Source organism: Rhea pennata, chromosome Z, assembly GCF_028389875.1.
Source record: "Rhea pennata isolate bPtePen1 chromosome Z, bPtePen1.pri, whole genome shotgun sequence".
Classification (NCBI taxonomy): domain Eukaryota; kingdom Metazoa; phylum Chordata; class Aves; order Rheiformes; family Rheidae; genus Rhea; species Rhea pennata.
Window position 1 is genome coordinate 72,641,604 of NC_084702.1, and position 70,526 is coordinate 72,712,129.

At 47.1% G+C, this 70,526-nt stretch overlaps 1 protein-coding gene and 1 pseudogene across 1 annotated transcript; both read left to right on the top strand.

Annotated features, from left to right (window-relative positions):
* Positions 1–4,925: 4,925 nt before the first annotated feature.
* Positions 4,926–43,530, top strand: NOL6 (nucleolar protein 6). The gene is made up of 26 exons (XM_062600521.1): positions 4,926–4,984; positions 5,206–5,344; positions 5,959–6,075; positions 6,362–6,541; positions 7,123–7,291; positions 8,105–8,239; positions 8,396–8,559; positions 9,003–9,123; positions 10,002–10,060; positions 10,253–10,354; positions 11,281–11,396; positions 11,834–12,011; positions 12,442–12,564; positions 13,126–13,274; positions 14,057–14,132; positions 15,262–15,402; positions 15,716–15,833; positions 16,044–16,198; positions 16,458–16,621; positions 17,063–17,215; positions 19,818–19,915; positions 23,313–23,437; positions 23,578–23,667; positions 33,272–33,469; positions 41,832–41,933; positions 43,102–43,530. Exons 1-26 carry the CDS (start codon positions 4,926–4,928, stop codon positions 43,249–43,251), a joined length of 3,381 nt encoding a protein of 1,126 aa, XP_062456505.1. The 3' UTR covers positions 43,252–43,530.
* On the top strand, positions 18,058–19,022 carry LOC134153410 (recQ-mediated genome instability protein 1-like; annotated as a pseudogene).
* Positions 43,531–70,526: the final 26,996 nt, after the last annotated feature.

Here is a 70,526-nt window from a genome sequence, read left to right on the forward strand (position 1 = left end):
TCATGCCAGGCAGCTCAAGATGTTGGCACGCTGAGTTTGGAGATACTGTGAGGATGAAGTGGATGAATTTGCTGATAGACGTAATCCGGAAATCCAAGTGTTAGTCCTGTCCAAAGCTTTCGTGTGAAGGACTGTGCATGAATGGGATGGTCACACCCATGGTAGCAAAGATGACACTGATAGGGATGGCTTATACTGCGCAACCTGTGGGGAGGATGTCATGGTCCAGATTTACATTTCAAGTGGACAGAGGGATAAGGAATAGTTTCTGTGAGTCCTGGTAAGTTTTTACTGGAGGTATTGTGATTAAAGAGGAAGGTCTGGCAGGATTCCCCTGTCTGCAGATCTAGAGAAGCATATAAAAAGCCTTGAGACAGGAGAATTGGGAACAGTAATGAGGCTACAGAAATGAGGTCTCCCTTGCACACCCTATAAGTCACTAGAGTGGGATGATTGACTGAGAGCATCTGAAGTCTTCTGCACAGCTGAGGATTTTCATCGCTTTTCCCAGATCAGTCACTGGTAGCCAGACCTTGGACCTGTCTAGCTTTTCCTTCTGAGGGAAAGCAATAGGAGGCTGTGTCAATTGTGCTTATTGCAGTGTTGACTCTTTCCCTGAGAAGAGGACAGGTGATGGTCCACAGTGGCAGTGCACATGCAAAAGGGGCTTTTAGGGATGTTATTTTGTCTGGGAGCTCCCCATCAGTGAGAAACCATCTAGCAACGGCTTCACCTTGGCTGTCAAAAACACATTCTTAGAGGTTGCGTCAGAGATGGGATTCCTCTAATTCCCCAGAAGTTTCTGTGTGGTTGAGCTGCTTCTCCAGGCAGAAACATGAGCCTTATGGAGAGCAGATGGGTCAGGCCTGGGTGAGGTGTCATGGTGAATGGACGAGTGACGTCTTTGGGAGGGCCAAACACAGGATGTAGAATAAAATACTTTTCTTATTAGTAGTATTAGTCTTTTAGGACAGTATGTAATTAATGATTTTGTGGGTGCTGAAGCACTTTATTAAATGACCAGTTATGGGAAACATATCATTTGCCTTCCTCTGCATCCGCCTGCCCGCTGTGGGGCTGGTGGGAGCCAGGGCGCAGGGCGGCCAGGGGCAAGCCCTGGGCAGACCTGGCATCTGCCTGCCCCGGCTGGGCAAGTGTGTGCCTGCCCATATGGGGGTGTGCATGCATGCCTGCGTGTGTGCACTTGAATGTATGCCTGTATGTATGTGTGTATGCTTGTGTATATGTGTGTGCATGGGTATGTGCATATGGGTGTATAGGTATGTTTGTGTGTGTGTATGTGTAGATCCGTGCATGCATGCATGTATATTTTTGCATGTGCATATGTGTGTATGTGTATATATGTATATATGTATGTGTATATATATGCCTGTGTGTCCGTGTATGTATGTGCATGTGTGTGTATACGCGTGCATGTGCTTACCTGTGTGCATTGTGTGTATGTGTGTATATATATGTGCATGAGTGTGTATGTGTACACGTGTGTGCATATGTATGTGTGTGTGGATGTGCTTATATATGTATGTGTGTATGTGCATGCATATGCATGGATATATGTGTGCAGACGTGTGCGTGCGTGTGCATGTGTGTGTGCATGTACCACCTCCCGGAGGCCGCACATGTCGCTGGCTGTGCTGCGGAAGCACTGCGAGCGAGCAGCAGCGGTGCTGGAGGCCCGGTGCTGTGCAGCGCCTGCACCAGTCCGGCCCTGAGCCTGTTCTCTGCTGTGGCCGGTGCTGCCCCCATCCCGGGGCTGTTCCGGGAACAAGGCGAAATGCTGACGGGGCCCTCCTAGCCCCAAACTAGTCTTACTGGCCTTTCTGAAAATCCTGAGCAAGGCTGTAATTACACTCATGAAACTCAGCGGGGAGTCTGGCATTGCACGTGTGCCTGCGAGGTGCTGGGCAGGGAACTGTGTTTTGGGAAGCACCGCTGCAGCAGAGATGGGGTGAGACAACCCCAGGGTCCGGGTGGAAGAGCTTAGCTGGCACCTGGGCATGGCCCGTTTGGGACTCGGGAGGGAAAACTGGCTGGGAGTTAACCATCTATGCTAACTGGAAGTCATTTTTTTTTCAGGTAATCTCAGCATCTGAGGCAGTGCAGGGAGAAGGCACATTCCTTGGAAAGTCGGAGCCATCCCCTCTGCAGCAGCCTGCTCCTGCACCAAGCCAAGTCCCTGGTGAGGCTTTGCTCCCACTGCTGCACCACTTCTGGCTCCGCAGGTGGGGAAACTGAGGCACGGGGCACTGCCCATCATTAGTGACACTGCAGAACTTCCCAAGCAGCCAGAAGCAGCCAGAAGGAGATCTGAAACTCTTCATTTTGTCACAGAGTGAATGGTAGAAAACTGCTCTGCCAGTATTCAAAGAAATTGCTTGTCAAAATATGCTGAGCTGGAGAGCCGAAATGTCCCATGTCGCCTGTGTGCACAGCTTGGCTGCCCTGATGTCTTCAGACTGATTTTTCGCCCTTTCCGTTCCTCTTTTCCCCCCTTAGCCTTTATCCTTGATGCAGTTTGGGGATGGGACAGGTGGCAATGGGCTTATCACAGCCTGTCCAGACATCTCAAAGCCTGCGGGATGAGTCGGCCACATGCCGCATTCAGGGATAGCCTGGGGACCGAGGGTTAAATTCAGCATTGTGCCTTCAGAGTAAAGGACCACCTGCGTCCAAAGGAGGTTTGCACAGCAACAGAGGCAGAGACAGCCTGGGTTTAGCAATGAGGGCCCAGGTCCACAGGCAGCTTTAACAGCCTAAATCCCACTGAAAATCAGCCCTAGACCCCAGCTGTGCAGTGGGCAGTTAAATGTCTATTCGTGCTTTGCAGTGCCAGGGATCTCCGGGAAGGGAGGCACTGTGGTGCTGCTGTGAGTGGTTCTTCCGTGCACCAGCCTTTATTGCACTCAGCATCCAGGAGAAAATGTGTTACGAATCTTCCTGCCTGTGGTTTCTCTTACTCCCTTCTCTCTTCTTCCTTTTCATGAGTTTGCCTCTTCTCCTTGCTCCATTTGCTGGAATGAGCTATGTTAAATAGCTGATGTTAACACTAAGGTCTCCCTAAAGTCAATACCATCACCAGATGAAGAGGGGCTGGGAAATTTATTTATGGTTTCAGGCTTATCAGCAGACTCAAACAGACATTGTTGTACGGACATACGCTCATTCATATACAGGAATCAGTGCTCATGTGAACTGTATGTAAAAACTGACATATATTAAGCACACCATATGATTATGAATGAGCCTGATTTGGCCTAGGTCTCCTATGTTAGACATATAGCTCGGCCCGACTCACTTGTTCTCTGAAGTCTTACATTTATTTTCAATACAGCAGTGGCAGATAGTTGATCTTTCACCCTCTGTCATGACATGCCTACACACTTGCTCGTTAAGATATCCTACTGAAAGCTTTCTTACAATTCTGGATAAAATCTTAACTGATGGCTGCAAGTTTTCATGGAGAAGAATTTGGATCTGACCCAAAGATGATAAACTTCAGGCTGGAATTGCCACACTCAGAGTCATCCTAAAGGATGGTGCCACTGGAGTTGCTGCATCCCCATTTTACAGCGACGCAAGGCAAGGCACTGAGAAATGAATTAAACTGTCTGAGGTTATGCAAGCACCAGCTGAAGAGCTGGAAACAGAACTAAAATGATCTGAGTCCTAAATCTGTGACCTTTCATTAGGGGACACACGTAAGATGAACTTTTAAATACTCTGACAACCCAAATCTGGTTCAGTCTGGGGTTAGGAATTGTTTCTGTAAAGGCACCACTTTTTAGGGAATATTTCTCCCGCTCCAGTAACCCGCATGTGAGCTGCAGCCAGCTCAGCCCAGCTCACGTTGCCTCTTCCAGCCCCAGTGGGAGCTTGCCAAGTCAAGTCAGGCTGCTGCAGTTTTTACCTTATGCTCTCTACAGGTTGTGTACGGGATGTCAGCACCAATTAATCACAAAATGCAGACTCTGGTTCTGCGGAGCACAGGCAGGTTGTGCTTCCTGGGATCAACCTAGCAATGCTGCCTACGGCTCAGCTAGTTTGGTACATCTATTTTTTTAAGAGTGGGAAATAATTCTGTGTTGACACTGCATTTTAAAACCTTCAGGTGTATTTTTTAGAATAACCAAGTTTATTCAAAACTCCTTGTGTCAGAAAATGTATGCAGCTTGAGTGCTGAAGTAGCTGATCTCTCTCTTGTCGGTCCAACTTCCCCATGAAGCAGGGCAGTGATACTAATCCCGCATCACAGGGGGAGCATTCACAGAGGGAGAGGCAAAATGATTTTCCCGCTGTCTTACATGGCAGAGCAGCAAAGGAAACCTCGGCTGCAGGCCGCTCACGCAGCCCCTTGGTGTGAATCTTGATGTGGTTTTGAATAGAGCTGCTCAGGTCAAAATATTACAGTGGCTTCTGCTCTACATTACTGGAAAGGGCCAGTTTTCCAGATCTGGTCCAACTGTTTCCTAGAATAATATGTATTGTGCAAACCACACCTCATTTTTGCTAGATGTTTATTTACAGCTGGCGTCTGGTGACTTTGGCACCAGCTTCTCTAAGCCCAGCAGACGGCCCTGTTACTCGCCTACCGCCCAGACCCAAACGACCCCAAACTTTCCCATTCATCACAGCAAGAAATCACACTGGATTGAAAACCTTGTCTTTACGAAACCCTGATCGTTTTCCCCTCAAAATCCGCCCGCCCGTTATTTTAGGGTCCCTTTTGATTCTTGTGAACGTGATGCCGCAAATCACCCTCCACCGCCGCAAACCCCCCGCGCTTTGCGGCAGGCCGTGCCGCAAAGCGAGGCAGCAACCGCCTCCCTCTCTCTCAAGCAAGCTTGGCTGGGCGGGGGCGGCCCGGTAGGCTGGCCGGGGAGGCGGGCTCCGAGCCCGTGCGGCCAATGGAGGCCGAGCGCTGGCGGGCGCGGCCAATGGGGAGCGGCGCGGCGCGGCGAGCAGGGTTGGCGGCAGCGCGCCACGCGGCGCGGGGGTCGCCCACGTGTGCGCGGCGGCGGCCATGGCGGTGACACGGCGGCGGCGGCGGCGGGGACGGGACGGCGGCACCGGCACCGGCACCGGGCAGGGTGATGTCCGTGCCTCGCAGGGGCCGGAGGGAGCGGCGGCGGCGGCGGCGGCGGCGGCGGCGGCGGCCGAGGGGCAGCGCGGCGCGGGCCGCGGCAGGAAGCGGCCCCCGGCAGCCGGGCTCGTGCAGCCGGTTAAGCTGAGCCGCGCCGAGCTCTACAGGCCGCCGACGAGCGAGGAGCTGCAGCAGCTCAAGGAGACCGAGAACCTCTTCCACTCCAGCCTCCTCCGCCTGCAGGTCGGCCGGGGCGGCACGGCCCCGCCCGGGGATAAGGCCTCGCTCCTCTGTTTTGCCAGGAGCCGGTTTCTGGGCGGGACGGGAGAGTTTTGGCTGTGTGCTGCGAACACACGCAGCCCTTGTTAGGTGGGAGGTCAGGCCGGTGGGTAAATAGCTGCTGGTGAGTGTAAAGCTTGTGATCTTTGAGGAGCAGCTTTGATCTCCTGGTTGTTTGCAGCTTTTGGTAGCAAGACCTCTTGGGCCCGGTTGCTAATGGGAACCCTGCAGGGTGCTTTCTTGTGCTGGCACCCTGTCATTCCCCAGAGTTTCCTGATGGCAAGGGTGTGTGAATCCTGCCAGTTTTACACTAGCTGGGCCTCACACAGGAGCCAGTAAGATGGAGTTCGTTCCTAGTTCAGTGCTCCTTGGGAGAGGAGTAGCTGTGTTATGCATCTGCCCATGGGCCAGTTGGGCTTCCAGCTCTGAGCAGAGCTTGCGGAGAGGCTCAAGTCTTGCCCAGCTCACCTGCTGGCCTCTTCACTGTCCTCCTCCTTGGTGCTCAGAGACAAAGTAAAGGGCAGGAGTGATTTCCAGTGGTACAGCTGCCTTTCACAGTCTTCCCTTTCTGCCTGCAGATTGAAGAGCTCCTGAAGGAGGTGACATTGAAGGAGACAAAGAAGAAGAGGATTGATGCCTTTCTTCATGAAATTAGTACTCTGTTGAGCTCCATCCCGGAAACCTCAGAAACTGATGTATGTCCCAGAAGGGTGCAGGAGGCAGCAAAGTCTCTGTAAGGAGCAGGCTCTGCTGATGACAAGTTGTTTCTGTGCAGGCTGAAGTCCTTGTGGAATATCTCCCTTAGGGGCTGAAAAAACAGCTTGATTTGAGTTGACAGGGGAGAGTGATGCTCCATCTCTAACTCCTGGGTATAAGCTCCTGCCAGCTCAGAGGGGTGTTATGTGAGAAGAGGGGTCTTGGTCTCTGTGTGACCGTTATTGATGATACTAAGAGCTTTTCACATGTCCCCTCTGTTCCCAGCTCACTGACCAGGCCTGGCTCCCCAAGGATGTGAAGGTCCCATTCCTGCAGGTGCCATTGAGTGTGAAAGGGAGATTTCGATTTCTGCCCCCAGCTGAGCTGAAGGTGGTGGGCAGCTACCTGTTGGGCACCTGCATTAAGCCGGAGATCAATGTGGATGTGGCGGTGACCATGCCGCGGGTGAGTGTAGCCCTGCCTGCTCTCAAGTGGCCTGGGTGAGCCCTGTCCTCTGCTGTGCTCTGCACCCCCTGTCCTGTTTGCTCAATTCCTGAGTGAGACTGCAGCATCTGGATGCCCAGCCTCCACAAGGGGTTGGGGAGTACAGTCTCCCCACTTGCTAGATCAGGGCTTTCTGCTGCTTTGATTTCAGTTCCTCGTGAGAGTCTTCATTCTCTGAGCATTTCCCCAGTGCCAGGTATGCCAGGATGCTACCTGGCTTCGTATCCCATTGCACGATCTGCCCCTGCTCCCAAGCCTCTGTTGAAGGGTGGGTGGTGTTCATAGGCTGAAATCCCTGCAGAGCTCCTCCTGCTGTCTTGTTCTGCCCCATGGATAGTGGGGTCTGAGATGAGTGAAGTCCTGTTCTGCTGAATAGCTCTGTGTCAGTGATTTTAGTGCCTGTGAGTGCTTTGGGCTGGCTTGCCACTCCTTGGAGCTGTCCTGCTGGGAGTAGCTGCATATCTGAAATAGGGATGTTTGTGAGGCCAGGGAGAGCTGAAGGTGGTGCAGTGCCTCAGGCTGAACTTCTTCCTTCCACCCAGGAAATCTTCCAGGACAAAGACAACTTGAACCAGCGTTACCACCGGAAGAGAGCTTTGTATCTTGCTTACATCGCCCATCACTTCTCCAAGGAGAAGCTCTTCGGCAGTGTGACATTTGCCTACATGAACAGCAACCATCTCAAGCCCATCCTGCTCCTGAGGCCACAAGGTAGCACCTGGTTCTTGCCCTGGTACGGGGCTGTGAGCCAGTGCTAGCATTTCCTGTCTTAGCTGGAGAGTGGGGGTCTCAGAGTGTGTAACAGGTGATTTGGAGAGGGAATGGGGTCAGTTTGGCGCTGTTGTTGTGATTGGTGATAAATTTTGAAGCTTTGATGCTTCTGTTTCTCCTGCACCTCCAATCCTCATAGTCTTTTCCTTGCTTTGGCTCCTCACTTACCTCTGCAGCTCTGCTGGGCTCCCCAGCCTTGCTGACTGGTATGGCTTGTGCGTGCTTCAGGGAGTAAAGCAGACCCTACAGAAACACTGCTGTGTCTAGCACTGCCGCTTCTCCCTGTTCTCCGTGTCCCTGCTGTCCTCTTGGCTTCCCAAGGCAACTGTGCACAGTCTGGGCTCTTCCCTGAAGCAATGGGGGACATGTGAATTGCTGGGTGCTGCTTGTTGTTTCCACAGACCTGAGCTGATGGCAGGTTTGGATCTGAGATAGGCGGTGGGGTGTTTGAGGTGGGGATGGGTGGGAAGGTGCAGTATGAGGATGCTGGGGGGGAGCAAATGGGCGCACCTTGCTGGCTGGCAGGGATGGAGGAAGACAGAACTGGGGATAGGAACAGTGTGAACTCTGGCTTGTTGTCAATTTTAAGATGTGGTCACTCTCTGCTCTGATATGATTTCTACCACTGCTGAGCTTAGCTGGGAAGGAGCTTTTCCCTTCTTCTGAGATGGCGATGCTTCCTGTCTTCTCAAGTAGTCATTGTCTGGGTCTTGACACCTCTTCCTCCTGTACTTTTATCCCTGGTGCTTGCAGGCAAAGATGAGAAGCTGGTCACTGTCCGACTTCATGCCTGTCCTGCCCCGGGTTTCTTCAAGCCAAGCCGCTTCTATCCCAGCAAGAACAATGTTCGGACAGCCTGGTTCATGGAACAGAGCCCCTCCAAAGAAGGTAGGACCTGGGGCTGGGGGAACGTGAGGCTGCATGGCTCTGCTGAAGCCTGCCCCCAATGCAGAGAGCTGGGTTCGCAGAGACTGTTTTTTGTGAATGGGAGGTTTGTGTTGGAGTCCAACATGCTGTCATATGCATGTCTGTTCATGCACTCAGGAGCCCCAGAGCCTCCAACCCCTCACTACAACAATTCCATCCTCTGTGACACGGTGCTGCTGTCCCACCTGCATTTCTTGTCCAGTGTGGCTACTGACTTCCCAGGAATGAAGGATGGGCTCGCCCTCCTCAAAGTCTGGCTGCAACAGCGGCAGCTCAACAAGGTATGCTCTGTGCTGGGGGACAAGGCAGGCTCTGCTCACATGGTTAACCTGGCCTTGGCCAGTTCATCTCCCTTCTTGTGAGTGGAAGGGTGATGGTTTGGCTCTTATGGGTTGTGTGGTTGGCTTGGGGTTCCAATTTTTGCTGAGTTAGGTTTCAAGGAGCTCCATCTTGCACTGTCAACTGCAGTGGGTCTGTGTGAACTGGACACTCATGCTTCTTTGAGATTCTGGGAGTGATGCAGTGTTCTGGGGAACTCATCCATTTCCGAAGGGACCATGAGTCATGCTTCTTGTATAAGGCCTTGCCTCTTCCTGGCTGGGCTGGGGTTTTGGGGCTATCCTGCTGGTGATGACAGTGGCTGAGAGCAGCTGTGTAGAGTGAGCGCTGAGGCTTGTGGTGCCTCGACAAACTCTCCCAGATCTAACTGTCTCTGTTTTTGCAGGGCTTGGGCTGTTTCAGTGGCTTCTTGGCCTCTATGGTGGTTGCCTATCTGCTGACAAAACGTAAGATTGTTAAGATGATGAGTGGGTACCAGGTGCTGAGGAATGTTCTGCAATTCCTAGGTGAGTTTCCACAGGTTTCTCTGGGCTAGGAGAGTCTGATGTCAGCAGAGTCTCTGCACAAAGCAGGTCCTTAACCTCTGTGTGCTGGGCTCAGTGGGTGGAGAGCTGGAGAATCAGCTGGGGCTGCTCTTGTAGAATCACTTTGTGCAGCTGTGAACCAGCTGACAAGAGCTATATCCTGCCTCCAAGAAGGGAGAGCAGAAAGGTTACGGAACAGTAATTTTCAAGGGCAACTAGAGAAGTTGTTTTGGCCATATTTCTCTGATAGCTCCGTGAGTGGGCCCAGCTGTCTTGGGCACAGTATCCCTCCCTGGTGAGAAATGAAACCTCTGTTCTTCCTCTGTATCAAAAAAAAAAAAATTGTTGTGATACTCTGAAGTAAATTCAGAGGGGCTGTAGGGAGACCCCTTCCCTCCTCTGCCAACCCTACTCAGTTCCTGCTGATTGGCTTTTTCCAACATGTGGCAGTTGATAAAGCCTGTCCCTGAGGTTCATTCAGTACCAGAGTGTCTGGTGCCTAGAGGTGCTGGACCACTGCCTTCTTCCCCATCCCTCAGTATGGGGCAAGTAGGCTCAGATCCTGGCCAGAATGTGGTGGGGGAAAGAGAATCATGATTTTTTTTTTTCCCCAGTGGTGGGATGGAGGAGCTCTGTGGGCAGAGGAAAAGGGCAGGAGGGGATGAGGCAGCAAAGCAGGGGTGGATGGAGTGGTTTGGTGGTGGATGGGTGGGCCGCAGCACGGGATAGAGGCCAGCATCATGTTTTAGCACTGTTTAGAGTTGTCTGACAGCAGTGGTACCAGCACGTGGATGTACCGCCCTCACCGATGGAGAAGGTGTGGACAACAGTGTGATTTATTCCGTCCTCTCTATCCACAGCCACCACAGACCTGAGCACGACAGGCATCAGCCTCGCAAAGGATGCAGACACCTCCCTTGTAAGCAACCTTCCAGGGAGTGCTTGTGCCCATGTTTGACTGTCGGCTGTGCTGCTGGCACTGTGTGGCTGCCTGGGCAGGGATGTTTCCAGTGGCCTGGTTGTTGTTTCAGGGACTTGGGGTGGAGGTGAGGTGCTGGTGTCTTCATGTCTGTTCTACAGTGTGACACTGTGACTGTGTTTGCCCTTCCAGCCTTCCCTGGCTGACTTTCACCAGGCTTTTGAAGTGGTTTTTGTGGATCCCTCTGGACTGGTGAACCTCTGCGCTGATATGACTGCCAGCAAATACCACCAGGTACTGGCAGGTTATGAGGGTATCCTAAGATGCTGTTTTAGGATCCAGGACCAAACAGGAATGCTATTCTTTCCTGTACCCGCTCCTAGTAAGAGGCTCTTCTGTTCACAAACTGATAGGTTCTGTTAAAGAGTTGCTGAGCCTAGTGGCCTGGGACAGCTGTGTGTCCATGGTGTGGATGATGCAGTCGTCGTACCCTGTTGGCTGTCTTCTGAAGCTGACTTTGCAGAGGTTACACACTAACCTGTCATATGCTCTGAATTCCTGGGGCAAAGGAAATGTCCTTTTTTTTTTTTTTTTTTTTTTTAACCTTATTCGGTTGCTGTGTTAATAATAGAAAGCCTCCTGCCAGAAAACAATCTCCTCAGCTGTATGACAGCACCTTGAGGGGACAACAGGGCTGCAGGAGCTGGAGGGAGGGAAAGTAATGGGATGAACTACTGCTTAATTTGCTTCTATCACTCAAGTGAGCTGAGGCTGGCAGAGGGTGCTTAGACATCTCAGAGAAGGATGTTGGACCTGAGGAGGTGGTTCAGTGCTGCTTTTTAAACCTTTAACGAACATTCCCAGCTCTGAAGCTTGGAAGGGAATTCTAAGACTTGGGTTTAGTGCCACTTCACTTTTCCTGTTCAAAGGAAACTGTTTTCTTCTATTTGGGTATCTCTGGGTGAAGCCAAAGAGCTGTTTAACAAAAATAACTGTTCTGGAGTGGAAAAAACCTACACTATCAGGAATGCCAAGAAGGGTCTAGAGGGGCCATATAGGTTACTTGGCTCCATGCTGAGGATGGAAGCTGTCTGAGATTGGTGTCTGCTGGTGACTGTGGAGCTGGAGTGGCCATGGTTGTTGCTGACTGCTGCTGGAAGGATTTGCTTTACACTTCTTTCCTCCCATTCATGCCTTTGCTCTGTCATCTCCTCACTCAGGTCCAGTTTGAAGCCAAGTGCTCCATGGAAATTCTGGATGACAGCACAGTGGATGGCTTCCAGGTGCTGCTCATGACCTCGAAGCCCATGCTTAGAGCCTTTGACCACATTTTCCAGTGAGTGTGCTTGTGCTGGTGGGGTGATGCTGAGCAGGTCTGTTCAGAAAGGAGTGGATCGCTTCTGGTTTCAGATCGGGGTGGATGTGAGACCTGCCTTGTGGGAAATAGCTCTAATAGCTCTGTGATAGACAGTGGTGCCTTCGACCCTTCCACTTTTATTGCCTGGACATCCTCTCAGGAGGAGGTAGGGCTTTCAGTCAGTGTTTTGGCTTGTGAGGAATTGTGACTGTCCCCAAACCCAGGATTTCCCATGGTACATCCTGAGAGAGTTGGGGATCTTTGCCTCACAGTGGCGTAATACAGCGCTTCTCACGGCCCCCATTCTGGGCCAGGGAGCCTCTGTTTCTCGCTTTATCCGTCCTCCAGCACCCTTCTCAGGAGGCATTTGGTGAAGGAGGCAGAAGTGTATGTGACTGGCTGCTCTCCTTCTCTAGCCTGAAGCATGTATCCAAGCTGCAAATTGCCTGCAAGAAGATGCAGCTGCTGAATGAGCTGATGGATCGAGGTGGGAACTATGTGGCTGCAGCCCTTCCGTTCATTGTGTCGCTGCTGTCCCGTGGACTGGCTGGGAGAGCACTGCTGGTGGCTCACTCCTTACCCCAGACCCCAGAGGTAACACAACTGAGCAGGGACTCTGCTTGACTTTGCATCCCATTCTGTGCTTGCAATCTTGGGCATTCTTTGCAGCAGTGTTGGGGGCAGTGAGGAGATCTTTCAACACTGCAGGATGGAAGGAGTCTTTCCCATCTATGAGGGGCACAGACGGGATCTGAGACTTGGGGGACTTTGACAGGGTGCCGGGTGCAGCCAGGAAGACTTGGTTTGGGCAGAAGTCTCTGCGCAGCTTTGGGGCTGGTTGAAGACAACTGGCTTTCTCATTAAGGAGACCTATTAAATCAGGACTTCCCTGTCTTTGTCCATCTGGGCACTTGAGTGTATGTTCTGCTTAACAGGAGTTTTATCTAGTGGTCTGATATCCTGATAGATGCCAATCCAGCAAAGTCATCTATCCTTGTACTTCTTATTCCCTGTTTCTGTTCAGTGGCCTGTTGAAGCTGAGCCCCCAAAACACAAAGACGTTGGGCCCCTGACATTTGGACTTCTGTTTGTCCCAGAGTTTGCTGCCAGTACTTTGGAGAAGGGGCCACAGGCTGATCGTCTTGAGGTAAGGAGAACCTTCCTTATCTGGGAGAGGATGATGGTAGTTGGGGGAAATTCGTGCAGCTTGGGAATGCCCATCAGCACATCCTGCCATGCTTGATGCTGAGTGCCTGCCATGGCTGAACTGGTCAGTGCCAAGTGTGAGCAGCAGTGTGGGCAAGTGGCAGCAAGCAGACTATTGAGCAGCTGCTGGTGTCCTTGAGACATCTTGGTGAGTTTAGGAGGGTTGGAGGAAGACCTGCAGGAGTGGGGAGCCCTCTTGGTCTGGCTGGAGAGATGGTTGGCCAAGCAAGCTTGAGTAGGAGGGGAGGGAGATATGATGGAAGCAGTGGAAGACCCCAAATCCAAGTTTCTCATTGCTCCACTTGAGGAAATTTTGGTGAGGCTGAGTCTACGTTCCTCTCCTATTAAGAGAGCCAGGCAGAAACTGGACTGGGGAGCTGGAATGAAGCTGGCACTCTGCTATGGCTGCAGATGGCCGTAGGGGCGGCCGGCAGTCACAGAAGTGCTTCAGCTGACCTGAGTTGTCACCTATGGTTCTGGCACCATTGATGTCTCTCTGCAGGCCCAGGACTTCCGAACCTTCTGGGGGGAGAAGTCTGAGTTGAGACGGTTCCAGGATGGCACCATCTGCGAGGCAGTGGTGTGGGAGGCAAACACGGTGTGCCAGAAACGCCTCATTCCTGAGCAAATTGTCAGGCATCTCCTGTGGCTGTAAGTAGCTCTGAATAGGACCAAGTGACAGCCATAGCTGGGAGACCTATGGTTGTGTGGGCTCACTGCTGCTCTCTGTGGCTTGTGCCACATCTCTAGTGCCCTTGAGGTAACACTGTTGTCAGATCCTGGTCTTGGGGGACTTTGTGGATTGTTTCAGCTTTGGGAAGCGAGGAAGGCTTTCCAGAGGCTTCTTGCTGCTTCCCAAGAGAATGTAGTGAGGGCAACCATGAGACATTGTTGCTGGTGCTTGTGGTACCTCTAAAGGCAAGGAGGCAGGGTGGTTCTGCCTTTACAGATGGATGTTGAGACACTCATCAACGGCAGAGCTGAGAAGAGAAGCCACCTGGATCATATGGGTTGTTTTGTGAAATTCTGTGAGATCCTGTAGTGGTCCACAAGGTTGGGTCTACCTAGAGCACTGGAAAACCTTCCTGTAGCAGTTGAGAGCTACTGCTAAAAATGAGACCCTCTTGCAAAGAATGAGGGGGTTGCTTGGGCCTATTTATCCCTACTTGAGGAGGGGTCCTGGGAAGAATAGCTGCACGTCGGCAGCTTTGGCTATGAATTCTGTGAAGCTGTATGAGTTGCTGTGCAGCTTTGGGTAGGTGGTCTGGGCATGGGAGGAATGCACAAAGGTCTTGGTGTTCTCCTCACTATGATCTTCTTATATAGGAAGGCTCTCCTCAGGCTTGGACTGGGCCTTGCCTATGGGTGCCACAAGCAGCATGGTTAGGGTAATCTGTCCTAGCTCTTATGCTCTCTTGTCTTTCTTCATATAGCCATGCAGACATTCCCGAGTCCTCTATCTGTTACACAGGAGCCCTGCTGGAGTCTGTGATCAAGAGTGGAAAAGAGGTACAGTTACTTCCTCAATTCCAGTTTGGGCTGTAGGTTTCTCAGGGAAGGGAGGTATGGGAAGAACTGGGGGGAAGTAATTTTAAATTGTGATCCTGAGGCTCGTAGCTGGTTCCTAGGAAGGATAAGGAAAGTGCTTGTCTGCAAACACTGAGGCATCCAGTGCAGTGCTCTCAGATCTGCTGCGCTTTTTGTGCTACACCAAAACAGTGTGTCACATCTGGGACAAGATGCTAGTTCCTGCTATTTCTGGTGCGATGGGGCAGCATCATTTGTCTATGCAAGCTAGGCTGCAGTGAGCAGAGCTGTTAAATCCCGTGATAGGGAAGTGCTCTTTTTTGCAACTTGAGAAGGATTTAGGAGTCTGATCTCTAGCAGTCCTTGAGGAACAAAGGAGAAATCCGCTCTTATGCACAGGGGGTGTCTGACCACACTCCTCCAGTGGCTGTTGCTTCTGTGCAAACAGTCCCTGGGAAGCCTGCAGGGGTCAAGGAATGGGATGGAGGAGAGAAGATGAACTCTCCAGAAGAAAGGCCTCTTATGAATTAGGCTTTTGTCATTCACAATGCACCCTGCAGAGGGTGCTGCTGGTCTGCTGTAAAATCCAGGCTGGTTGCATGTGTATTGCTTGATTCAGCTGCATTTGAGCAGTTAGTGCCTGCTCTTATTCCTCATTTAGGCGTCTCTGCTGTACTTCAGGGTGAGGGGAGCAGCAGGACAACAGAAATTCTCCTTTCTGTGCATCTTAAATGCCCTCCCCAGGGCTCTCAAGATGCTCTGGATGTTTTCTCTCCTTCCTTACTGTTTTAGCTGTGCTTCACAACTCTGCCATGGCTAAGGATATAGTATGAGCAGTTTCCTGTTAACTGCTGCCTCTGGTGGCATCAGTATGCAGAAGGGAGGCAATAGCAGAGATCTTGCCACGGCCAATACACAGTCTCTTCTCGCCCTCCAAGTCACTCTTAGCTTCTCCATTTATCTATGCCTAGCAAAAAGCTGCTCTCTGGGGTGGCAGTCCTATCTTGGTGCTCGTTGCCTCTCCAGGCAGAGAAGGAGGCAAGATCAGTGCTTGTGCTCATCTCTCTGGGGATGGCAGATAGAAACTGAGAGGCTCTCTGGGTGTCTGCAGGGCTCTGGGACCGGCGAGGAGGCCATGGTCAGCGTCGTTTGCTCGTATGATGACCTGAGCCGCAAGCTTTGGAACCTGGAAGGGCTGCCGCTGACGGTGACGGCTGTGCAGGGCGTTCATCCAGCCCTCCGATACACGGATGTGAGTGCTCTTAGGTGCAGCCTGTGTGCTGTGGATCCAGCAAGGAGTTGAGGGGAGGCCCTGGCCTTGGCCCTGCTGAGTTTCAGGGTCAAGGGGGACACAGATTTAATCTGTGTTTGTACCTACTGCAAGGCCTTGTGGTGACGTGCTACCTCTTTTATGCTGTCCCATCCCTGTGCCTGGCTGTGCAAAGGCTGGTCAAATACTGTGTTGGGGGGTCTTTGCGGAGATGGGAGGCTTGGGAGCAAGGGGTGAGCTTTGCTGCTTGGGCTCTGCTCCCTGCTCTAAGTCCCTTACTGATGATCTGTCCCAGGTCTTCCCTCCTATTCCCATGAAGCCGGTTTATTCCTTTCATACCAGAATCAGGAACAAAGACTTGCTGCTTCCCTCAGAGGACAAGCCCTGCCCTGCCTATATATCCCCTTTGAAAGGTAAGTGGGGAGAGATGTGGGCAGATGATACACTAGAAGGAAATGAAGGAGGCTACACTAACTCAGTTACTGCTCTGTTTGTGTGTCACAGGTGGGACCAGAGCCCTGGCTCCCCCTGCTCTTGTGCTTAACCTCTAGTCCCTGCTACGCCCTCTAACACCTTGTTTCTCCTTGGGATTCACTGACCTCCTTTTGTCTCTTTTTCCTCAGTCGTGTGCCACATGGAAGGCAGTGGCCGATGGCCACAGGACAAAGAAGCCATCAAGCGAATCAAGGCAGCTTTCCACCTCCAGCTGGCCGAGCTGCTCCAGCAGCAGCACCATTTGATCTGCAGGCCTGCGGTCACCCATACTGATGTATACAAGGTAGGGGAGTGCTGGAGGCCTCTGTACTTGCAGAGTGATGGTGCCTTGTTATTGAAGAGGAAGGCAAGGGTAGTTATGGAGATGGTCATTGCCTGTGCTGGATAAGAGTGGGATTTGGGTCCTGGTCCCAGTGAAGAACATGGGAATATTTTGTGCTGAGACAAGAATAGTGCTGCATCTGTTCCTTGGGGTGAAGAGTAGCATGGCAGCCTGCATATTTTGCTGCCAAGCCTGACTTCACTTTCTACCCCCATCTCAGGATGGCTATGTTTTCCGTCTCCAAGTGGCCTACCATCGAGAGCCCCTAATCTTGAAGGAAGTGGTCACTCCAGAAGGGATGCTGAAGTACCAGGACACAGAGGAATCTCAGCAGCTGGAACTAGAGACCTTGCATCTGCCTTACCTAACCAGCTCCCTGCATGGGTAGGCAAGGCAGAGTTTGGGATGCTAGGATGTGGGACACATCCTGTGGCTGGGAGCTGATATGGAAGTACCTTTGGATGATGGAGGGCGATGGTGCAGAGAAGAGTTCACAGTAGGAAGGGAGGAGGTCCCTCAGCCCTCCTTGTGAGCCAAGAAGACTTCTGAGGGAGGGGGCAGGGGAGCGAATGTGGGTAGGGGAAAGAGCTGGTTGTCCCGTTTGTTAGATTAGGTCTCTGGTATCAGGAGACAAGTACTGAACAGCAGTACAGTTACAAGGGAGCGTGTGGTAGCATTACTCTTTTCTCCCAAAAATGCAAAGCTCGCAAAGAGAGCCCTGTGCTTATTATGTGGAACACACATGCCCTTCTCTATTGAATGCCAGAAGGGCAGTTAGGGTCCTAGGAGGTTTCAGCTGAACAGTTCTTTCCATCCTCCACACAGGCTCCAGCAGCAGCACCCTGCCTTTGGCAGCACTTGTCGGCTGGCTAAGCGCTGGGTCAGCGCCCAGCTCCTGAGTGACCACATTTCCGAGGAGTGTGTGGACCTCCTCGTGGCATATCTTTTCATCTTCCCGGCCCCCTTCACTCCACCCAGGTGAGGATGGGGAGCCCAAGCTGGCTGGATAGGGGTTAACTGCCTTTTTCCCTATTGAGTGTGCAGATAGGATAAAGGAATGAGGAGGGATGCTGCCAGGGCAGGAGGGGCTGGGATAGGTGGTCCATACACTGGCATGTAAAAGCAAATGATAAGACCCTGTAGTGCCAGGAGGCCATCCCAAGCTCTGGTGGGTGCAGCTGGTTGGAGAAGGCAGAGGTTGTTGGTGCTGCTGGGCTGCATCTTGCCCCTTCCCCAAGCCCAGCTATGCTGGAGAGTGAGGGGGGCAAAGCATCGGGCTGCCAGCTGCAGTGGTCTGTGTGCTCACTTATTAAGAGTAGGAGCAAATGTCTTCATGGCCGCTGAGTACAGGCAGTGCCTCTGTGGCACTGTCACAGCTCAGTGGCCTGGGATGCCTCTTTCTAGATGTGATGTGCACAGGTGTGTGGTATTCCTCTGCCATGGGGCAGGATCAACTACTAAGGGGGTGTTGTGCCTTTCTGAGGACTAGTAGGGCTCCTCAGCCCTTGGGGAACAGCTGGGACAAGTAGGGATCATAGAATCATAGAATCAGTAAGGTTGGAAGGGACCTGGAGATTATCTAATCCAGAGACCTCCCCTCTCAGCAGGGTCACCTAGAGCATGTCAGACAGGGTTGCGTCCAGGCGGGCCTTGAATGTCTCCAGAGAAGGAGAGTTTGGCCACTGGGGCACGCGGGGTTTGTGGGGGGACTGCACGCGAGAGGCACCTTCCCCCCCCGCCCAACTGCTGGTCGTGGCAGCCAGGGCCGCACGGTCGGGGCCGCAGGGGGAAATCACTTTTTTCTTTCAACTTAAAAGAAAATGTCTACATCAACCATTTCAGGAAGAGTGGAAACTTGGCTTTCATCCACATGGCATATTAAAGTTCCTATGACATGGCTGGAAGCGTGTATTGGACCCAGGAAGAAAATAGTGGTAGTAACTTAAGTCAAGCTCAGGTTAACAGGCAGGTGTTTGAGCAATGGCTTCTTACAGATCTAAGAGATTTAGAATATCTGATTTTACCTGAGTGCATCTTGGATGCCCCCAAAGGAGAATTGTCTGGCTTCTACTCAGTGCAGATTGATTCTCTAGTTGATGTAAGCCAGCCAGCATATTCCCAGTTGCAGAAGCAAAGAGGAAAAAGTAGGGTAAATGAAGAAGTAACAGCCAACACTCAGGCATTCCAAAAACCCTGGGAAGCAAAGCCTACTTGAATGCTGATGCTGCAGCTGACTGATGGGGTACATCAAGTTCAGGGCATGGAATATCAACCAGTTCCTGTCCTTCATACTAATCTTCCTCCAGGAACAAAAATCACTGTACAGGGTAATGTTGCATATCGTTTCGGAGTCCTTTTGCTTAAACCAGAAAATGTAAAATTGTTGGGTGGTGAAGTGGATGCTCTTTTAGAGGAGTATTGTCAGGAAAGAGTCCTTGCTAGATTAATTGGAGAAGCTGAGAACCCTAATCCTTTTGGACAAACTGGGTATGAACAAGTTGTTCCAAGGCCTGCAGATGAATTAGGGCAAGTTCTGGGCACTTCAGGTGAAGAGCTTTTAGCCAGTCTTGAGGAAAATAATGAATTCACTTTAAACAATGGAACACCTTTAGAGAGTGGGTATTGCAGTAGAAGCAATAATTTTAGCACAACCTCAGGTTCACACAATGGAAACATTTTGCAAGGGATGATAGATACGTGGTGGTTAGCAGCATGTTGGTACTCCTGGGTTCTCCGGGAGCGGTGTTATGGTGGTGCTGGCTGCTGCAGCCTCCGTTTATTGTAGAAAAGACTCCTGAGGGAAGGGCAGAAGGCCAACCATTTAAAGCTAAATGGAGCAGAGTATTGGGAAATATCTCCTTAGGGCCAATTGCTTGCTGCCTCTGGCAGGTGGACTGGATACAGCCCAGAGGGAGTGAAATGAAGTTAAAGGCTATGTTTACCCTCTGTGTAGAGCCCAAAGGTTAGTCTGTCCTGCACTTGAGATCCGGTTTCCTTCTCAGAAATAACAATAGTGACTGTCTACTGCCTGGAAAGCTTTTCTGTATCCTGAAATACTCTGCTAGCAGGAGCCCCATCTTCCCAGCTGTCTTGTTTTGCAAGTGTGTTGTGTTACAGGGGAAAGAGAGTTACAGTGAGAGTTTGGGCTGGTATCCTTTGTGGTCCTGTTTGAGAGCCACATTGGAGATGGGAGCAATCCTGTCTATAGTTTCCCCCTTGCTCTAGGCCTAGAGAGCAGGCTACCTGGTTGAGGGAGCTGCAGGAGATGGGGAAGACGGAGGGAAATATTTCAATCTCTTTGAGTTTTTTTTTTTTTTTTTTTTTTTTTTTTAATCTGGGGAGGAAGTAACAGGGGAAAAGAAAAGGATTTTCCTGTGTACCTGAGGACCTAGAGAAGGCAAAATGCCTTTTACCCCTTCTGGATTTCCCTCTCTCATCTCAGACTTTGGGGGCTTTTTAGGTGCTTTTGGGGCTGCTTGTGGCCTGGTTGTTGCTAAGTTATATGCAAAGCCCTGTTCCTGCCATGGTGGTTGGCTAAGGCAGCAAATGCTAGCATTAAGCTGTTTTTTCTCACCTGCAGCTCTCCCCAGGTCGGGTTTCTGCGCTTCCTCAACCTCCTGGCAACCTTTGACTGGAAAAACAACCCTCTCATTGTCAACTTGAATGCAGGCCTCACAGGTGAGCTGGCAGCACATAGGTTCTCTGGGGTGGCCATGGCCACAGCTGCGGGAGAGCTGTGGCACAAAGGTCTAGGGCCCTGCTGGGTCAGCATGTGGCTCTAGGGTCTTATATATATGAGAATGTCACAGCTTCAGCCTGGGGCGAGGAGATTTTCCAAGCCCTTATTCTCCTACCGTGTTTAACTTGGCTTCAAGGTTTGTTTGGTTGTGGGCTTTCTTGTTTTGCTTTGTTTTTTTTTCATACCTGCCTTTGAAGAGTTGGTCTTGCTGACAGTTTTCTGTTGCTTTGTGGTATTACTGAAATCTCTTGTGAACATGGGCAGTGTTGAACTACACAGTGTGTTTTGAAGCCCTCTGCTTCTTAGTAGCCAGCGTTTTAGCTTGAGGCTTTGTTCTGGCTCTTCCTGGCCCATACCTTTGCTTTAGTGTCTTGTAGACTTGTCCTTCATCTTGTCCTTCCTCAAGGTACCATGTTATTTTGCATAAGAAGGTCCTCCTTGTGCTCACAAGTGCACATGGTTGCAGGGTACCAGCATGCAGTTAAGCCTGCTGTGTAAACTGCCTTGGGCAGATGCAACATGGGTGTGAGCTATGTGAGACCCGAAGTGGAGTGGGATGACAGCCCTTTGCAGAGCTTGGCTGGGATGGTCTGGTGCTGGGGCCTCTGCCCTGCAGTGGGAAGGCCTAGCTCCTGCTCTTTGTTGGCTGCCTGGTGCTTGCATTTGAAGAGCAATCAGCTTCAAATGCTAATTGAGCTGGTGTGGGAAGGTGCAAAGCCTCCTTACCCTGCCTCTGCTTTGAAAGTCCTGCTGAGCAGCTTGAAGCACAGGCATTATCTGCTAGTCGCTGATTTAGAAACCTGAAAGGGGAAAAAAGGCTTTAATCATCCAGGTGCTCAGAGTCATGAGGGAGGCTTTGAAGTATTTTTTTACCTCATGAGCTCTGGATCTCCTGGTGAATGTGTCTCTGGCTTCCAAAGGAACATACTGGCGTGTCCAAGCAAACATGTGATCCTGGGCTGTTTGTTGAATGTCTTGTCTTTCTGGATAACTGATGTCTTAATAGCTTTTTGTGGGGGACAGAAAAGACTATGGCTTGTTTACTACTCTGCAGACATGTCTCAGCTATGGTGGGGGCAATAGCCCATCCAAACTTTTAAAGCTGATCTGTAAGAAAAGCAAAAACCTGCTTGTGAGTAGTGTGGGCAACACTGGAAAGAGCTGCTGTTTCTATGGGTTTCAGTACTCCCTTGACTGTATCTTATTTGAGAGGGAGAACTGGTGCTTTGGAAACTGATATATTTCTACCCTTCAGCTTTTTCTTTTTTATATAAATGAAAAAAAGTAGGAAATGTTTTTGGCCCAAAAGCTATTTTTTTTCTATTAAAAACAAATCAGAAAACAAACTTTCATTAGCTCATAGCATCACTAGTTCCTAGCGTATGTCAGTCCTGCTGTGCCTTGAACCACATGTGGACCTACATAAGAGTGGCTGTGTAGGGTTGGAGCAAAGGTCCTTCTAGCCTTGTATCCTGTCTCCAAATTTTCCCATAGACAGATTCTGAGGAGGAGCACAAGAACAGAACAAGTGTATAGCAATGCTCCTGCCAATTTTATCCTGGCCTGTAGCTACTTGCAGTTTGGAGACTTCCTGAGCCGGATATAGCTTCTGTGAATTTAGTAACTAGTCCCCAAGGGATTTTTCTGTCATCAGCTTTCCCTTCGAGCTGTACAAGGTGGCTCAAGCATTTTCTCCCCTGCCCTGCCCTGCCCTGCCAGTAGCCCTCAGTGCTACTCTGCAGCACCAGTGTCCCAGAGGTTGGAGGGAAGGTGGTAAAGGTTTATGCTGGCATTTCCTTCTGTGCTTACAAGAGTTTATCTTCAAGGGGTTTGCAGGTGCCACCCAATAACTGCCCATTGGAGCCAGCGGTCAGACTCAGCCCCTGCATGAAAAGGCTCTGCAGAGCCGCAGCAAAACAGCAATGCTATGGAAGTTCTCTGGCCAAAGCTGTGTGGGAAAGGACAAAAGCTGGTTGTGCTGCTGGGCTTGCCACCTCTAAACCTTTCTAGCCCAGTAGCTATCCTATCTTGTATTGTGACCTGACTTTGTATGTAGAGGGATCGAGTGTCCCACAGCCTCTGGCCTCTTCTGTTGCAGGCTGGCATCTTGCTGAGAGCTTGAGAGATACAGGCCCCCTTCTGTGGGGTGAGGAGAAACAGCCACATGCTGCCTCTGGTCTAAAGTGTGCTTCAGGATTACTCTAGTTTGTATGTTGTATGTATGTTCAGGAGATGCAAATCGTTAGCCTATGCTCTATTGGCCTCGCTTAGAAGGAGATTAAAAGGGGATGGGATATGAAGAGGAATGGTCTTGATTTTTTGATTATGTATTTTTCTTTGAGTGATTTATCCTGCATTTGTATCTCCCAGAGATAGAAGAGGAAATACCCAGGTTGAACTTGCAAGGAACAAGGCTTCTTGCAAGCACTCTGGGATAACTATTAAGTGAGGCAGCTCATCTGTGTCGCTGGAATCTATCCATAATGTGGTCATGAGGAAAGAGGGTTCTTTGAGAATCCCTCTTGTCATCTTGCTGTTTTTTCCTCTGGGATGATAACTGTAACTTCAGCACCCCACTCCCCATGATGCATTGGTGTTACAGGGTGCTACAGGCTTGTTCTCGTTTGTGAGGCTGTGTCTCTAAGTCTAGGCACTGGAGTCTGGCCACTGTGGGATGGAGGTGGCTGACTGGTGCTGGTGTGCTGCAGGGGCTGTTTCCAAACCACTCTTGCCTTGGCATCTATGTCCTCCTGGTCCTGGTAGCTGGTTTATGTTGCTGCTGTTTGTCACATAGTCTCACTCTCAATCAACTCTACTTGTTTAGCAAGACTGATTTGACAGATGAAAACAAAACAAAACAAAACTTTGTACCCAGAGGCAGTTACTGTGAATGGTTCTTTGGGACCAGGCGTTGCGTGGGCAGGCTCCCAAGCCTTGTTTTCCTCTCTGCAGGTGAACAGGAATAAGGAGTTGATGTGCCAGGGCATGAGGGCTGATGAGTGTCAAATGCAGACCCTGCTGCCTTGTTGTACCTGGTGGGCGCATTGTGGCCAGGGAGCCATGGGTGGGCTCTAATGATTAGTTTTCGGGAGTTGCTGCCTCCTGACTCTGCCTCCCCTTTTGGGGCTTTGAGCTTGGATAAGGGAGACAGGAAACATAGGGGCAGGGCTGCTGCCCATGGACCAGAGTACCAGAGAGTCAGCTGCACTTGGATGGGGGTCAGAAGGTGTGGGGGAAAAGGGTGGGAAAGGGCAAAAGCCAATTATTTTGCCCTTTCTTGGACTGTGTTATGTGGGCTTGGAGGGGGCATCTGATCCATCTGCCTGCCCTCTCCAGAGGCCGACTGCACAGAGATCAAGAACAAGTTTGTGGCTTCTCGCTCTCGCCTCCCCATCATGTTCATTGCCACCCCCAAAGACAAGTGGACCTCAATGTGGACCAAAGAGCGACCCTCGGTGCAGGTGAGCTGGAGCTTCCTTGCCCTATGGTGGCAGCCAGATTGGGGTAGTTCAGTGCTGCACTGAGCTTCACAGACCCTCTTCATTAGTGATTCTGCAAAGCCTTGAGTTTTACCCTCTAGCTCTCTTTCTTTCCTCCTCAGATTCTGCAGCGCCTTCTTGTACTGGCCTCAGAGTCCCTCCGGGCTCTGGAGGAGCAGCTCATGGACCCACTCAGCAGCCAGGATATGAAGGTAATCCTTCTGGGTACCTAGGCAAAGGTTTCTGTCCCATGTCCAGCTTCTCTTCCCTGCTTGTTCAGGCAAAACCCAACTTAGCCATCCTGATACAGGGTAGAGGCTGTCCCATTAAGTCCTGCCCTCATGTGCAGGTGTGTCTGCGTGGCCTCAGCTCCCAAGCTGCTAGCCAGTTGCCATTTAAATTTTATCTCTCCTCACCTCTGACAGTGGGGAAATGGCTCATCCTGGCTTCAAACTTGGCTTGGAGCTTTATATAGCATTGGGTACATCTTCCCAGTGTTGACCTTGCAGTATGGCTCTGCTTCTGGGTTAGCCTGAGTCAAGCTTGGTGGCAGATGCTGCTGTTGGGCTTTTCCTGGAGGCATTTAGGCCTGGGTGAGCTTGCAGGTATCCTGAATGGCCAGGAAAAGGAATTGAAATCAGATTGGTCTGAGGTTTTTTGGTGAAGGGGTCACAATAGAAAGTGGTGGGATAAAAGAACACTGGACAAATCCATTTAGTAGTATTTCAGAATCTTACTGAATGCAGGGCTTCACTCCAATTGGAAAAGGTTAGGAGCTGGTTAGGATAAAGATCTTCACCTGAATTGGTTTAAAGGCAGGTGCACGAGCTACTTGACTAAGCAGTGTGATTTCAGCTGTCTAGGTTCCTCTGTGTGCCTGAATTGAGGTCTTTCAGCAGAGTTAAAATCTGAGTTGTTGCGTCTTTGCTGTGTGGTGAGTGAAACTGGGGATATGGAGACCTGATTTTCTCCTTTGTCTTTCAGGACTATGAGCAAAACCCTCTGGCCTATTTTGGTGCCCTCATGTATAAAATACTATAGGACAGATAGATTTCTCTCTTGGAATTAGGTGCGTCAGTACTTGGCTAGCACTCTTGGTGTGCCAGGTGCTTAGTTTGTGCAGTTTTAGTCTTATTTATGATGTGGATGCTTTTTGCTGTGGCTCTATAGTCTGTCTTCTACAGGCAAGGCCAGTGACCCTGCTGCGTGCTGAGGCTAGGGTGCTGCTTTTGGAGTGCCAGTCTCCTAAGACTGGAGACACCCTTCTCCTGCTTTCAGGTCTACTTATATAGACCATATATGATTTTTGGTGGCATTATTTGTCTTCAGCATTTGCACAGCATCTAGCAACATGGAGGCCTTTGTTTTTTCTTGGGCTGCCCTGTGAAGCTGTACTGGAGTGCAACTGAGCTAAATTCCAAGGCTGGTGGTTCTAAGATGTGAAGAGCTGCCATGCCAAGTGTGGCTTATCTTGGCAGCAACATTCCATGTTGAAGAGTGGCGGGTGTTGGCTGAGAACTGTGAAGGGTTTGGATTGTTTTACATCTTTTCCCAGGTGCTGACATTGTTGTACAAGTCAGTAGCATAACTCAGTGCTGCATCCTTCTATCTTCTACATGCTGTTTTCTGAAGATGCTGCTGTGCGTTTGGGTGCTTGAAAGCTTTTTATATCAAACCTCATATAGCTCAGGAAATATGAGAGCCATTTTGGCATAAAAGGATGAAGGCAGAAGAACAGGGGCCTGTCCTGATGATGCAGGTTAAGTCTTCACTCTCAAGGAATGTGCGTCTCTCTTGTGATGAGGCTGTATGCAGCTGGCTGCTTTCAACTCTGGGGATTGTTCCTAGATCAGTCTCTTGTCAGTCTGCTGCACTCCTGGTCACTGCATACAGAGTTTCTGCCCTCCCTTAGCCACGTAACTGCTACATCTGCTCCTCCTGTCAGGAGTCTATTGTGGGATGGAGGAAGAGGAAGATGATAACAGACAGAATAGCCGGTAAGTACTCTTCCTTTCTGCGTCACGACCAGAGCAAAGTCCAGGTTGAAAAGAATCCAGGATGTTGTGTTAAAGGATGATTAGGGAGATGAGACTGTGATCCTCTTCAACACTTGGCTGAATAAGAGGTAAGGGAAGGTAATCATTAGGAGGTAATTAGTACAGGATGAAGGGACAGCTGTAGAGATTTCCTGGACCAGTGACAGATTCTAGATAATTCATGGACTGGAGGCTTCTAAAAATTTTAGAAATTGTACTATAATGTTGTCCACACCTGTGCCCGGCCAGAGACTTGTTTTCTGTTTTGGTGCAGTCTGAATTAGTTGTTGTCTTCCTCCTCACTCTGGTTGTCTTGTGGCCAGTAAGTCAGGCACCTGGGCTGTGTGTTGTTCAGAAATAATAGCTCCAAAAGCAACTGCTCTTTGAAAGTGTCGCAGAGAAGGTGTGTTCGTATCCGGTGGCTGAGCAGTTGTCTGAGAGGCCTTTTGGGAAGCGATGTGGGCAGGAATCACAAGAATCTGCAGTTGTGAGGCTGGATGGAAATAAGATCTCTTTGAGCCCCCGTATGGTAGATAGAGGAGGCCTTAGGATGCCCTCTATCTAGCCTGTGTCAGGCAGCCTCTACCTGGGCTGCCACGCAGCAGCTCTCGCACATTTGCTTATCCCATGACTGCTGCTGTTTTGAATGGGAAGGGGAGAACAGTGAATTTGGCTGCAGATGGGATCTGCAGTGATGCAGTTTAATGAGCAGAAATGCGATTTGGCAAACCAACAGGATTTCAGATTTAACACGTCAGGTTAGAATATGACCTCTGTAATTGTTGTATCCTGGGCCATGCTCAAAACAAAACTCTCCTAGCAGCCTAGTTTCCTGCAGAGAGCAGTATTTCAACCATTTAGGCACTGCTCATCTTCATGTTCAATGCTGTGGGCACAGGCCCAGCTCAGGGTGGCTCAGTGCAGCAACAGAGTAGTTGATGCTGTAGTGGAAAGAGGACGGATGAAGAAATGAGCAGCAAGGATGTGATAGAGCAAGCAATGTGGCCAGTGTGCTGGGACAGGAGAACAAGTTTGGGAACGGCCTCCTGCCTGTTTACATAAGCCAAGAGTGTGTTGGAAAGCTGCAGTGAAAATGTGTGCACAGTGTCTATGTGGTCGAGTGATATCTGCACCTGAGCTAGCTCTCCTCAGCTCCCCATGGCATCTCCAGGTTGTGGTACACCCTTTCCCAAAGAAGGTGTCTAAAATAATCAGATGAGTATCTCCTGACTTTAAAAGGGACTGTGCAGGGCTAGCTCCTATGCAGATCTCTGTATTTGGCATTAGGTGAGGAGAGTCCTGGTCACAAGTGGGGAGACCACAGGAGGGTGAGAGAAGGCTGAAGAGAGCAGGATTAGTTGGTCTAGCGCTAACAGAAAAGATGGACTAGCATTTTTCAAATAGCTTAAAAAATGGTTCTGCAAAGAAGAAGGAAATCCATTTCTTTGTTCACTTGTGACAAGAAGCAGTGAGTTTGCAGAGGAAGAGTGGTTTAGGAAGCTGGCCTTGAGCCCAGATCTGAAATTGTTGAGGAGCCCAGGAAGGCTGTGGAGCCTCTGTTGCAGGAGGTGTGTGTTACTGGGGTCTCTCAACTGTGTTTGACGCAAACCTCTCAGTTTGGGTCATGAGTGGATTATGTGGCTTCTCCAGGTCCCTCCCATCACCATCATGTGCAGTGCTCTCTTGGGCAGGAGTCTGAGCTCTGTGTTTGACTAGAAAGTGCCCTGTATTGAGAAAGCCTGGGTAAGCTGGAGGTTGAGCCTGGCTGGACACAAGGACTTTGAGAGAGGTCAGAGTTGATGCTGCAGGGACAGGTTACAGCCTTGATGATGTTTTCAACAGTGGTTGAGAGAGGAAATTGCAGGGAGGGGGCTTGTTTATTTATAGACTTATTTTCTCCCCTACGCTGCTTTCTGCCAAGATATGCCTGACCCCCTTGTTGTTTCTCTGTGTCCTCTGGAATTGGCATTACAGCTAATTGTGATCTTTTTGCCTTTACAGGCTCTGAGTGTCCATTTTAAACATGTTGCGTGTTCCCAGAGCAGGGGTGGGTGTCTCTGAGCAGCCCCTTGGGGGGAAGCCCTGCTAGTAGTTTTGTGTTCCTTGAATTATTATTTATTAGTGAAGGAAATAAACCTATCGTTTAAAAGGCATTAGGAGCTGGCAGGTTCATCTACGGCACTCTCTGCATTATGGAAAATGTGATGTGTGAGGAATGTTAATGAGAGAAGAGGGGAGAGGGGGTTAGGCCTATCTGGTAAATGATCGTTATCTAGTGTAGTGTTTCCTGTTCAATAATGATCACGATGAGGACACTAAGGCCACTGTGACCCATGTCCAGTTGTGACTAATGTCTGGTTTGGGCTTCAGGCTGCTTAAGTTATTAACTGGGTGTCTTGAACACTAGTGTGTATATAGGGACCTGCTCTTGGTTGAGGCTGAAGTGCTACCAGTTCCCAAAGAGACTGGGAGATGCTCAGGGAAAAGGAGACTTTGTGGGGGCCTGAAGCTGGGTTTTGGGTGGTTCAAGGTCAGTTCCTGGCTTTGCCATGGAATCCTGATGTGGCCATGGGAAAATCGCTTAAACATGCTATGAAATGGTGCTGCACTGTGTTCTCCAAACTGTTTCTCTGACTTTGTGTTTTGGGTGGGAAACCTTTCATCTCTTAAGTGTGCAGGGAGCTCTGGGTACCACTAAGTGCTGCGGCATAAGCGATAGATGGGGCTGAGCATCATGGTATGCCTTGGTTCAAGCATGCTGGGGCTTTTCTTGGGTTCCAGCGTTGTTTGGCAGGCTGCTTTTTTTTTTTTTTTGCATAGTGGTTTAGGTATTCTGGCTTTGCAAAGCTGCTGGCAGGGTTCCCATTCAGCAGTCAGACATGTGAAAGAGGGCGCTGTACCCATGCGTGTGGTACCTGCTCAGGTCCTGCTTCGCCTCCCAGGCTGGTACGCATGTCTTGGTATTGGCAGCCACATGCATTGTAGCTGATGGATGACAAACATCTTGTTTCTCAAGATGGTGCTATTGCTGCAGCTGAATGAAACCTGAGGAATCGTCTTCCTGAATCTAAGTTTAGCCAGGGCTGCAGTGAGCTACTGCGAAGCTGTAAGGGTCTCTCTCAACCAGTTGAGCATCTGTAGGCTCTTTGAGGAGTCTTTCTGAAGCAACAGCTTTAGGTTTTTGCTGCTCATGTGTTAGCTGCTTAACTGGCATGCTTCATCTGTTGTCTGTACCCTGGACCTTCCAAAATGTGGAAGGGAGGGAAACAAGAGGCTGCTTCTTGGGGAATGTAAGCACAGCCTGTTTGTTGTTCAGCACTGCCTTTCCTGGTGGTATGCTTTTAAAGGAAGATAGCCTGAAAGTTGGCATTAGGACACAGGCAGTCCTTGCTGGCTGATGGGAGGATTGTCTACCTGGGAGGACCTGTCAGACTCGCTGCCTGTTTTGTGTCTCTACTTGTGATGTTAACCATACTGGGGTGAAACACATGGCTGCCGTAGTTGGTTTGCATTTGATTGCAGTTAATAGCAAAAACTTTGTAACTCTCCCTGCTCTGCTTCCTCACTTCTCATTCCATGTATGAATGTGGTCAGTTTTGATCCCAGAAATCAGACTGAGCATTGACTGGGATGTTGAGTAATACGGTCGGCCCTGTGGCCATCCTTGGGAGTGTATGGCCGTGTCATCCCTTTGGCCTCTGCACTGTATCTTTGTGTGAGGAACCTTGCAGTCAGCTCTTGGCCATGGTTGTAATTGGTGGATGAAGACCTCTCCTGAGCCTGGGGTGATGACTGCATTGGTTGGGTATGGAGAGCTCCCCTTTCCCTTGGATAGGTCCTCACGCCTGTTCTCAACATTTCTTGACTTATTGTGATGAGTGGAAAGCTGCGCAGAACTACTTCTGATGTCTCCTCTGCCTCCTTGGCAATGATTTCCTTCCTTTTTTTGTGAGCTGCTTAGCTGGGAGAAGTAATCTGCAAATTGACTGTGGGAAGTGAATTGAATGGCAAAACCCACAAAGCTTCCTCCTTCCTTCGCTTCTCATCTGGGCTGTAAAGAAGAAAACTTCAGGAAATGCAGGCAGATTTTTCCCACTTTCCTCTCTCTCCTGACTGCAACTATGTTTTTATTCTGTGTCTTAAGACTTACTCTTTGACAGTCTAATGTCTCCCAGGGTGGGAGGGCAGCTGCATTGCAGATGGTCAGGTGGGATCTGAGACTGACATGAGATGTCAGCATTGTGCTCTGAAAGACTGTGCTGGGCTTGCAAAGAAACAGGTAGGATGCAGAAACTTCCAACTCACATCTGTTTTATCATCACTGGGATAAAAGGTCTGTTCTTGAGCTCAGGGCTGTGCCAGGCAGCAGCTGTGCTGTCCTGAGTTTTTTTTTTTTTTTTTTTTTCAGTTGATGCTTTTGGTGAGGGAGATGGCAGATGGCTCTCTAGCTGATTGAGGATAAACTAAATGCAGCTCCTTTTCCTGTGAGTCAGCTCTTTTCAGCTCCTTTGCAGATACTCTATGGCTGTGCTGGGAAAGGGGTCCTGGGTTGGGAGCCTGTGCTTAGCAGAGTTTCTGGGCACAGCCTGTGGAGCAGGAAATAAATTTATCATCAAAACACAGAGAAGACCATGGTCTTCCAGTGATGGTTACTGGGGTATGTTCAGTGGGATGGGGGCTGTGACCACACATAGTTGCCCTTGGATGAAGAGCAATGACAGTGGACCTGTGAAGACTGGTGCCGCAGCACAGTTGTGCACAGAAAGTTAAGGATGTACCTTGTTTCTAGGAAATCTGACTCTGGATTGCAACTTTGGATAAAATGTTGTCAATTAGGGCAAATTTATCTGCCTTAAGACACTGTATACTCTGATTTTTCTCAGGGCATCGCAAAACATGAGAAAACTGGAGAAACTTATGATGTTGCTGTGCTGAATCAGTCATGTATCCCTGGACAGAGCAAACAGTGCCTCTGAGAGACTGTTTTGTCTTGTGCAAACGTGGCTTGTGTGGTCCTGTCCTAACCCAGGGTGATGGAAATATTAGTAGGACAGTATAATTCATTTCTTAGGAAGCCATTGTTTTGGTTTGAGGAGAAGAACAAGGCTATATGTATTTTAACCCTTTCTGTTTTCTTAGCGATTTTTTTGTTAAAATATCCACTGCTCAAAAAGACCTGGGAGATCTAGGCCCACATATTCATCAGATAGAGAGAGATATGGCTAAATTCTTCGCATTTAATGGAAAGTAAGTTTGGAGGGGAGCTTGTGTTGGAGTTGCGAGTAGTAACTTCTATGATTGAAGCTGAGGGAACCTGAAAAGCCAAACAGGGTGAGATATGACAAATTCACCTTCTAGGTGCTTGGGTACCTGTGCTTAGACAATGAAAACAGATTTGCTTCATGTTTGTACTAAACACAAAGCTTGTTGACTTTGCTTTCAGTTCTGATGCATTTGGGCTGGAAATACTACAGGGATTAGATCTACTTGGGGAAGGGGCAGTTCCCATTACAGGGCTATAAAGGGAGTTTGGCTTTGCTGATCTCACTGTTATGTTGGGAATGTTCTGGGGCCAGCTGAAAATAGCAGATTTCCTTGAATAGTCTTTACTTAGTGAGTTTTGTTGAGTGCGTTAGAGCAAAGTGGTGCTGCCTCTAGGTGATTCTCTCCAGTGAAGCATTGTTCGCTTTGTGGTTGAGAATTGGCTTTGGAAATAGTCTCAGAGGAACACTTTCCTGGTGCAGACTGGCCCCAGGTACCCAGCACTTGTTAGACATCTTTGGGTTAATCACATTAAGAAAAAGAAATCCCAAAGGTAGGGAGAGGTGTCCCAGTAGTCTCTGAGATACAAACCTGTGTTTGAGTGGTAACTTTGAATTTTGTTCAGGCTGGAGGTGCTTTGTACCAAAACTGAATTACTACAGGGTTTGAGCTTTGGTTAGGATTTTGAGAAGGATGTTTGTGCAACCAAAAGTGTTGCAGTACCTTATGCTGGCTTTGGTTCTGCTGGCAGAGGTCGAGGATGCTTCTGGGTCAGCTCTGAGCACTGGTATGGGAAAGAGAAGGGCTTGGCTGTACTGGTGAGAAATACCTAGTTGTCATGGTTACAGCAGGACACCCCCAAGACCAAAACTCCAGCTGCAAGGTGAGCTGGGAGGCTTTTGCTAGTGAAATGAGTTGTTGCTTGTCTATACACTCCTTCCAACTTTTTATCTTAGCCTCCTAATTCTTCCTTTTCTCCTCCATTCCTGTTGGCCATTGCAGTAATATACTTTCTCATCCGAAGTGTGTCCTCCAGCTTGTACAACTGTCCTCCTGGGACTGTGACATTCCTCAGGGATAAACATAAAGCACTGTTTCCAAGGCTGCTAATCTGTTTGTAAGCAGAGCATGGGGCTGAGAGGAGAGAAGAACCTTTCAAATGCAATGTGGAGATGCCTCTTCTTGTCATGTGTCTAAAGAGATGTGCCAAGGCGAGCTCCAAGTTTTGGTTTTCCTTGTGTTTGGGTTGCTGGGAATGGACTTTTCACATGGATGCAAAAGTGGGTCTGTGAGCTCCATTCCTTTGCTCCCAAGAGAATGGAATAAGCCATGGGCTTTATCAGCCTGATGCAAAAAGGACTGTATGTGGACCAAAGCGGGGACTTAGTGGCAATTACTGTTGTTCTTGATGTGTTTTCTGCAACTTGGCTATTAACCAACTCTGTCAACTGGATTTTTCACCAATGCCTTGCTGGGTAGTGTCTGATAGCTCTGTTTATGTCCCCATTCCACAGAAACGTACACACATTTTAAGCCTTCCATTTTAATACAGCTGTATTCAGAGTGCCAGATCCTGCATGTCCAAATATTTGTGTGTCTGGAATTTCTCCCCTCCATTAACGGGGCATGTTCTCACTGTCTGTTTGCTTGATAGCTATTGTCCTTTAGGGTGATGACTGTTCTGCATACAGGGCTGTCCCATTATCATGCAGCTCATTGTGTTCCCTACAGCGCAGTTTTGCTCCTTTGAGCTTCTTTAATTTGTTGTTGTTGTTTTTTTGTTCTGGGACTCTGCTCCACTCTGTATGTATCCTATATCAACTTGCCATTTGTCCCTCTCTTGACACCCCACCATTTAGTGCCCAAAAGAGCTTCCTGGGGTCTGTGGTCAAAGCTGGAGAAGACAATGTTGTCGACCCTGTTTCACCAGTGACTCTTCCCTATCCCTGGAGAGTTGGGAAAACAAGTGAGATAAATGTAGCTCTTCTGGCTAGGTGTCTGGTATGGCTGGGGAGCAGTTCCTCTCTCAAAGGATTTAGCTTGCTAGAAGGTTGGTTTGCAGCAATGAAGTGTATCCTTACTGGTGCACTTCACTGGTCCAGAGAACATTTAGCTTATCTACAGGAAGATAGCTAAAGGGGGAACCACATCACTCTAAACATTGTTCTAGTTACAACACTTGCGCGAGGTGCAGGCGAATGAGAGTCACATCCTGTTCTGATGTGAGCAGAGCACATAATGGACCAGGTTGTGTCTCAGCCCAAAGTGAATGGGGTGACCATACAGGGCTGGAGCACCTAGTGACTCCACCATAGAGGTACAGTCAGTTTTTCTAGAGACATTCTGTCAAATTTCTGATGCCTTACAAAAATTTTAACTTTCACTTGCTGTTTTCTGAGGTGGGAGTTGGTGACAGGAAGGAACAAAAAATGCAAAAAATGACTTGGGAAATCTTTCCCAGCTCTGCTGCCCTCCTGTGTCTTATCTTGCAAGTAACACTGGTCTTGTCTTCCTGCAGATGGTCTTCCGCCCTCCTTTGGATTTCTATGATGTCCTGATTCATCTGAACTCAAACCAGATTCCTCGTCATCTGGAGAGTGTGGACCGACCAGTAAAGTCATTTTCCCGGGGTGTAGTAAAGAACAGTGCTGGAGTGAAGATCCTCTTCCCAGTGGTGGATTATGACCCTGTACAGTGCTACCTCCAGGAACTGAGAGTAAGCATGGCCCTTTGAGGGGAGATGGCAGAGGGTTACCTGCCGTAGTGGGAGTGGTATTGTGCAGATCATTGGTTGCCTGCTGCTGAAGTACATGGATAATGACATTTTCACATATTTTGTATGTAATGGTCATTCTTTATGCACATGTACATCTGAAATCACGTTTTCAACAGAAAATGTGGTGAATGCACTGCCCATTCCATGGAAATGGAAGCATTACTGTTGTGAGAATTGACCTCAAGTACAAAGTTCTTGGGGCTCTTCTGAAGAATATGACTTTTCAGTGCAAAATTGTCTCTAGTTCTCTCCATTCAATTGACTCTTCCTGGCTTCTTAATCTAGCTAGAGTGGATGCTGGAGGAACTGGATCACGGACTAGCTCCCATTCAGGACTGTTCATGGTGTGCTGGAAAGAGGTGCTCTGAGGAATGAAAACATCTGATGATCTTACCTATGTTTTATGGGATTACGTATGAGATAGTGACGGCCACAGTCATCCATGGCATAGTTGCAGCAGGGCTCCTGCTGTAAGGATCAGTAGATAGACCAGGGATTGAACGAACCATAGAAACTGAATGTTGGTCGCAGAATGGTCTCTCTAAGGCTTGTTACAAGCATGGTTGGGAAAGTTGTTATACTGGTGGTATGAATAAGTAGAGAACGTCAATATCCAATGTCTTCAGTCTATTGCTCTTCCATGAGGTGGCCGTGGCAAAGTATCAGCAAACTGGGGGATGATAAGTAGGATACCAGGTGGCCATGGTGGTCAACACTGGATCTGGACAGCCAGTACTTTGGGGATGTGCAATCTGTGCCTCTTTGGCCCTTCTGAGCTATGCACACAATAGCTGAATAATTATTAATGTGCAGAGTGGTGGGTCTATGACACCCTTCTCCTTTCAAAAGCTGTTTTCAAGTGCTGTCATTTCCTGCCCACAAAAGTGTTATGAACACTGTAATAATGTAGAAATTGTAGGCTAATTCTGAAGCGAAGGATGCTGTGGAGGTCTCTGATCCTGGGCCCCACTCAAGGCACAGCCAACTTTGTTGTTAGAGCAGATTGCACAAAGACCAGTCCAGTTGAATGCTGGATATTTCCAACTTTCCAATTTTCCTTCCTCTCTGGGCCCCTGTCTCAGTATTTGAACAGCTTCACTGTCAGTTTTTTTTTCCTGGTATCTAATTGGAATTTTCCTTATTCTAATGTGTGTTTGTTCCTCAGATCACTTGCAGCAGCTGGACTATGCTCGTGCCAGCTTGTTTATAGGTAGAGCCAGAGCTGTTAGTTGTGGAGGCTTTAGTTGTGCTCTCGCATCTCCTGGCAAGCTCTACCAGCCCTCCTGGGCAGCATGGTTATTCATTTGGCTTTCCTCTTGCCATTCTCCCAGTTAACACACTCCAGAAGGTTTTTTCTGTCTTCCTTTTTGCTTTTCTTGCCTGAAGATTTGGTATCAGCTGCTCTTCAAGCTGAGTAGTTGCTTGCAGTGGGGAAGGAGATATACCTGCAAAAGAAAAACAGTTTTTCAGTAGCCACCTGCCCCTCTCCTGGGACATGAGTGAGACTTTGTGCTCTGCAGGGTTCAGTGTTTGCTGATCCCCAGGTGGGGCAGAGGTGATTGGTGCTGTCCTTGCCCAACTCTGCACAGCTATCTGATCATTTCTCAGCTGCTGCTGCCAGGCTCAGCAGTGGTGGCAACTGCAGGGAGGAACAGTGAAAAGGGCAAGATCTTACATTCAGTTCAAGAAAAGAACTACAGACGTGCCTGTTCAGCCTGAAATCTCCTGGGCCTGTGCAGTTCAAGCTCCTCTTTTGCCCTAACTCAGATAGCTTAGGAGGTGGCCAAAGGAAACTTGCAAGGGTTTCTTCCAAGGTTTCCTCACCCTGGGCACAGGGGCAGAGTGCAGTTAAATCTCAAGCTTCCTGGCAGCCCAGTTTGTGTGCTGATCTCTGCCTAGACCTTGGAAATCAGCTTTGAGTTCAGCAGAGCTGTGAGACTTAGCAAGGTGCAAGTTCAACCCTTCTGTTGTCTATACTGAGTTGAGACTGGGGGGGGAAGTGAGAGACATGGGTGCATTCAAGGGCTCTTGAGGAAGAACGTTGATACTAACAGCACTGCTTTCTGTCCTGGAGTTGGGAAGGATATGGAGAAGGGAAAAGAAGTTCCTATTTGCATAGTGGGAAGTCTGCTGCCTTCAAGAAAAAAGGTGATTGGAAGCTGGAGGTACTGGAGATGTTGCAGAGACCATTGGGAGATCTCTTGGAGTTCAGCAAGACTGAGGAAGAGAAACACCCTTCACAATCCTTTGAAAGGGAACAGGAAGCAAAGTGATCAGGAGTAGTTTATTTCACTGTGCATCCTTTCTGGTCTCTGGATCTGAAAAGGAGTATCAAAATGGGCCTCTGTTTTGTTCTTTAAATGATTAGGGTTTGACCTGCCCCTGTGAAACCTTGAGGAGGAGTCATAGAGCTGAGTAAGAATCAGAGCTTCTTAAGCCTTGAAATACTTCGGAAAGGAGGGTTAGAGCTGAATGGAGTCTTTTAGCAGCTGCCGAGGCACTAAAGACATTTGTGTGCATGCAGCCAGGGTCTCCAGAGAGGCCAGAGGCTAGCTTCTTACTCGAGGAGAAACTTTAGGCTGTTGGAAGAGCCAGGGGGGAAAGCAGTCTCCTTGCAAGCTGTTGGCAGACTTGCCTCAAATCCAGCCATAAATTGAAGCATTCAATCGGGAAACTCATCAAAGTGTGTTGCAAACTATAACACTTTTTAATGTTTCCATTCAGCTGTGTGTCCTGAAAGAGGTGTGTCAGCAAATGGGTCCAGAAGTGCAAGGTGCAGAGGAAATTTCTCTGGAAAGCAGTTTTAATTATCCTTTAAGCAACTGTGACTTAACTGATCTAGTCAATTATGACATCCAAACTGTGTGAATTTTTACTGCCCATTTCATACCAGTAATAACAGATTTGGAGTATAGTTTGCCTAGCTTACAAATTATAGGTAGTCCTAAATCCATTATACCAGCATCCCAATGAAGAAACAGATAGACAGGAGCAAAGCTCATCATCTTTTGGTGGAAGCAGTGTAGTGTTTCTAAAGAGGGAGGAGTGCGTGTTTGGTCTCTCCTGTTCTTTGGCCATAGGTGTTCTGGAGGGAGCAGAGCAGTGGCTGGTCACAGGTTCCTCAGAAAAGAAAGGTATGGGATAGAAAGCCTGAAATCTGCCTTGACAGTGCTGGCTGGAGGGTTTCCGCTCCTGCGAAAGGATCTGAGATAGGTATGACTGTATTCCCTTTTGACCATCATGTAGGATGAATCTTGCAGTACCAGTTCACTTTGCTCTCCTAGGTTCCAGGTCAGTAGCAGGCAGACCTGAAGGGGTTGATGAATATCTCTCTGAGCAACAGGAGTTGCTTCCTCTTAAAAACTTACTGAGATGACAGTTGCACATGAAAGTGTTGCTACCAACCACTTTTGCTCTCCAATAACCCGGCTGTGTCTACCTGTGTTGGAGAGCATCAAAAGCCAGCTTTGTATCACTGTGATGCCAGCAAGCAGGCAATGCACAGCTGTAAGTAGAAGCTACCCTGTCAGAAATCATCCAGCTTCATGTCTCGGGGTGCTAATGTTCTTGCTTAAAAGCAAGGTCTTGTGTAGTGGCAATGTACTTTGACCTGGCTTTGCTTTACAGTCTTTCCAGTGTCTTTGCATTTTTTTGCTTCACTGACTTTTGGTGCTCAAAGCAGTATTTAGATCCTCCTTGTTCTGGTGGCTGGGAACTCTGAAGATGATCTGAACATAGCAGGATGTTGGTGCCAGAAAGAATTGTGGTGACAATTGAGTGACAGCAGCAAATCTGTACAAGAGATTTTGGATGAGAAGGCATTTTGACACAGAACTGACTGGCTTTGACAAAGAGTGATTTGCTGTCCCTTAATAGCACTAACCACAGAATTGAGCAACAGGGTTGTAGCTGTTGCTGACAGTGCAGCCATAATGATTTTATAACAACGAAGGGACACATCTGTCTTGCAGCAATGCTGCAAAATTTTGTTCTCAGTTATGGGTGGAAAAGAAACATCTCTCCTCTTCTGATCTTGCCACGTGAAAAAGGAATTGCAGTGTCTAGACATATTGACAGAGCTGAAAGGGGCAGGGAGTAGAGTCTTCCTCAATGTCCCTGGCCCCGTAACTATGAGACCTAGTTTGTCCTGTCCAACCTAGTTGCACCCAAAGGGTTCCCTGACCTCAAAGCATAGCGGTTAGCAAGGCAGAAGCTATCTGGAGCCAGAGGATAGACGCATGCTTTCCACAAGGAAGTTAATCAGAGGAGAAAATGAAAGCAAGGGAAGTGTTAGGCGCTGACTGCTTTAATTTTTCCTGCTCCAAGGAGATGTGCTGCAGAAGCTAATCTGATTGAGTTACTTTGGTGCCTGAGAGGCTCTGGGTAAAGATGAAAGGCTGGTCATGGGGTTCAGACAGTGAACTCTTAAATTCCAGGACAGATCTGATAGAAAAGGCATGTTCTGAGAGTTGGTCCAGATAAGAAGGCTTTGCAGGCGGATGATTCTGAGGGAAAGCAGGTGCCAGACTTCTTACAGAGAGGGCTTCCCTGGAGCCTCAGACCTTAACCAAACTTCCCAGTGCCCACGGTGCTCAGCATCGCAGGAAACAACCCTGGACTGGGTCCTGGTCAATGTTTTCCAGTGAGACTAAATTAAGTTTTTTAAAGAATTCAGCCAAGCCTCCCTTTGAATCTCTTATGGCTGTGGTGGCTCATTTCCTTTGCGAACTGATTTGCTCACTGTTGTTTTGTCAAGAGCTGCAGAACTGGGCACCTCACCTGCAGTTCTGCGTCGCTTACTAGAGATGTGGTATGTGAAGGATCACTTCGCCCAGCTTTTACTCCAGAGTGGCTTGGATATCCTCTGGAGTTCAAGGGAAGATCTTCCTGCCTGCATCAAGCAAGTCTTGTGGATGAACTTATGCCCATCTGTGTGCGTTCAGGAGCTCACAAAGCCAGAAGACTCTGGCCTCCTACAAAAGGTCCAGATGCAGAGAAAGTCAAATTCAGCTGCCTGAGCCCTTTTGGTCTGCATGTTTACATGATACTGTTACAAGACTTAATGTTTCTTATCAGATCTTTGGTCTCACTGGGTCCCTGGATATGCATCTCTCACTGGTATTTAGCTGTCTCTGGTTGTGCAAGTTTGTTGAAGAGCTAATGGCAAAAGCACTGCCCACTTTCCTGGTACAGGGGAGATTTCTCTATGTGGATGAACAAGAGAATATTTTCTACCTTACTGTAAACATCCTTTTCACTAGAGAGATAGTTTGCATTTCTTGTTCCCTCACACAGGTCCTGTCTGGGAGATTTACAGCCCTCTTCCTTCTTCCTTGCACGGTATAGGAATGTAGATCTTGCTACTGCATGTTAAGAAAGAATTAGTGGTTAGTATTAAATGTTCTCAATCGTGTAAAGCATACAAACTGTGGTTATGGGACATAACTGGTGAAGGCTTTTCAGATCAGACTGCTCCCTTCCTGTTTTGACTGACAGGCCTGACTCCTCCTATGGCATCTTTCTGACAGGCAGAGACAAAGTCAAAAAGATCTGTGGGCTTTTCTGGTAGAGAAAGGAAACCTTCCTGTCTGGATCTATCCCTGTGGAGGGGCAGAAGTAGCAGGAAATTCCCTGCTCTTACAGCTGCAGAGCAGCTATGTGACTTTTAACATAGTGCCCTTGGGTCACAGGGTGGATGTACACACATGTGGATATGCACACGGGCATGTGTGTACATACCAAGGCATGCTCTTCCTTGTGCTCTTTGGGTGAGCTCAAAGGCACTTGTTGCAGTTATTTTGATAGTGTTTTATACTGACAGATGCCTCATGACAGCACTTAAGGTGTTCTAAGCACCGAGCAAATGTTGATAGATGCATTTACCACTTGAACTGCGATAGCACCAGGAAGAGTTCCTAGGTGCAGTTTGGGTGCAGAGATCTCCCCTGCTGCAGACAGGTCTTAATCTTCTAGCAGATGTGATTCAAGGAAACCAATCTCCAGATGTAAGTAGGAGCAGTGAGAAAATGGGTGGGTGAATGATTGGGGGGTAGGGGGGAAACAACCCCAAACCACAATAATGTAGTTGCTTAACTAGCACGCACTTATCTCATTGCAAAATCCATGCTTTAGCCTGAACTGCTTAATCCAGTAATCCCATTTTAGATCAGGGTATTGTTTTACTCAACCACCTTTTTCCATCCCTCTGGTTCTACCAGGCTTTCTTTGGGCCTTTAGGACTGAACCGTGACAAAAAACAAAGGGCAATTGAGAAGGGATTAGGGGTTCAAATATATTCCCCACCTTTCCTCCCTTTTCTTTTAAACTTTCCTTTGAGGAAGGTGTTTGCAGGTCCAGGCAAGCCGGTTGACACTGGGCATAGAGAATTGGATGTGGAAAGGGAGGCAAACTGTGTTTGCTTTTACTCTCCAAGCCTCTGTACAAACAGAAGTGTGGTGACTAATATATCAGTCTTTTTTAATACTGCAGTTTCCCAGGAGCTGAATGTACATCTCTGCAGCTCAGAATAGCTGGCCTAAAGCTCTGTCACGTGGACGGTGTTGGGAGCAGTGCAAGTACAGAAGCCTGCTCTTTGCTGGGTTTTTGAACTGGATGCCATCCTACCTATCTGCCCTCTGTTCCTTGTTGTCTCATTAAAAGGTGGTAGGTATTGAGTAGAACAGTAGTTTTGGGGGGGAAATAACCTGAGTCTGTGAGGGCTGCTTTCCTGCAAATGCTCCTGGTTCCTCTCCAGCAAGATATGCCTGTAAAAAATATCTTTCTTGTAGAGAACATCGTGTTACCCTGGAGACTTCACCCCTTAAATAATGGGGCATTTTCAGGTTCTTATATGCTCTGATCCTCTTTGTGAGTGATTATTCCCCTTTGGTTCAGAAAGTTGTGCATTGATGGCCGGTATATCCTGTGCTTTGCCCTTCACTGAGTTTTCCCTCCCTCCTGTTGTTTGCCTTTTGGCAAAAGGAGGAATTTTCTGTGTTGACTGAGCTTTATTGGTTAGTCTCAGCTACGAAACAGCAGGGCAGGTTGCCTGTTTCCCAATGTATTTTTGACAGTTGTTTCCAAGCCAGTTTAAGATAATGTTCTGACCAGACTGGCCCCTATCAAGATTCTGTGGAGTGGGATGAGCTGGTAGGTCTCAGGACCTTCCCAGCTTGTTGGCCTGATCATGTTGCCCTCCATGCTACATCAAGTTCAAACTCATAAATCTCGCTCTGAAGGTTGCAGACCATACTGTCCCTCCCTACTTATTGGCTCTTAGCACTTAAAATGCCACCCCACCCTTTTAAATGGCTGATAATACTAACCCAATCCACCTTTTCCTCCTACCACTGTCTCTTACTGTTTCTAGGCCAGCCCTTTCCCATAAAAGACCCTTTCCAATTAGCTTGCCCTAAATGCTAATTTTCATGTGTGTCTTCATGAAAACCTCATGATACAACATTACCAACAGAGACTTAATTCTCTTTCTCTTTCTAAGAGTGTGGCAGAGGTGCAGCTAGGGAAAAAAGGCAGTGCAATCACCGTAATGCTGTTGGCCATCAGGAGAAGAATGAAAAGATAGCAGCCCCTCAACTGTCTTGGTCAGCTGCATCCAGGATGCATGCCTCCAGGTGTCAGCCCTGTTGGGTACTGATCTGTTGGGCTAGGCTGTTGGGTTTCAAGTTGCTCACATGCAGCACTGTTTACTTTTGTTGCAGTGCTCATCCTCTGCCTCCTTGCCAGGCCAGGAATCCAGCTCATGTGTTTGGTGGAAACCGGCCTGTGGACTTTAGTCATTCTTTTTGCAAGGTCTCTTTTGGAGCTCTCCTGCCTGGCAGCTGCCAGGAAGCTGCTCACTGATAACAGCTGCTGAAACACTGGAGCAGGGAGAGCAGATTCCTGGAGAGCTTCCACTATTATTTCATTCATTTGTACCATACAGGACTCAAGGGAGTCCTGCTTCCTAGAGCTGGATGCCAACTTCTGGCTGCTCTTGTTGGGCTGTGGAAGGTACTGGCTCATGTTTCTGCACTCTGGGACAGTGGGAGGTAGTCATCAATTAGGCCTGCATACAAAGCTTAGTGTTTTTTTGCTACCTCCTTCAAGGCTGATGGGTAAGAGACTGTAGAAAGCACCCAGGACTTGTCCATGGTCTGTCAGTTGTTGTTCCTTGTTGGGAATCAACTGGAAGCATTGCAAGTTTGGTCCTAGTTTGTGTGGAGCTATTGTGTGTCACTGTTCCATAATAAGAGAAGAGATTTAGATCTAGGATGTTTCATGTGATGACTGTTTTTGTTCTCAGGATGCTTTCAGTGATCTCGCCTTGTTCTTTTATGACAAGCATGGTGGGGAAGTGATTGCAGTTTTGTGGAAACCGTTGAGCTTTCAGCCTCAGCCTTTTAAGGTGAGTTCTTGATTCTACTTTAAACTTCATGTTGTCTTTAGTACTCTGAATGAATAGAAGGCTATTTTCTGCATTGTCATTGCTTTATCTGACTCTCATCCATCCAAACGTTCTTTGAGAAATTGGGCTAATACTTTTGTCCCTGTCTTAGAAAGAGTGAAACTGAGGCAGGGATGTGGCTATGGTTCCCTAGTCATCAGCAGTTAAAAAGAGAAAGTACCCTTTTGGGAGATGGAGGATGCATGATTTGCTAAAGATGATTGGTGTGTGTGTAGCAAGCTGTCCCTGCTTCTCATGGGCTAGATGTCTCTCACTCAGAAATACCCATCCTGTAAGAAGCTGGGGTGGCAGCCCCAGGTTTGTAGTGCCCAAGTCCTGTTGATATATGGAGATATTTTCCAGCTGTAGTGTGTGGGTTGGTGAACTCTAGAGGGTGGTTAAGGTAGTTCTGAGGCATGCCAGAGTGATTCATTCTGCTTTCTATGAAGCAAAGACGCAAAGAAACTGGTGACTCATGGATCAGAATTGGCAGTCCAGGCTCTTCTGCTGTCGTTTTCCCTCTGGGTGATTCTCTTTGTGGCCAGAGGCATTGGCCGATTCAGCCTGGCTGTTGTGAAAGCTGGTTATTCACAACAGTGAAACAAGAGTAGATTCTTGGATCTGACCTGAGCTTGGCCTGCTTAAACATGAGGGTTTTTTGCCCTGATGGAGCCAAGGATCTTTCCCATCTCAATGTCTTCACACCTGACAACAGATCAGAGCTTAGGTGGTTAATCATTCTGGTATACCTGGCCTTTTGGACACTGTCTGCTCTGCTTAGCAGGCTCCTCTATGCACCCATGCTTGCCAGCGTGCTGTTTTTCAGTTTCTGCCATGCCCCTGTATGAGACAATTGTGTTTCTCTTCTCCCTTTACACTGTTTGGACTGTGGCTGCAGTGTAAACCACATGAAGACCCAGAAGGGCTACTCTTGCAGCATTTTTTATTAGTTCTAATAATGATAGATGATGGTGATGAGAAGTGAAGCTGAAAAAATTGAGTATAGTACTGTGAGAGGGTTGGATGTGTTGAGGCAGGAGAGCAGTTACTTCTTACTTGATGCTTGCAAAGATTGCAGAGCAGCTCTGAGCAGATGTTCCCATTTGCACAACTTGTGTGTCTCCTACAGGTCTCCATCATGAAAGGAAGGATGGTGACGACTCTCAACAATGAGTTGGTCTGCGTTCCCAATGTGGAGGCTATTCTGGAGGACTTTGAAGTTTTAGGAGAAGGTCTGGTCAAAAGAGTGGAAGCTCGTACCGAGAAATGGACCATCTAAGGCCTCTGAGAGGTGTCAGAGGGACCTGTTTGGAAGCAGAGCATTTGTTCATGCCAGAACTCTTCCTTTTTACAAATCTGTCCTAGGAAAGGCTTTAGTGGTGGTTTTTATTTTTTTTTATTTTTATTTTTTTTTAATCTCAAACTGTACCTCTTGCTCTATTTATCTTTATATGCTGTGTTCAGAGAAGTACTGTTGTTCTTGAGATGGGGTTTACTATTGTTTTTAAGAATACAAATGCCTTTTTTTATTTTGGAGGAAATATAAAGATGGGATGAAGCATTTGAAAGTTCTCCTGTTTGTCACAGGAAACAGCTGTGTTCATGTGAAAATGTTAAGCTGTGAAAATTTTGGCTGGGGTGGGTATTGAGGAGGCTCTTTTCCATTTAAATGGAGAGAGGCCTTAGGTATTAATCTAAGGACCTGCAAAACCAAAGAGATAGTGAGCCATTCAGAAATGACCAGATTGTCCTCCTGTGTTTAGCACTGGTGAGACCACGTTTGGGATGCTGTGCCTAATTCTGGGCTCCCCAGTACAATAGGGATATAGACATAGTAGCGCAAGTCCACTTACAGGGTCACAATGATGATTAAGAGCTTGGAGCATCTGAGTGTGAAGAGAAGCTGAGTATATTGGGATTGTTCAACCTGGAAAAGGGAAGGCTCAGGAGCAATCTTACCAATGTGTATAAATACCTGACCGGGGAGAGTAAAGAAGTCAGAACCAGACTCCTCTTGGTGGGACCCAATGACAAGATGTGAGGCGCAAATTGAAATACAGGAAATTCCAGTTAAAGGAGAAGTCTTTTTTACCATAATGGTGATCAAATAATGGTACAGATTGCCCAGAGAAGTTGTAGAATCTCCATCCTTGGAGAAGTTGAAAACCTGAATGGACATGGTCCTGGGCAGCCTGATCTAGGTGATCTTGCTTTGAGCAGGGGGTTGGACCAGATGATTTCTAGAGGTCCCTTGCAACCTCAAGTATTCTGTGATTCTGTGATATTTGTCTTATCTGAAATGAGTATGGGGACTTCTGTTGGGTAAAGAGAGAGAAAATCCCATCCCACACTTTTGAGCAAGGCAGAACACCTTTTCTAATAGCAAAATGCAAATGAATCGCATGCAATAAAGGAAACTGAGACTTGATGACAGCAGATATTACTGAAACCAAACAGAAACCAAACTGAAAACAAAAACAGACAGAGCTTGGTTGGAAAGGTAAGTGGATATTTAGGCTGTTTGATAACTGTAGACAGTAATTGCTTGATAAAAGAGCATTTTGGATAGGATGTTAAATCCATTGCTTCAAGACCTGCTGGTCTTTCCAGCTATTAAAAGTGAGACTGAGGCCTGGTGGAGGAGATTCACACCTTCCTCTGAAGCAATTGGAAGCAGACTGTTGGCAGAAACAGGGTATTGGCTTGATGCTGCATGGCCATTCCTGCCCGTTGACCCAGAGTTTGGAGGTACAGTGTGCCCTATGGGATTCATATGCATATGTATAATGCAGCTCAAAATGGAGATGTGCATGGTGTGTTAAAGTCATAAGAAATAGCTTTTCCTTTTTCCTATGCCAGTGGCTGAGAGAGGCTGTGGGTGAAATGTTTTGCCATGGCATGCTGTCCATCTGTTTAATACAACTGAACTGAAAACATGAAAAGCACTTAGTGGGTAAAACATATGTCAAACCTGAAAATAAAGCAGCATACTGTGTTGCTGCCATGACCCTTTGAGCGTAAGAAGATGCTGACAGGTCCATTACTAAATGAGATGCAGGCAGTGATTTCAACAGGTTTTAGAAGCAGCTCATAGAATCATAGAATAGTATAATTAGAGATTATTTTTTTTTACAGCTTCTTTTTGTTCTGATTTATCATCCTTAAATGGTGGAATCACCCAATCTGCCTTCAGCAATGGCTGTAATTTTTCTGGGTAGTCAGAGTAGTTCTGCTTTTCCTGCCTGTCTGCAGAAGCTGCCTTTACTCTGAAGGTGCAGTTTGATGTTAGGGACCTGCCTACAAAATGTTTGGACAGCACTCAAGCTGCAGCTGCTTGTGCCAGAGCTCTGCCTGTTTCCTCCACATCTTATCCTGCCCTTGGTTTTCCTCTAGCTGTGTGGTTTTTGATGTAAATGGTTTTGGGTTGGGGCGTCCTCCTCGCTAAGTATATCCTTGCTCTTCCCTAAGGCAAGAGGTGTGTGCTGAAGCCTGTGTTGTTAACTCACAGGGTAGGCAGAGCTGATCTAACCCTGTTGTTCCATCAGGGGGACTGGGAGTTCCTGTGTGCAGATGGCTTCCCCTTTTCCGGGGCTCTGCAGGACTGTCAAAGGAACAGGTACTACGCGGCTCTTGCCCCACACTGGCTGTTCTGTCCTTTCTGGGCCAGCTCTCACACAAGGTAGCTTGTGGGACACACCAAGGGTATCCCCTGCAGAGGTAACACTGCAGCATCTCTGCTTTTACCTGCTTCTGTTATGTTGTCAGCTATCTTATTACTACTCCATTTCCTTTATGCTTTCACAAAGATAAAAAAACTCCATGCAGCTTGAAGCTACTATGGATCCCCTCTTTGTTCCTCTCTATTCCTTCAGCATCCTGCCATATTCTTCCTCCTCCTTGTTCTTGGGTGAAAACACTACCATTCGCAGTGTGCAGCAAATGGTCAGGAAGCGTCCAGGTCCTTTATGGTGTAATAGCGTTGTACAAAAATAACGATGCCAAGATACCTGATGATAAATGAACACCGGCAGCCAAACCCTCATACAAGTACTAACTTGCTACTGTTTCACAAACAAATGGTATCGTGATCAGCAGCCAGATGTGAACTTAAGTCCAGGTTTGTACTGCAGATACTTGTCATGTAAGTGTCCATTTTGGTGATTGAATGCTGGTGTGTCAGCAAAGACCTTGAAATAGATGCATTTAGGCCAGCAAAACTGACAAGTGCTAGTCCAACTAATATCACATTGAGGGGTACACCTATGCCAGTAAAAGCTACCCAAGTAACGTGTTATCCTAGCTGTGCTTACAATACTCCTCATGCTGCCAGGTTTGGTCCTGGAGTGATAAAATGTGAAACTCTGCGCTAACATTAATTTCTCTTATCAATCATAAGCTGTGCCCAGCACTGCTGCACTGCAATAGAAGCATTAGTTGATCCATGGTATCTGTGTTCTTGTTTGGAGGCGGAATTAAGTCCTCAATGCCCCCAAATTCCCCAGCATACAAATAACTTATTTATTTATTTAAAGAAGCGAAATTGAGCTGGGGACCTCATTTGCATGGTCAAACATTGTGAATGTTCTGGACCATGATTTATCATCTGCTAAAGCCAGACCTGGCTCTCAGTATACCTGCTACAAGAGGATAAGTGCTTCTTGAGATTCATCTGGAAAGCCAGGATTAAATCAGAGCAGTTAGGAAGCCATTGCTCATGAAAGTGAGGTGCTGTTAACTTTGCTGTGCTGCCACAAATACCTTTGACCCATCACATAGAAAGCCCTGTGAGAGAAGTGATTAGGGCGGAACTGCAGAATTCAGATGACCTCGTCCCCTGCACCACCAGAGCTGCAACCTCCTCTTGGTCTGGCCTGGTTGGCACTCTCACCAATAGCTGGATTTTTGTAAACCAGTAGGATACCTTTGAAGCTGTTTATGGAGAATCTCTGGTGCTTGCTGGATGAGCACAGAGTGGGAGATGTTACCAGACATGCAGTCGGGCTGGAACTAGGGTGTCTTGTTAGTGAGTGGATGGGGATTGGCCCAGATAGGCTTTAGTGGTATCTACTTTTAAGCATACCTTTCTAAAAACTGTTGTGTCTTCCTAAGCCTTTATCTCAGCCACCCTTTCTTTTAAAAGGGTCAACTTGTGTTGTGCAAGGATATTCTGTGAAGAAGTAGTTGCTAGAAGACACGTGGTGTTGCATCTGAAAAGAGGATGATAGATTGAGCCTTTCTCCTTACACCAGACACTTGCTGTTCTCCAAGGGCCTTTGATAGGTTGAAAGGCAATCATAAGATTTATGAAAAAAAAATGGGGAAACAAGTTTATGAAACAAAACTAGGAGCAAGGAGGATAACTTAAAGGATGTTGGGATAATCATAGCAATTCAAATATTTTGGGGTTTTCCTGCCCTCTAACTGTTCAGCTATTTTTTGTTTGTTGATTTGGAAAGCCAAGACCTTTTCAGAGGTGCTCTGGCTGTCTGGTTTGAGGCTGACTCCCTGAAAGCATCAAGTACTTGTCTTCTTCAAATAAATAAAACCTCTTACAAGGAGCATTTTGCTTGAGCACCCAAAATCACTAGTCATTTTTTAAAACACTTAGTCTAAATTTTGATTGGTTGCTGGGAAGGAGGGGTTGTCATTTTTTGGCACAGGAAGGAAATAGTCTCCCCTAGTTTACTGGTTAAATGTATATGTCCTCCTAGCTGTATTCTCACAGGAGCTTTGCTGCTTGGTTCTAGACTGGCTTGTTTGTCAGAGTTTTTGTTATCAGGAAAATGCTTTGAACCTAAGGCAATTTTTTCTGGTCAGGACAGTTGCTTTCTGAAAGTGTTAATAATGATGTGTGGCTCTGATGAGTGACAACTTTTGAAGCACGTGGGTCTCCCCAGGAAGGCAGTGCTACTTTCTTGCAAGGGGTGAGTCAGGGTGCTTAGCAAATGGAGGTGCACTATAAGGCAGTAAAAATCAACAGGTCAGCAGGGAATTGAGAAATGGGAGAAAACTGGCCCAGAAAGAAAAATCTCTGCTTTTGGGTTCCATTAAAGAGATTTTACTGGGAAAAAAAAAATCAGAACGAGGAAAATGTTCCTCTGGCTCCACATAGGAACTTTTCTCTGTCCAGGTTAAACCAAATGATATCAGATCTGCGCCAGAGAATAGTGGTTATGGATCAAGATAAAAATGACTCTGAAGATTTAAAAATCGACGGTAAGATCTGTTGGTAAGCACAGGCTCTGCAGGATCTCTAACTGCTGCTGTTTTGTGTTCATTTTAATTTGGGTTTGAAAGAGAAAGCCATGGTGGTGACCCACCTAAATGAAGGATCAGGAAAACATGTGTCCCTTGTTGTTTCCGTGACTATTTAAACCTTGGGAATTACAGTGTTTGGGAGGAAAACTACACTAGTGGCTCTACTGGGCTCTGAGTTTACAGCTTGCCAGCTTTTCCCCACCAGCAAATGTACATTGTCCAAACTCACTTTTGCTGAGGTGTGACCTGCCTTGTGTTTAATGCAGGGTAAGAGCTTGATTGTGGGCTGGAGCTGCTGCCAAAGGATTTAGCCTTCTTCCTCTACTGGAGGGCTGGAGAAGGAATAGGGGACACCTTACTACTGGTGGGCAGCTGGCTCCATAGTGACACCAGGGAACAGCCAACCCTTGTCCTGGAGCAAGAGCCTCCCAAATCAGTCATACACTGAAGCAAGAGAGATGGTACTGGTTTTCCTCCATCCAGTAGGATCAGGGCTTGCAGGGCAGGACAGGCCTAGGACAAGAGGTGTCCTATAAAGCAGAGCTCAGCCAGCTGTCAGTGTTAAGTCTTGTCAATGGAGATTAACTTATCCAAAGGCTCAGCCAGGTGAAATAATCGGCAACCAAATCCCATGCTCCCTCCCATGCCAGATTGGGGCTGCAGAAGGGTAATACTCCTAAGGCCAGGAGGGAGTTTGCAGGTGGTGGCAAGGGACTTTGGCCTGATCTCTTCTTTCTCTGATGGTCCTGTCCTGTGGACCTTTGCTTTTCCATTCACCCTTCAAAATAGACCCCCTCCATACCCCTCCCTTGCATAGATGTAGGACAACACTGTCTCCCTGTAAGTTATGTTTGTCCGTATACATGTGCCTGCACCTTTTCCTTCACTTTGTGGAGCACCTGGAGCCTGGGCACCCAGCCGAGGGTAGTGAGGTGTTGGGGAACCACATGCCTTTCATTGACTCAGGCAGCCATGAGGCTGGTGGTCTCTGCCATGTTGTTATTTGCCCTTAGTGAGAGACACAACAGCCAGCATGGAGTGGGGGCTTCTGACCTTCATCTCTGCAGCTCTTACCCTTGATCCCTTTCAACCCAGTTGAAAGCGATTCTTCCAGTGAGCAATACAGCTCTTATCTGTGACGGTGATGTTTTTCATCAGTAATTGCAATTTGTTTAGCACCAATGATTTACCACAGCCCTTTACAAAGAGGCAATAAGATACTTTCCCTGCCCTGAAGCACTTACAGTTGCAGACAGATGAGATGAGACATGGAGTGTGTGAGTGATGGCAGGGGCAGGGAGCAAGACAAACATGTTTTGAGGGGAACATGGAGTCTCGGAGGGAGGGATGGGAGGACACGTCACAGTGGTGGATCCAGACGTGACATGAATCCCTACATGACCCCTGAAGTGTGTGTGTTTGGCGGGGGTGGGGGGGGGAGGAGGAGTTTGTTCTTGGCATCCAAAGCATGAGAATTAACTTGGACTCCGTATACAAGGAGAGTCCCAGAGCTGCTCACTTTGTTGTTGTTACTCCTTGGGGGGCTCCACAGGATTTCAGTCACATCAGGGACATGCAGTGTGGGTCTCTAGCATGGCCACTCACCGAGGTCTCTGGCCTGCTCCTTGCTAAGGGATTCCTCATGTACTGCCTGGCAGCGAGTCCTGGGTATGAGGCTGTCGCAGGGAGGAGGTGAGCCCCTGCTCACATCGCTAGCAGCGGGCTGCAACAGCTGGCTTGCTCTGTGGAGGGGCGAATGGGAGCAGCGTTGGTACCTCCGGGTGCTCTTCTGCTGCTAAAAGGCAACAGGTGCACAGCTCTGCAAGCTTGCTGGGCTCCTTCCCTTTCTCTTTTTCCTGCCATGGAGGTGGACCTTGGCTCAGTCCTGGACAAAAGTGTGCAAAAGTGTATTTCACACTCTCCCCTTGTAGCCTTGGGCCTACATCCTTGAGACAGGATGTTGGCTGTGATGCTGGGACTGTGCTGGGGCAAAAGCTTGGGTCCTTTTCACAATTTATACTCCCTGACATGGTTGCAGTGCTGTCTTCTCCAGGGCATTGGCCATCTGGCTGCTGTCTCTGCCTGCCATCTGACTCAGGCTCAGCCCTGTCCCACAGCAGGGGCTCACTCATGTTGGGGGTCACACTGACATTCAGACTGGAACAAGCTTGTAGCCTAGTGGCGAAACTCGACTGCAAGACTCATATGATTTGAGTTTCATCTGAAACCACAAGTACAGTGGTAGGTTTCTGTGCAAAACAGCAATCTCCTTTTGACCTGTGCCAACATTTCCAGTAACCCTTTATTTATTTTTTGGTTTTTCTTCCAGAATTTTGACTGGGCTGTGAGAACTGACAGGCCTCACTGAGGCAGTGATTTACACCTTGAGTTGGTCACCTTGGGGCAAACAGGTCTTGGCACAAGCTAGGGTAGACCTTGGCTGTGCCAGCATGCTTGCCTGTGGCAATGGGCTCCCTTGGGCAGTGGATATGAAACTGAGCAGGGGTGCTCCTCTCCTGGAAAGAAGCTAGGCAACCTCCATGCAGAGCTGTCAGAGAGCACAAAGTCAAGTCCACCTGAGCAGCAATTCAGAGCTCCTGAGCAGACTAAACTGTTCCACTTGCACTTAAATTGCTGGGTCTGGAATAGCCCTGATGACTTTCACGCCCAGCTCTCCTGCTGGGAATCCCCCGGTAGCCCTCTGTCCTTGTTTGCATTGTTCAGCGTGCATAGCAGGCATGTTATAACACCGATGGAGTGAGAGCCAAGATCTGTTTGCGCCTTCAATATCAAGAAAACATGAATCCAGGCCATGTGCATTGCCAATAAAAATAGTTAATCTGGGAGTGGAAGTGGTGAATTTAGAAGTAACACTGGGAGAGGAGAGTAGAGCTTGCATTGTCCTCTGCTTTGCCAACGCTGCTTTCAGGCTCCCCTTACAGTGTTGCCTGTCTCTGGTTAAACTCTCAGACTTCACGCCCCGTTAGGATGTGCTGAACCTGCAAAACCCTTCAAAAAGCTCAGACTGCAAAGCCTGGATAACAAAGCAGCTGTGAGGGCTAGGCCAGCTGTTCTGCTGATGGACCATGTGGTTGCTGTCCAGAAGGCATTGCAGCTGCTAATGCTGACCTGGGTCAGAGCAGGGTTACTCTAGCTGGACCCCTGCATCCCACGGACCCACAGGCAATTTTGTCATAAACATTGCTTCAGCACTCCATCACATATCCTGAGACACCTGGGGGAAATTGGGAGAGCAGAGAAGGTGGAAACTTGGAACGAGTTTCCCAGGAATGAGGAAACTTCTTATGCACCTCGAGGAGGTCTGTCAGCAGTGATGAGGGCTCTGATGAGGGCTCTTGAGTATAGAGCTGCTTCCCAGTGGAGCAAATGAGCCCTAGAACCCAAGAGATAGCCTTCCTCATACTGTCCCTGACAGCAGCACAAATGACATGGGAGGGCTTGATGGGTAGGTTTGGGGTTAGTCTTTCAAGTAAGAGTGTGGCAGTAGTATGGAAAGATCCCAGTTCCATTTTTGAACTCTGCTGTTTTCCAGGATTTCAGCAGTAACATGTCCAAGGAGCAGTGTCCCAGCAGATAGATGGATGGTGCTATTCAAGGCTTTCCTTTGTGCCCCATAAACCACCCTCCTCATGTGCTCTGATATGGGTCATTGGCACCCTTGGGTGGCCCCCATTGCTGAGCTGCACATTGACTTGGGCAGTGGAGCTGCTCCAATTGAGCAAAGAGAGGTAGTGCTAGTGCCTCTAAACACCCAGGTTGGATCCCAGCCCTGCAGGGAGGTTTACGCTGACCTTAGTAAAGCTGGGATTTCAATGGGATATTGTTGAATGTCGCACAGAAAGTGTGACTGAGGACCACATATGCCACCAGCTACACGCTTGTGTTTGTTCCTCTTGGACTGAACTTTGCCTCATGCAGTCCCTGGGAGGGCTGTGGGTCTATGGGAGATGCCTCCCTGGTATGAAGTAGCAATGCCAGACTGTCCTCTGCATTCAGCAGTTGGGGAACACTGACTTCACCTCCCTATCTTAAAGTAGAGATAATTCGCTATGGAGCTCTGCTTGGTCCTGTGCTATCTCTAGCTCAGGGACTCTTTTTTCTTTTCCATTCAAAGTGGAACAGCTTCAACAAAAGCATGGAGACGCCCTCTTTCCTCCCCACTCTAACCCCCTCAGTCTGTAACCCCTTCTGCAGCTTTACCCCTGCCCCTAGTGTTCAGCCCTTTGAGCTCCAAAGTCCCAAGGCCCAGCTCTGACCCAGCCAAGCTGCATAACCTTGGCCATAGTGCTGAGACAGGATTGCCAGAAAGGCTGTGGAGCAGAGCTGTGCAAGGTAAGCAAATTAAAACCACAGACAGAAGTAGGATTGTTTAGACAGGCCAACATGGAAAGGTGTGAAATTCTAAAGGAAAAATAACAGAGAGTCAGAGAATTTGTTGGAAGACAGCAACTCAGCATCATCTAGGGGCCATTCCAGGGGGGTATGGAGATTGACCCTTTCCTGCCCAGCTGATGATGCTTGGCCAGAAAAGGCTCTTTGGGCATCTTATCACAGTGGTGAGCAGACTAATGCTCAGCGTAAGAGCTCATTAAGTCCTAGCTATCCTCTGTGTGTGTTGGCCAACAAATAATTGCTTTACACTTTCAAGGCCAAGCCTATTTTCCATTGGACATGCTTGATTTGTCCAGATCTTTAAGCAATCTGAGAATAGTCACACCATCCCTCTGCTCTTTTGCTCTTCCCTGACACTGAGTGTCTTGTATGTGCTGGTGACTAATCCTGGGAGTACGAGCATTTGTGTGGGACTGAGCAGAGATACCCCAGCACGTTTTGAACAACAGTACTGGCTCTGGATGCTGTATTCCAGTGATAGCAGGCAACTCTGCCTGGACTAGCAAGTACCTGCTTCCTACCACCATGCTCCCCCAGGTGGAGTTTGTGCAGGGCATCTTTGTCCAGCTCTGCACTTTCAACAGTGCCTTTCAACGAAGATCTAGAGTCATTCTGAAAAAAGATGCCCTCTACCAGTCAGGATGGACAGGCTTTGGGCAGGAATTGCTGAGTGTGGAGCTCTTTGGTCTCGGTGATGCTAGACATTGGCCTTGATAGTTATAAAGGTCCATCTAGTTTGAAGATCTCTGGAGAACAGTATTTGGTCTAGAGTTCAGTGGCAATAATGCCAGGAATGAGATGTAGCTTTGTGTTCTGGCCTGGGCAAATGAATCCCACCCTAGAGCAGGGTGGGATTGCTCATGCTTCACGTTGCCCATGTCACTGCTTCAACCTGCTGCTCTCTCACTTCATTACCTCCCCCTGAGTGATCCTGAAGAGTTCCTCTTCTCAGAAATACTCTGTGCAGTGGAAGTGAGGCATTAGACTGCCTACTCTGTTGTGTGCCCTCCCTTCCCCAGCACTTCCTATGAGGGTGTTCAAGTGGCTTCCCACAACTCAACTTCCCTAGAGTAAAAAAGAGTAGATGAGACTAATTTTAAGAGGAATTATGCTGCTTTGAGAGCCTTGATTCCTTAGAAAGGTTGTTATTTTTCCACTGTTGCAGTTTTCAGTGCCAGGCACAGGGCCCTTGTGTAGTGCGAACCCCAAGAGATGTTCCCAAAGTCGCTTTTCGGTCAGGGTAAGCACCAGAACAATAGTCTGGTCCTGCAGCTGGGCCTGTTCGGCTAGGCAGAGCTTGTCACAGGGATTCAGCTTCCCCTTCCATGTGTGAAAATGTGGCTAGAGCAAAATGCACCCCTCCACGCACTCCTTGCTCAAACAGTCCTGACATAGATCTGTAGTTGTTGACACTGATACTCTCTAAGCTGGGCTTTGCAAGATGAAGTGATAGATAGCAGGGCTCACACCCACATATGCAGAAGGCGTTTTTGGCCAGGGGCATATGCAAGTTATGATTAGGTTCAGTGCTTGGAAGAGGATCTCTATCGATGTCTGTCTGTACCTTGCAAAACTCTCCCTTGATGACAAAGATAGTGTTTGCACTTCACCTGGTGAGCTGATCTCTTTCTCAAGTTGTTTTATTTATTTTTTTATTCACTGCTTCTATCATTGTTGTCAATAAGAGAAGGATCCAGCACCACATACAGAGAGAGGAACAAGTACTGCAGCCGTCAAAGGTGCACGAGTGCCTGGTTTACCTGAGAAAGGGGAAGCAAATGCTCCTGTGTTATCTCTACAATCTGTCTACTCTGCCTATAGCTGCCCATGTCTGATGCTTCTGAGAAGATGTCAAGTTCCCTTGCCATGTAAAATGTCATTAACTTTGACAAAAGGGACTGTAGAGACAGAGATAAGGAGGTGGCTAGGCAGTCAGGCTTCCTAAAACTCTAGCAGCATATTGGCAATAGATGAAGGGTAGAAAGTTGAAAAGGAAGATAAGGAAGAGACCTTCTTGCTTCATTGTCAGATAACTCATTTCCCTGCCCTTTATGCTGTGCTAAGTTTCCCCACATGCCCACCAATCTCCGATCCTGCTCTAGGAGGAGCAGCAAGAGCTATGGTGCTCAGAGGCACATGGCAGGACATTACCAGGCTTACCTGACAGTGCTCCTCACCTTGGCTCCACAATGTTGCTGATTTTGTTCTGTTCAAAATTAGGCATGTAACCTTTTTTTGCAAAGAGTCTTCACCAAGCAGTTGGTCCCCTATAAGGCACTGTTTCTCAGCATCAGAAGTGGCATTAAAAAACAGAGGTTTGTTGGCTGAGTTGAACCATGGAGCCAGGTTCTTACCTGGTGTAAATCCCCAGGGCTCCCTCCTTTCCCATGGTATAGACCATATGGGTTTATACTGTGCCAGTTACTTGGCATGTAGATCAGTGCTATAAAAATGCCTTAACATTTGTGGCAGGTAACGAAGGTGATGGAAAAATGCTGGCAAATGTTTTATTATAGCAAGACGTATACAATGATGTCCATACAATTAACTCAGGCTCTAAGTATTACTGTGAATGTCATTGTTACATTCATACATTGTGGTGTCTCCCCACCCCAACCCTACAAATGCACATGTATCTGTATTTATGTCTATATCTGTATCTGTACACCAACTTCCACAGACATTCCTTAGCCAGGTAGTTGATTCCAGAAGCAAGAGGAGGAAGAAACATATTCTTTATTCTGACAGAGCCCAGGATGGAGGTTGGACTAGATGATCTCCAGCGGTCCCTTCCAACCTTACTGATTCTATGATTCTATGATTCACCACTGCCAAGCCTTTGGAGAAGGAGCACTGGTCCAATGCAGAAGGCAATCTCAGCCTTGCAATACACACAACTGCCCCTGCTCTCTGCAAATCTCCCCTGACATTAACGGATATCTTTAGTCCTCATGCAGTAGCAGTCAGATATGTTTTTCACTGGGCCTTACGTGTCTCACAGTCTTCTACCTTGTGACTCTCCTTGCACAACCAGAGGCACAGCAGCTCCCTTGTTGCTATTTTCAAACTGAGGCATGGAAAGCCTGTGGGAGGCTCACCTGGGAGACCTAGGGCTTGGATTGCCACTGGACAGTGTCTAACCTCAGCCTCCCTTCCCACCTAGGAAACATAGTGATAAGTACTGAGGCCTCTATACAGCGCGCGGGAGGGGAATTCACAAAATCCAGCAGAACGAGTGTGGTGGTATTGAAACCAGATGCCCATCATTTCCATCCTCCTCAGTTCCTGGCAGGGGAGAGTACATAGATTCCTTATGGTCTAGTTTTGCTGCTCTTCTCTCAGAGAGTTAACTTCCTTTCCTTCCCTTCCTGCTTTCCTATTTCCTTTTTTAGCTGTCTGTCCCAAGCTATGGATGTAAGAGATCCAGATCTCTTATAGAAATTCAAATCTGTACCCTGCCTGCAGGGATCTGAAACAGGGTCTTTTACATAATGTCTCGAGTAGAAGTGGGAGGGCAACAATGGGAAGGACTCTTTCCTGCCTTCCTGCTGAAGGCCTTCTGCCATGCCTTTACCAATGGGGGTGATTTCATCTTTCTCTTTCAGCCAGTGAATTATTTCACACAAAATGGAAGGGTTTTCAAAAGGAGAAGCATGGAAATCTCACCTATCATCATCTAACATGCAGGGTGGCTGTAAGCACATGGTCTGATTTCTCCAGGGAAAGAAGAGATTTGAGCCTGGATTCCCCTGATGACCAGGTAGATACCCTCATTCTCTGACCACATTAATACTGAGTCCTCTGCATTATAATTGACACTTGAGGCCTTGGGAGATGGAATGATGGACCAGTGCTTCCCCAGGAACAAGCCTCATTTGTTGGGTGCGTTAAAACTGGCTTAGGCATTACTTGGCCAAGCCACGCATCTTTAGTAATTTCCATTGCTTGGTTGGACCATGAGAATTTGCAGTGCTCTCCTCTGAACTTCCATTTTGGTGTGAAGCATATTCAGAGTCATCATTTCCCTGAGCTGGGAAACCTTGGTGCAGGGAAAACCGATGTTGGTCCAGAATTGTCCTCTGCTGTGGTTGATGTGGGACCTTTCTGCAGCCACAGGCCACACCTTTCCCTGTGCCTCTGGGCAGTCACAGCGACAGAGAGAACTGCAAGGCATGAGCTTGTGTGTCAGTTGGTGAATCTTGATTACTTCAATGTCACTAAAGCTTACTAGGAGCAACCTGAGACCATTTTGCCGAAGTCTGTTGTCTTTTGTTTGATTTTGATGAGAACTTTGTGTTAATAAGAGCTTCAAAACCCAATCTTAAAAAGAATAGCATGATCCTGTGATTATCTCCTCTTGCGCAGGTACCAGTGCTTGGTAATCTGCATTGGTAATTAGTGGTGATCTGAATGCAAAGTTTGTGTGAGATAGAGGTGTGGGTGACAGATCAGTTTTCTTGGGGAAAGCGTGAGTGGAAGTGGCTGTTTAATATTGTTTCACACAAAAGGAGGATTTGATGTGAATATTTCTTGGGCCACGTTTCCCTGGTCACGCCTCAGAACCTGTTTATTAACCGGCCAAACAGGAGGCAAAGCCAGAGATGGAGTCCTACAAGCTGGCATCTTATTTCTTCCCAGGGAATTTTACTTCAGGTGTAAAAGCCTGCAGCATCTGCCAAGTGTGTGATTAGTCACTACTGGAAATTGAGAGCCTTGTGCAAAAACTCTCTCACTACTGCAATTACATGCACCTCTGCCCCTTATCTCCCTGGTGGCATAGGATTGCTTCCCATCTAATGACTCAGCTAATTAACCTTGGCACAGAAAAGCTTTTGTGTGCTGAGCAATCCCTAGACAAAAAGCAAACCATTCTGGGGAGAAAAGAAGGATGTCAGGGAAGGAGTAACTATGAACAATGTATGCTCCTGCAAAACCCAATAGCTGTAGCAGTTGTTACTGAGTTCAGGTAGGTGTCAACTGTATGAATTTATCCGGGGCCATGGGAAGGCTTTGCCATGCGGATGTGTCTGGGGCACCTCCACTCCTTAGGATCTGTTAGACCAGACTCATGGAGGCCTTTGCTTTAAAAAGGCCTCCTGAGTTATCCCCCCCCCCCTTCACTTCACCCTGGGGGGAATGCCAGTCAAGGAGGAAAGTCAGGCTCCCTGTTCTGTCCTTGCACACCCTACATGCTGTGTCATGCTTGTGGCTAACTTCTTGACTCATTTATTTCTACAGAGGAAAGTGGTAACTCTCTCACAGGCTCATCAGGCGTTTAGTTACAGAGACTCAGCGAATAGCTCTGACCTGTAGTCCTGGTATCTTTCCACCCCTCACCGTGTTGCTCTGATTCTGTAATGCTGGGCAAGGTTTCTAGGCTTTTTACCCCCAAATCTGCTGCCAACTGCCAACAGTATTGAGACCTGCTGGAGAGATATAGTGCTCGTCTGCCCTCAGAAAGGGCATTTCTCTTCTTCTTATACCTTTCAATCTCCCTGCTGGCACAAGAACTCCTCTGCAGATCTGACATAATGGACCAAGCATTTCCCAGTATTTCTTTGCCTCTGGGTCTTTCCATGGTACTTCAAAGCATAGCTGAAACCTCACTGTTTATTGTCAGTGTATCTTCCCTATAGATTTATTGTTTTTCCTTTGTAATGTACATTATTATCACTAAAACCAACAGCAATAAGAAATTAATTTCACTGAGATTCCTGCTGATTTGATCTGACCCATCTAGCCACTGTAGAAACTTTTGCAGACATTTCCTTTCCTGAAGTGCTTTCAATCTCAAGATTGCTTCCAAGTCCTGCTGAAGCTGACTGAAATAATAATCCAAAAATCATATGCAGCTTTAGAGATCTCAAAGAGTGAAATATTTCAAGAGAAGGAATAGGTCCAACTTGCCATCCCTATGGTGGACCGATCTAATCCAATTTAATAGGGCTCTTTGACTTTAAAAATCAATGAATCCCAAATTCATTTTCTCAGAAATCTGAATATTGGGACATAGAAACACGATTTGTTGTATGTCTTGGAGGCATCACCAACATCAGTCTCAGCAAACCATTCCTACTTAATTTTGGTTTCCACTTGCTGGTATGAAATTTGCTTTATTACTGTCAGAATTAAAAAGTTCTCCACTCTTATTTCCTGCTGATTTGAAAATAGAAAGTTTCTGGATGGAAAACCAGGCTTTTTGAATGAAATATTTATGAGAAGTTTCTTGTTTCTCTCCACAAAGATGGGTTATGGAGGTGACTGGATACTTTTTGCCTGTGGGCTACCTGATTAGTGCCAGACAAGGTTACTGACAACGTGGTAGTGAATATAGATCTGTTTTCTATGGCAGACTTAACCTTCCCTCCAGTGTGGGTATCTTACAAACAGACTCAGAGCCAAAAAGTAGGATGTGGTAGGGAGTAGAGTTCTTCTGGGGCAGGTTCAGGGATGGTGGCACACATGGCGAGCCTGCTTGCTATGTGCGTGCCACAGACTTTTTAAGGAAAGAAGAGCATCATCTTGCAGCTGGCCATTTCCATAACTCTCCTTTGTTCTTCAGCAAAGATCCCTGACAGGTTGAATACTATTTCTTCTCCTCAAACTTTATCTGGGCAGCAGGGAAGTGAACTCAGCTGAAGACGGGTGTAGCTGGCAATGTGTTTGTCGACCCGAGCTAATGCAGACGTGGATGGACTGCCCCTTCTCTTCTCCTCTTCTCATCCACAACCCCTGTTGTGGATGATCCTGAAATCCTCCTCCTTCCGTCTCTTCCTTGCAGCTTCTCAGATTAATTTTTTTGATGTGACAGAGTTAAGTGTTGATTGATTGGGCCGTGACCTGAGCTTTATATAATGCATTGTGCAATGCAGTTTATACAATACGGTGTTTGTTACGTAATGTATTTGCAGGCATTCTCCCAATCAAGAATCAGGCTGGACTCATCTTACATAGGAGAAGGCTAGCTGGAAGAGAACAGATAGATTTGCACCTAAGGGCAGTGCCATTTCTGGGCTGTTTGGTGCCTAGAAGGCGATGGAGTTAGAGGGTCAGGATGCTCCACAAGCAAGTCCATGTAGCTGTGGATTTGAGGGCTCTTGGCACATATACATCTCCCAAATGTTTTCCCCAACATCAACAAAACTCTTTTCAAAGAAGTGGAGAGGAAGATCAGATCAGGAGATGTTACCCACATTGCCTTTGGATCTGATATAGGCTCCATCCTTCTTAAAAAGAAAGGAAAGAAGGACTTGAATTCATCCTTTTGAGGACTAGGTCTAAAGCAGGCTCAAATGCCCCCATATTGAGCCCCCTACTACTTACAGCAGGAACGTCTGCTTTCCCCTCTGATGCCTCAGTGAGGTGTTTGGAGTCAGCTCTTCATGGTTTCCTTTCTAAGAGGGCTGGACCATGGTAGAAGTGGGTCAGGAATGTGAGGCAAGTGGATAAGGATGTGATTCAGGAGGGGAATTGAGGATATGACCTCTGAAGAATGTGATTAAAATCCAGTTCCTCCTGGTAGGTATAGTCTGAATGCACAAATCGCATCTGCTCTTCACGTTGCCCACTGAGGTGGTTAATCCATGAATGGGGCCTCATTCTCGCCTGAAGAGTGGAAGAATCCGCACCCAGGCTGTAGCAAAACAACTGAAAAACAACTAATGGGCTGGAAACAGTTAGCAAATACAGATACCAAATGGAAAAAAAATAGCTATGAGGCCCTTGGACTGCTCTCTTGAAATATGTTGTCAGTCAGCAGCACTGCTGAGTCCTTGTGCAGCCAATAAACAAACTGTCCTGGGGTAGAAGAGAGGAGTAGTGCAGCACCCCAGAGGCTCCCCAGTGCTCCCACTGGTATTCTCCAGGCTTTTTCTCCATCTGTTAAACACAAAGTCAGGCCCTTCTTGCTGTGATGTTTGGAGAAGCATTCAGAAAATGGCCTTAGCATGGCACAGCCTGAAGCTTGCATAGTCCACGAGGTGGGATGACCCCATTTATCTCATTTATCTCACTGAGCATCAGGGCTGTCATAATATTCTTTCATGCTACAGAAGCTATCATAGGGGAAACCTGGGTTTTCATTTTCTTCTGTACAACATTCTTTGAAACCAGAGCTGTTTCATAATGGGAGGAGGGAGGAGAACCTGACACCTAGGTGTGCGTGAGCCCTGTGAGCTGGGAGGCCAACAGCATTGTCAGACCAGGGAAAAACATCTTGCAGGAAAACTGAAGCAGGGAAGGCCACAGGGCTTTTGGATGATAAAGCACTCACTCCATAGTTCAGGCCAAATTAGCAGAGGAGATTCTAGTGATTAGGAGAACCTGATACAAAGCAATGAAGGTATCAAGCACATTGATGGACCTTTGCTTAGTTTTATTCTGTAACCTGAATGAACTGAGAAGTTTGATGCAAGACAAAATATTCTTCACTGTGAAGAGACACAAAAGAGGGAAATTTCGTAAGATGGGCTTTGCTAGATCTGAGGTGACTTGGCCTGCCCTCACTATATCTGCAGTAGGTACACTGAAAGGGGTCTCCAGGTTGGTGAGGAAAGCTCCAGTCTCACCAGGGAGTGTGGTTTGTACAATAACTCCCACATAAGATGTTTCAGGTTCAATGTGTTCAGTTAACTTTAATTCTTTTGTTAAAGATCTCCAGTTTTAATTCTTTTGTTAAAGATGAAAAATTTCCTTGGACTTCCCCTTTGCTCTCCTGTTTATTGCTAATATTTTATTTGGAATTTCAATTTTTGATGAAGTATGTATGAAAGTTCAGGTGACTCATGGTTTCATGGTCACTGTGAACATTCCTGGGAGATATTATTATTTGCTTTTTTTCCACTTTACCTGCAAAGCAACCAACACGTAGAGCCTCAGGAGAATGTTCAAGCCCCACCTTAATGGGAGCTCACAGGGTTGCTACCTTTCACGGGTGAAATGTGAAGCAAAAATGAATGTTGCGTCAATCAGAATTTTGCAGTGAATGTTGACATGAGACAGGTTGTACTGGGTAACTGCTCAGGCATTAGGAAAACTACACTTTTCTCTTTTGCTTCCGCGAATCACTGTGTGAACTTCCCTGTCCCCCTGAGATAACCCGTGATGCACAATCCCAACATTCCAATCGCATGCTCGTTTGCACAGGTTGTTATGAGACGTTTACTGTTTGGGTCTGGATCAATCTTCCAGATTGCCAGCCAAAATCGGGAGATGTTGGGAGAATTTTCCATTAGAAAAGAGAAATTTAATTAAAATATAACTGGCATGTCTCACTGCAGCTGGAATAGAGACTGCCAGTGAGTTGTCTACTGTGGTTGTAGGTCTTTCTGCAGAATAGTTGAACTAAGCAGCCTTTTGAATTATTTAAATGATTTTTTCTCTTCTCTTTGCAGTTATCATTAGCTGACTTTCAGCTGCTGGTGTCAAAGGAGAGATCATTGTACAGTTGCCATGACCAGCCTTGTTAGCTCTTTGCTTACCTTTTTCTTCATCTCTGACTGGAGAAAAGGAACCCAGTTCAAAGAGGATGGTGCATGGTTCAGTATGGAGGCAGGAATAGTCCTCCGTGCAAACAGGTGAGAAGCAGACAAACAGCCAGGTAGACTGCAGCTGTATAGAAAAGGCTTTGCAGGTGGTTATAGTGATAATCAGCTCACCATATATTAACAGTGTCATGGTGTTGCACACACACACACAAAAAAAAAAAAAAAAAAAAGAAAAAGAAAAAGTTAAACATCCCTGGGATGTATAAACAGCAGCATTGTTTGTAGGACACATGAAATCATCTGTTAGTGCAACAATGTCTACGTTGCTGTACTATGACCAGCTCTGGGCACTACCCTTCAGGAAAGATACATAGCAGAGTCCAGAGGAATGTAGCAGAAGTGATTGGAGGGTGAGGAAATATGACTCATGGAGTTGTTTAGTCTACAGCAGCGATTTTTCAGTCTATGGTCTTCTGGTCTATTTTGAAATGGTCTGGGAGAGATGACTGAGAAAAGCAGGTTTCTGTATGCTATAGAGCTGTCTACAGATATAACATCTCTAAAAAACTGTGCACGTTTGTGAGAACTTATTTAGCATCCAACACCAAAGTAAGAGATAGCAAAACAGTGTTATTGTGCAGAGAAGACTAAAAGAGGCTCATTGCCCAGTTTTTAAATGCATAAAATACTGCTCTAGGGAGGAAAGGAAGAAACTATTCTCTCAGATGGGCATGCAGGAGGTCAGGAGAGTAAATTTTAGCAGTGGAGGTGTAGGCAGCAAAGTCTTGTGAATAGTAGGATCACTAAGTGCTGGGATACATCATCTAGGCAGGATTAAGATTCCCAGCACGGGAATTTCAAAGAATAGGCTAGAGAAACATCTCTCTGTAATCATAAAGACAAAGCTGACCCCTTCTTGGCTCTCTCAGGGTCACCTTCCATCCCAATTCTTTATGATTCTGTAACTAACTAATGTTCATTTATGGCCTCTGCTATTTAATATACTCCTAAATACTCTTGAGAGGGGAGTGAGCAATAATCAAATTGTCACCTAACTGCTCACTTCCTTTTCCAGATCAGTAAAAGTGTATTGAGCAACACTAAGCTACTAATCCAGCCCCAAATGCTTACAAACTGCTAGGCTGACCTCCCCAAAGCTATTTTTCTACCATTGTAAGTCACAGGCTGTTGTGACAATTCCAAAAATTAAAATACAGTGGCATCAGATACTCTTTTTTTATAGCATTTGATTTGAGGCTATGAAAATCACAGTCTCAGAAATTTAATTGTTGAAAACTAGGACTATAAATAAAAGTTAGCTTAGATTCTCAGAAAGCAACCAGCCAACAGAAGATGAGGCTGGGAGAAAAAACACTAAATCTTTCAGAAAGCTTCATAAAGTTGGGGGAGGCGTGTGTGTCAGAACTGCTTTTGATGCTAAGTTTTCACTCTTTTGCTGACAGCTGAATGTTTCTGAACATTATTCAACCTCTCCTCTGATCTGTGCTGTCTTGAATTTTACAGCAGTGAGACAAAAGGTAATTCTAGGAACAGCAGGCTGAAACCTTAGCTGTGATTTTACTACTGTTGCTAAACAAAGGTCTGGAGCCCCTAAAAACATTTGCTGGGGCTTTAAAAAGAAAAACTGTACTTATTCTCAGTGTTATATTTATTTGTCATTGAGTAAAAATGTTTGAAAGCCAATAAAAGCCTTTTCATATGCATAGTTTTGTTAGGGAGACAGTGCTTCTTACAGAGGATCTTACTGAGAGGTAGGAGATAGAGGCTGGAAGATGTGATGGACCTGGAAGCTGGTTTGAGGATGGAATATTTGAAGAGATGAGACAAGCGAAGTGAGACACAGTTGCAGTTTGCATGGGGAGATTCAGAAGGACCTCCATAATTGCAGTGCAAGGGCAGGGGCCTTTCTTTTTAGCTATTTTATTCTATTCCACTTACAACCACTGCAGCTCATTTGAAGTTTTAAAAGCTTGATGTCTCCCAAATCCTTCACCTATGAGTCCAAAAGGCTTCTACAAGCCCAGGCACAGCTTGGAAGTGAGGCAGACATTTTGTCTCCAGCATTAGCTCCTGAATTAATGTCACAGAACTAGTCCAAATGAATCCCACCTCAGTGCAGACATCACCAGAGGCACATATGCATGCAGTAGACTGTTTTCTAATACTGAATTGTGGAGAGTGGATTTCCACTCTAGAGAGGTTCCTGAATATCTTTGTCCTGGACTTGTGGGGCAACATGATCAAAAGCAAAATTATTCCGTAAGCTCACTTATTGTTAAAATAGGCAAAAGGCAAACAGTGTTTTATGTCAGCTGCAAATCCTTTGGAGGGACTCTCTGCAGAAAGGCCTCACAGGGATTATAGCTCTGAGCAGGCTCACCCTTTTGCCCAAATTAGTAGAAGTCCTGCTGCAAGGTATCATCAGTAACTAAGACAGTTGACAGACAGCACTACCATTTCCTTATTGGCGAATTATTATGGGCACGTCAAGGATAAACTCTTTAGATTCGGTCAACAAACATGAGTGATATTAATCACTCCTATGAAATCAATGAACTTCTCTAAGTCTATTATTCAGAAGAAATCATCTGAAGACTTGCCCTGAGATAGTGAATCTCAGTAACTAGTTAAAGCACAATCAGATCCCACTGGTTGTCTTTGCTATTGAAGTTTTTCTTGTGTTTCTTCTCCAGGAAAACATATCTCAAGCAATCAGGAGATTAACAGGAATATACTGAAGTAGCCAGAATATTAACAAAAAAAACACATTAAAATCATTAAAGGTGTCAGCTTGATTCATCGACAGTAGTTTAAAAGCTTTGCCCCACCCGTGGTGCAGAAGTCTCTGATATGCCGTTTTGCTGGAAGTTTGCTGAGTCTGACAGTTGTACTATGTGATATCTGCTCTTATTTTCTGTTCTTCCTCCTGTCTGTATTGTTTGCGGAGAGGGTGTGATGAGTTCTGAGGGATGAAGAGATACACATGTACACATTTAGTTCGGAGGCTTTTTATGATCACTTCTTTTCAGAGAACCACAGAAGAAAGCAAGCATAATTATTTTATACTTGCCTGGATTTGAAATGAGCTTTTGAGTTGTCCTCTGTATCCTTTCGATGACTCACTTGTTGGATGATTTCACTGAAATTTTCAGTAACTTCAGAATTTGTGGTCTGTTTCTTTCTTACAGAAACAATTTCTAGTTCCTTTTTCTTGAGTAGAGAAATTCTCTGACTAGGTTTCAATTTGATGAGGTGTCATTCTAGTATTTTTAGGATCTTACAGAAGTAGAAATTTTATCCCAGATAAACAGGAAGAACTTTTCTCTTTATATAGAAGTCACCCAGCATGAATATTGTCTTTTTAAATGAAATTAATTCTTGAGGAAAGTCTTGACAATTATTTTTAACAATCCCATCATCTTTTCTTCTTAACATCTTTCAGATCTTTCTGAGTTTTCTAAGTGCTGCCAGCTAAATGATTTCCCAGTTCAGGTAAATATTTTATATTCAGGTGGTCATCATACTAATAATTGTTTTCCTAGTAGGTTTTCCATGCATCACATAAACCCTCCCACATTTACATGAACAAGTAAAAAAGAGGTAATTATTATGAATATTTGTATTAAGGTGAAAAAAAGACCCTGCACTAAATGTCTTCAAAGAATTTTATCATTACAGCCAGCTAAGGAATAACCAAGACTTGTCAGAGCCTTGAATCAGAAAGACGTAACAAACATCTGTGGAAAACTTTTCAGTCACCTACAGTTTTGAAATATTTTGGTGTTCTAAAGTGCTTCTAGAAGAATGTACTTTGCACACAAAAAAGTGTCTTTTGCTCACACTTAAACTAGAATATTTCTCAAGAAGACTATAGGCTTGTGTTTTTCTGACATAGATAATGTCTCTAATAATACCCTCGTACCTCTTTGCTCCCAGTTAACAAGTCATGTAATACTTCTTGCATAATGGGATCTAACTGGAAAACATAAATATCTTACAAAGTTTTCTTTCTTTATGTAGATTTTGTGTCTATACTAAATCTGATGTCTTGTCTATGTAGGAGTTGCCTTCTTATAAAAAATACTTAATTTTTTCCTTCCCTTTATAAGCAATCATGTAAAGCAGATTTATAAATTGCATGGAAAGGTTATTTTATGACTTGTAACTGAGTCCAGGTGAATGTGTTAATCTTTTGTTTTATGTCTAAATTACTACACACACATCTCAGCAGCAAGGTAGCAATTAACTGAAAGCTTCCTAAACCACATCACAAGCCACACGTGGTCATCTGGGTTTCTTTGTATGCCCTAGTACAAAGTAGCTTCTATTCCTAGAGATTTCCAGACTCCAAAACATCCTGCCAGTTGGCAGCTGCTGGGGTTTTAGCCTAGCTCGTTTGCCTGAAGATCTCCTGGGAGAGCTGCCTCCCCTCTGCAGGGGTAGACGAGAGGAGCTGTGCACCTCTCTCAGTAGCACCCAGGGTCTGCAGACATCTCTGAGAGGTTTTCCTGGGCAGCAAAGCAGAGTCTCAGGAATGGCTGCCAGGGCTGGTGCTGGGAAACAGCTGAAGCTGGGACAAAGGCTGGACTCAAGAGACTCAGCAAGGGCAAGTCTCAACAGTGGAGACCTGGAAAGTGACAGGTCCCAGTAGGGCCTGGTGCCATGGAGGTGGGTGGTCTCAGAGACCCATACACTGGATGGTGAGTCATGCACGTCCATGTGGACCTGGAGGCAAAATGCTTTGGCTGCCCCGGAATGGCTGAGCAGTGGAGGAGGGCTCTTAGCATGAGAAACAGAGCCAGGAAGGCATTTCTATACATGGCTTGCTTAGACATTAAAGTTAGTTGCACAACATCTTGCCCTTTTGCGGGATGGGCAGAAAGAGGTTGGACTCAGTATGGAAAACAGCAAAGGAAAAAAATTGGAGCTGCCCACGATTAGCTCACTATTTGAGAGAAATACCATCTCCTTGCTATCCTCCTCCACATTTCAGGCAGCCATGCTGTCTGGGTGGGTAGGGCTGAATTTTCTCCTCCAGGTTAATGACCAAAACTGTCTACTTTTGGACAACAGAGAGGAAGAAGGGCTTAAGCTCAGGAGCAGGGAGTTGTGGAGATGGTAGTGAAGGATATCCCACACTCACTGCTTGCAAATTTTGGGAAGACTGTGGGTAACTTGGAGGCAAAGCACACATCCATCTCATAAGCTATGGCACAGCAAACTGAGCTGTTTTGTGCTGAGTGGCCTGTTTCACCTGGAAGGTTTTGATGTCTGAAAGACAGGCCCTTCCTTGAAGGGCTCTGCTCCAGCAATGAGGGGCAAGGCAGGGAAGCTTTGATGCAGACTACACAATACTATCAGAGAAGAGGGATGCTCATGGGGCTCAAGTGGGGGGCTGATGACACTAGACTTGGCCCTACATGTTATCATGAACCTATTCCTTGGGTATTGATCTGCATTTTGGGTAGATCTCCCTCTTGAACCCCTTCAGACTGTTGCAGCAGCAGCCTGACATGATTGGTAAGCAACCCTGGACTAGAGGTGTCCTTCAGCCCCCACAAAGAGGCAAATCATCATCCCCACTGATTCTAGTTTAGGATATATTGCCAACACATTCAGCAAGGAGTGCCCAGCTTGCTGTGCTGGCCACCTGTGTTATGTAGCTGCTGCTGTGGGAAAACAGGTATCTGACTTGGATGATGCCTCGGTGGGACTGTGTTGGGGACTGAGGGGACTCCTTCATTATTTCAATAACAAGTACAGGGGTACAGCATGCCAGAGACTCATCTCAGCTGCATCCCAAGCATGAGCTCCCCTGCATACCAGGGGCCCATCCCAGTCACCAGGCTGAGGTCCTGCTGACGCTTGGTGGACAGAGAGACAGTGAACCCAAGGGACTCGTTTTGGTAGTTTCCATGCAAGAAGCCTTGTCCAATGGTCCTTTCTTATCCCCCTCAATGCTGACCACAGAAACATCCCCTGGGGGAAGGAGCAAAGTACCCAAAAAAGAGAACTACTGGGAAAGTAAAACCTGACCTCTCTTTCTCCCAGCTGCGCTGCCAATGAATACGTAATGTGTTGGTTGGGTCCCTTCAGCACGAGGTAGCTGAGGACTGAGTAGTGTGGTACCAGGGAGGGGGTGGGTATGTGGAGGAAGCACTGGGGCAGGCAGGGGGTACCCTATAAGAGCAGCCCCATCCTACCTGCTGAACTGCTTGTAGCATATAATCCCCGGGGGATTAGTCAGGTAATCGGACAAGGTGTGATGGCAACTCCTTTCTTCTATGCTCCGCTTCCCTCATGCTCATGAGCTGTCCCTCAGCCACCTCGATGGCCCCCAGACGGATGCTGTTTCCTGAACACGCACATTTCTCCAGTTCCCAGCTGGCATCTCGTGCCTTGAGTTTGTACCAACCAAACACCAGGAGAAAGGTCTGTAACTTAAGCGGATCCTGACTTACGGAAATCATGATGCTTGAGTCCGTCCAGGTAAAGCTAATGTCTTTCCTATACAAAACCCTTACACACAAAGTATTGTTTTCACCTATATTTGCCAGCGGATTCCAGCCCCAGCCTGATCAGCATGTTGCAGAGTGAAATGATCACTTCCTGTGCCTTAGAGCCAGCTCTTCTGTCCTCTACCCTCCAGCAGACAGAGATGATAGTTGCTCTTCTTTTTGCCTGGGCACCACAGCTTTTTAGTTTGTGAATAAGCTCACCCTATCTCCAATCCTTCCTTTTGTTATTTTATATCTGGGTCCTCCTCTTTGATAGCAGAACTCTGATTTTCCTGCATTTCTTCTGATTTATTAAGGTCCTTGCATCCTACCTGAGTCTGTTCTCCAAAGCTCTTCTAGACTCACTTGTGAGCATCCTCTTTTCCTGCCTGTGAGTCAGTAAAAATACAGATCAAGAGAGCATCCACGGCTGGTACCTCTGATATTCTATTTGAGATGCTCCCAAATTTGAGAGTGTGCTCTACATAAATATCTTTCTGAGTGCAGATTTTTAAACCAGAGCTGCAGCTGTGCTCAGTTGATTTCATATAAGGAATTCATGCAGGGAAGTGCCACGAGCGGTATCCCATCTTCGGATTTCTCCCAGACCATGAGTTAATTTGACAGGAAATGGGATTGATTTGACATGGTCCATCTTGATTGCACCTATCACCTCATTATGTTCCCAGCACTTACAAATTGACTGTTTAATAAAGCAGCTTGAGGATCTTTCTGGGTGCAAAAAGGTTGCTTAACCAAGCTGGGATTCTTTGCGTTCTTCTGGGCCTGCTTTTTAAAGATAGAAATTGTGTTTACCCTTCACCAGTCCTATGGGAATGCCAAGAGATCTCAGAGATAATTGCTAATGGACCTGAAGCTTCTCCAGCTGCTTCCTTAAGTACCCCTAGTTTATCAGACTCTGCCCACAGGGCTTTAGCTTGTGTTTTTCCTGTTCAGGACTCTTCTCCCAATCTTTATTAACATTTTCTGGTTTTGGTAGCTTGTCCCAGTTAACCTTTTCCTAAAGCCTGAAGCATGGCACTGGACATACCACCTTTCATCCAGTCACCAGCTATTTGTTCTCTTTGCTTGTAAATAGTAGGCCTGCATTTCTCCATCTTCTGCTTATTTCTGATGTATTTCTACAACCTTTTTCTATAGAGACCTTAATAATAGTTTGTGACCCTTTTCAGGTACTGCAGCCTAGCTGAGTCTATCCTTGCCTGCCTGTCTTTTCCTCTGTATTTATCCTTACTTGTTTGACAACATTTGTAGTATAATTCCTTCTGATTCCCAGGTCACTAACCAGTGTCTGATGCAGTCACTGTAATCTCTTACTGAACTTCCTACCTTTGCTGTGCATCAGAGCAATTTACTTCTGTGTGTTTAATTAACGGCATGTTCATATGGTTGCAAGAGGATTAAGTTAACACATCATAAGAAATTATTGCCTGTCAGCTGAAACACAGTGACTGACTCTGTCCTTGTGTTTGAGCCTGTCCTGGTTGTGAAATTAAATGGGTTAGTTTAAACACCTCTGTGTCTGGATTAAGCAAACCCATTTTATCCTCATTTGCAATAGTCAATCCTCATTTGCATATAGTCAATCATCACATCAGCTTACTAGCTGTAATACCTTCCAGTGCATTAATTGATCTCTTGTAATGATGTGAACACATCTATAATGTCTTTTGGTAGCACATAGGTTCTCTTATCCTCGCATATTGATTAAGTCCCCCCCATGTTAAATTCTCCAAGTATGCTAACTGCTCCTTTATGGAAACCCATTATCCATGTTTGAAATCCTCTCCTTGGACCCCTCTATCCTTATTCTACTACTGCCACTCAAGATCCAGAAGTACGAGTGTCCTGAAAAAGCT

Coding starts and splice junctions, on each gene's coding strand:
- NOL6 (XM_062600521.1), top strand. CDS start 4,926: ATGGAGGCCGAGCGCTGGCGGGCGCGGCCAATGGGGAGCGGCGCGGCG. Junction 12,565..13,125: donor CACAGGCTGATCGTCTTGAG/GTAAGGAGAACC, acceptor GTCTCTCTGCAG/GCCCAGGACTTCCGAACCTT. Junction 15,834..16,043: donor CTATATATCCCCTTTGAAAG/GTAAGTGGGGAG, acceptor CTTTTTCCTCAG/TCGTGTGCCACATGGAAGGC.